Below are 72,089 nucleotides of genomic sequence, written 5' to 3'. Positions count from 1 at the left end.
AAGCCAGAAGGGAGCATCGAGGAGTGGGGTCAAGGCAGTCAGCAGCCCAAGTCATCATAGTATTTAGAGAGCCACTTGGCAATGAGGCTGATCTCTTGTTTCCTCACATCCTGGAGCCACTTAGGATCTTCTTTAGTTGAGAATCTCAGGTCCACGTGGTGCGCCCCTAGTTTATATATCAAATCAATCAATCCCTCAATTTATATATAACTAGGAATATTTATTATAGTCTTTATAGTCTTGCTTGGAACACAAATGATTTAAGATAAAATTTCTATCATAATTTTCTGAATATATTAATATAAATCAAATTACATATGTGCACAGATAAACAAACTCTTATTCTTTTTAAAATGCAACATATCTATTTATGTATAAAAATTGGGGCAGGGGTGACACATATGCTAATTGTGGGTTTTTTCATTTTTCTTTAAATTTATCTTCTTGATTTTTGATTTTGATTAATCGTCACTTTATTTTATTTTATTTTAAAAATTCTACCATTTAAATGAGAAAGTTAAGAAACATATACCCCTCATTTTGCTATTATATATTTATGTTTTGGGCCTTTCAAGTGGGCCTAGTGTTAGCCTATTCTTACTATATTATTTTTGGTTATCCTAAAAGTACATTGAACTCAATTTGGTAGGAGAAATAAGTATATCTACAAAATTATGGTTGTTTTTGCTTCCTTATATTATAAGTGTTGTTGGAGATGAGGTTCATATTGAGCGGAACGTATGCACTGGGAAAGTATAGTGAAATAAAAAACAAAAAAACTAGTTATAAGAAGAAATCGTTGAGTGTATGATCGACGGTATGAGTGACAATTTGCTCTCGGTATCAACCATCGGCGTTTCCATTCTATAGAAGGAACAATGCTCGATATTAAAACGCTGAAGGTTTCGTTCGGTGCAGATCACAGATTTTTGAATTTGGAGATCAAAAGATTGGGGGATTTATAGGTTTTTCCTTCGGGATTTGCTACAATATTTTTTTAGATGTATCCTAAGTCTTCTGTGCACGTAGGGTTGATATATACACTATATTTGTAACCTTTAATGTAAGCTTAACGAATTGATAGTGAAAATCAGCCGCTTGATCCCATCGACGTAAGCACATTGCTGAACCACATAAATTCTTGTGTATTTGATTTTACTGTTTTCCTTTATTATATTTGTGAGTGATTGTTCCGTACATTCATCGTTGGTTGCTTGCATTACTTGTTCTGACTCAATTTGTTGGTTTCTGATGTGCATTGCCATTGGTATTCAGGCCACTTTGTACAACAAATTGGTATTAGAGTTGTTGGTTGCAATGGCTGGGATTTCTTCAGCAAAGTTTGATAATGGTAAATTCGATGGAAGGGAAAATTTTAGACTTTGGCAGAGGAGGTTTAAGGATGTGTTGATGTAGCAAGGTATGGTGAAGACACTATACGACAAATATTCAGAAGGCATGAATGACACGAGTTGGACGCAAAAGTTGTGGCTACCAGCAAGCTTTGTCTGGAAGATCGCATGATGTATCACACAATGAATGAGGAATCACTGGCGGCATTTTGACTGAAACTGGAGAGTCGATACATGTTCAAGCCTTTATCAAACAAGTTGTATCTTAAGAAAATACTCTATGGGCTTAAGATGACAGAGGGTTCAGACTTGAAGCAACACATCAACATATTTAATCAAATCATCAGTGATCTAAAGCAAGTTGATGTGAAGTTCGAGGATGAAGACAAAGCGCTGATGCTACTGAATTCCTTACGTACGTCTCCTACGTATGAGAATTTGCTTACGACTCTGACATGTTGGAAAAAGAATCTAGAATTGGAGGATATCATGAGTGCCCTATTTAGGTTCCTTCAAAGGAAGAAGGTTAGTAATGAAAATACTCAAGGTGAAGGGCTTGTGGCGAAAGGGAACTAGGATCGTGGGAGGAGCAAGTTTCGGGATGGACAGAGTAACAATAGGGCTCATTCCAATTCCATGAAAAGGAAGGACGTGTGGTATTTTAAGTGCGGAAAAAGGGGCACATAAAATCCGATTGTCTGGAGAGAAAGAAAGGGAATGCTAAAAACAAAGAAGGTTCATCAAGCACAACGAATGTAGTGGAAGAAGGAGACTCTAGGAGCGGTGATGGTGATATGCTCTCGATTTCATCTGGGTCAGATGAGTTCACAGATTCTTGGATCTTAGACTCGACACGCTCTTATCATATGACACCCAACAAAGACTGGTTCAACACTTACAGATTCGTGAGTTCTGGTTCCGTTTTGATAGGAAACGATGCTACCTGCAAAGTTGTCGGGATGGGGAATATCAGAATCAAGATGTATGATGGTGTAGTGATAATGTTATGTGATGTTAGGCAGATACCGGAGTTAAGAAAGAATATGATTTCATTAGACACCTTAGATTGTAATGGGTTTAGTTACAAGTCTGAAGGTGGAGTAATGAGGGTGAGCAAGGGTGTTCTTTTTGTGATAAAGGGGCTAAAAGTACCAGCGAATATTTATACATTGCAGGGTACTACGGTTGTAGGTGGAACTGCATTTGCAGAGTCTAAGTCTAATAGTACTATTTTGTGGCATATGCGGCTAGGGAATATAAGTGAGCATGGAATGAAGGAACTTCACAAGAGAAATATTTTGAAGGGGGTCAAATCATGAAAGTTGGATTTCTACAAGTACTGTGTGCTTGGGAAGCAGAATAGGGTTCATACCATGGAAGCCATGCACAAAACGAAGGGAATACTTGACTACATTCACTTGGATGTTTGGGGACTAGTGAGAGTGGCATCATGAGGGGGCATGTGTACTTCGTGAGTTTCTTTAATGATTATTCATGAAAGGTTTGGGTGTACTTCATATTGCACAAGTCGGAGACATTTTCCAAGTTTAAATTTTGGAAAGCTGAGGTGAAAAACCAGATGAGGAGAAAGATTAAGTGCCTCAGGTCAAACAGTGGCACTGAGTACACAAACTCGAGTTTAAGAGAGTTTTACGAGCAGCGTGTGTTGACCTGATAGGTCATACCCTGTCTTGATTATGACAAATGCTCAGGTATTTAATGATTAATGAATTTGTGTGCAGGATCAATTGGAGGTTTCAATATGATGCACATGGACGTGAAGAAGCTAGAGACCCAATACATTTATTTGTTGTAAGTTAATTAAGATTTATTTGGGCATGTAATAATTAAAGATCAAAGGTCTGTAATAATTAATGCATTGTATGCATGATAGGATAGATAAGCTCAAAGGCCTTACGTTGACTATAAGACCTACAATTATACATAAAAAAGTCTCCCATAATCTTAGATTTAACTATCATGTGAATAGGGACAATTTTATAAGAAGAATAGGATCGAAATGCACAAAGTTGGCTTGTTTAGTCGACCAAACCCCAACACTATATACACTTCGATCGACCAAACCTCCCCAAGGTCAATGGTTTGACCCTTCGATCAACTAACCCCAAAATAAGCAGCATCGCCTTGGTCGACCAAATAGACACGTGGGAAATCCCAATGGCCTAGTCGACCTAAATTTTAGTATAAAATTGACTTGCTTAACCGAACATCCATGTTCGGTCAACCAAACTCAACCTGGTCGACCGACACTCGGAGGTTCTAAAAATTGCCTTAAGTCTGATCAACCATCTTCCCAGTTCAAATTCATCCTGGTCGACCAAACTGGGCAACTCGGTCGAGCGAACCATAAAAATGGTCACTCAACCCTCTCGGGTTGCTCGGATTTTATAGAGGTTAAAATGTTATTAATCTTTATTGACCCAATTTAAACTTTTCCAAAAATGCCAGATAGGTTCCAACGGTTATAATTTCAGGGGTGTCTATATATACCCCCTCATTTGCATGTATTAGGGCAAGATTAGCAAACACGATTTGCAAATTTTCTCTGAAATTCAAAAATCTCATTTTTCATATTCAAGCATCCTACTTCCATTCTTACTTATCCTTATTGAAAATCTTGCTAAGTAAGAGTGTTCTTGTGATTTTCTCATTAAGCTTACACTCTCATTTGTTCTAGTTGATTGAGAAATATTTTTATTTGAGAGTAAGCTAAAAGTTTTTCTTGGAGACTTTATCAATAAGTCTTCCTTGGGAAAACTCCTTAGAGCTTGTGAGTTTTGCACTATCATTGCAATACTCAAGAGCTAGTATTGTTTTTTATTTATGAAATAAATTTTTACAAACTATTTTCAAATATCTCTTGTGCCTATTTTTGAGAAAAATATTTTTGAAATATTAGCTTGTATTGTGAAGATCTTTGTTGCTGCATCGAGATTGATATTAGTATCTTGACACAAAGATCCTAACACATACACTCTCACGTACTGATTGCTATATTTGCATTAATTTTTTAGAGTAGATATTAAAACTATATTGAACTTATCATATCTTATCATACAGTAGTGTGTTGATTATTACTAGTGCAAATCTGCTTTATTGAGAAGCAAATTTCTTGTACGCATCTTGTAATAAAATCTAATTGCATTCCACGCATAGCCTGAAGAGGTGGTAATCCAGTTCGGAAGGATTGATTGTAAAAGTTGAAGTCAACCTTGTACTAATTGACCTGATTGTAATTAGGTGCTGCTCCACCCATTAAGTGAGCCTTAATGTAATGCTTGTGCTCGTGAGTGAAGGTGGTGATGTAAGCACTGTTGCCAAACCTCGATAACATATCTAGTGTTATCTCTTTTTTATTACTTTATTGTGCATGTTTAATTAGTTTACTCGTAAAGTTTAATTTCTACTCAATATATACATTGATTTATTTTATCGGCACTAGATTGACCTTAGGTTTGTGTAATACTACTGCAGGTTGATTGACCTAGGGGATTCATTTTTTAAAATACCAATTCACCCCCCCCCTCCTCTTGGAATTACAGCAAAGCTAACATCATAGTGTAAGGAGAGATCAAAGCTTGAGGTGAAGTCTAGATGATGCATCTTTTTGGAATATCAAAAAAATGTGAAAGGATTCAAACTTTAGGATCCGGTGGAATAAAAAAAAGTGGTGATCAATAGAGACATGGTTGTTAATGAGAAAGTCATGTTGCAGCCTACTCAAGAAAGAAGGAGAGAAACAAGTGCCAGAAAACTGTTGCAGCAATGAGCATGTTGTGCAGATAGAATTGGAGACTCGGGACAGAAATACATGGAGTTTTAGCTCAATCGAGAGATCAGTAGGTGATGCAAGTGGAGTTGGAGACTCATGGTAGAGATGACAGTGCAAAGAGTTCTAGCTCGGGGGACCAGCAACATTGTAGTATAACTGTAGACTGACCCAAACGCGTCATCAGGCCAACCCCTAGGTATGGATTTGATGATCTTGTGTCTTATGCACTTATCACTAGCAGTGAAGATCTTACTACCTTTAAGGAGGCAATGCACGACCAGGAGAAAAATAGTTGGATGGGCGTTATGGTGGAGGAGATGGAATCACTGGATAAGAATAAAACATGGGACTTGGTAGAGCATCCATCTAGGAAGTGGCGATTGGATGGAAGTGGGTGTACAGGAAGAAAGAAGCAATTTTAGAAAAGGAGAAAGAGAAGTTTAAGGCTCGGTTGGTAGCAAAGGGATACTCGCAAAGGAAGGGAGTTAATTATGATGAGATCTTATCCTATGTGGTCAGACACACTTCCATCAAGGTAGTGTTGGGATTAGTGGTGCAATACGACATGTATATGGAGCAGATGGATGTAAAGACAGCTTTCATGTTGATTTGGAGGAGCTGATTTACATGACATAATTAGAAGGATTTTTCCAACTTGGACGGGAGCATTTGGTTTGTAATATAAAGAAGTCACTTTACAGGCTAAAGCAGTCTTCGAGGCAGTGGAACAAACGGTTTGACGCCAATATGATCTGTATTGGCTACAAAAGGTGTGAGTACGAAAACTACATCTATATGAGGGGTTTTGAGGCTGGTTCTCTCAAATTTCTATTGCTTTATGTCAATGAAATACTTATTACTGCAAAAGACATGAATGAGGTGAATAATCAGTTGAAGACTTTGTTGGGTAAAGAGTTTGACATGAAAGACTTGGGTACAACCAAGAGGATTCTTTGCATGGAGATTCATAGGGACATAACTATAGGGAGATTGTGGTTATCTCAGAGTGGCTATGTGGAGAAGGTGTTGGAGAGATTTAGCATGACTAATGTTAAACCGGTGAGTACACCATTAGCGAGTCATTTTAGACTATCTACCGCCTACTGCCCAAAGACAGACGATGAGGTTCATTCATGACATGTCGAAGGTCCCCTATGTCGATGCAGTAGGGTGTTTGATGTATGACATGGCGTGTACAAGTTCAGACCTAACACAAGTTGTCAGCGTGGTGAGCAAGTTCTTTTCAAATCCGGGTCGAGAATAGTGGGATGTTTTCAAGTGGATTCTAAGGTACTTAAGGGGTACAACCAGATATGACATTATGTTTAGTAGACAACAGAGTAATCCATCAGCGATAAGGTATGTGGATGGTGACTACGCAGGAGACTTGGATGACAAAAGGCCTACCACGAGATACGTGTTCACCCTTGTGGGAGGATCTATTTGTTGGAGTTCTATGGTGGTGTCACTCATTATCTTATCTACTATTGAGTCAGAGAACATGGTAGTAGCTGAGGCTGCTAAGGAAGCATTGTGGCTTACAAGATTGGTCAAGAAGTTGGGTGTCCAGTAAGGTGGAGTTCGGCTATAGTGTGATTGTTAGAGTGTCATTCATTTGGCAAAGAACCAGTTGGCAAAGAACCAGGTGTATCATGCAAGGACAAAGCTCATTGATGTGCGGTCTCACAAGAACAGGGAATTGGTTGCTTCAAGTGAACTTATATTTAAGAAGGTTCACACGTTTGATAAAGAAGCTAATACGTTGAAAAAGCTTTTCACAGCGGACAAGTTCAAACATTGCTTGGACTTGATCAACGTCTCCAGGTGCTACATAGGAGGTAGTCCCAATCTTCTATCTCAGGTGGAGCAACGAGTTGTGCTTTCATATTTCTCCTAAGCTATGAATATTGGCCAAGGTGGATATTGTTGGAGATATGGCTCATGTTAAGTGGAATGTATGCACCGGAAAAGCATGGTAAAGCAAAAAACAAATAAGATGGTTGTAAAAAGAAACCATCGACTGTTTGGATGAAAGTATGAGTGACGGTTTGCTCTCGGTATCAAACCGTCAATAGTTTCATTCAGCTCATATCACAAATTTTTGAATTTGGAGATCACTAGATTGGGGGATTTGGAGGTTTTTCCTCTGGGATTTGTTACAACAATGTTTTAGATGTATTCTAAGTGTTCTGTGCGCATAAGGTTGATATATAAACTATATTTGTAACCTTTAATGTAAGTTTGACGAATTGATACTGAAAATCAACCGCTTGCTCCTATGGATGCAGGCACATTGCTAAACCACATAAATTCTTGTGTCTTTGATTTTATTGCTTTCCTTTATGCACTATGTGAGTGATAGTTCCATATTCATCGTTGCTTGCTTGCATTATTTGTTCCGATTCGATTTGTTTGTTTCCGCTACGCATTGGCATCGACATTTAGACCACTTTGCACAACAAGTGCTTTCTTGCAAAAAAATTTGTTATATCTAAATAATTTTCTGCATAGGATGGTAACATCTACTTAATAACAATTTCTATATGCCCCAAAGATCAAATTGTCCACTAGTTGTTCTCCACCTACTTTTTGTAATTTATTAATTTGCTCTAACAACATATATTCATTATTTTTGCCATTGTATAGACATACATTTCGTACCAAAGAACCACCCCATTTGAAATTTTAAATTAAAAATAGTATAAGGAGAGGGCTAAAGGGTTTTATAATGAGGGATAAACTGTCTTACTATAAGTAAGTCGAGCTTAATGGAACTATAATGCATCGATCCAAAAAAGGAAAATAACAAAAAAGTTCAAGATGGAGGAGGGATACGATGTAACTAACCTTCTTTTGCAACTATGGCAATTATGCTCTTGGATATGTTCTTTAGCACCCTGCATGATTTCATACGGAATTAAGAAAATTACATAACATGAGAGAGAGAGAGAGAGAGAGAGAGAGAGAGGGAGAGAGAGAGAGAGAGAGAGAGAGAGAGAGAGAGAGAGAGAGAGAGTCATATTTAATTGTATACTCACCCTGCACCACTCCAAGGATCTCTTAAGCCGTTAAAGAAAATAATGTTGCTTCCAAACCTTTTCAAGACCCTCTCAATATTCTGTAAAAAGGCAAGCTAGAGTATTTAAAGCATCCAAATATAATTAATGCAGACAATACTAATCGAATTAAAAAATGTTGTGATACGTATGTGCACATAAACGGAAACCAACTCCTCTTATTACTTGGGATATATTTAAGAGAGAGAGAGAGAGAGAGAGAGAGAGAGAGAGAGAGAGAGAGAGTTACATGGCCACCAAATTCAGTAGTAATCCAATGAGGTCGGGGATAGATTCCGTAGTAAAGTCGACAGTACTCTACATGCTCACTGTAGTCTGATTGATAAGCAGGAAACATACTCTTCTCGTCACTCCCATCCGTCTGCATTACCATCTCTGTGCATGCCTGCAAGACTCCCTCCCTCGTCAGCTTTATACTAATATTTATAATTTCATGCATGTATAGCACTTGCCCTTACATTGTTTATGGTGAATTTTTATTTATTGATACTGTTTGGAACTTGGAAAATCCAAGTAGTGATGGCGGTTTAATTGGGGGTTGGGAGCGTCATCCTAGGCAACCATTGATGATGATATGGCTGATTCTAGTACAATCTTGATTTCGAGGGATTAAAGACTCTTAGTTTTATTTTTACTTTTTTTTTCATTTACTGTTTTTCTTGGCTTATTTGATTTCTTAGTCACCCAAAAAAAGTTGAGGCCCTTGATGGTTAGTGATACCAGTCTTTCAGCATTAGGCCAATCACACTAATGGTTTTATGGCTGTGGTCTTTTGCGTATGCAGCCCATGATGTGGGGACAAGTAAACCACAATAAGACTTTCTTAACCTCAGCCCCGTATAATAATTCCCAGACAAACTATAGTTTTGAGAGAAGGGAAAAGGGTAGTTTACTCAGACTCAATCTCCATCCCAAGTAAAGAGGAATACCATAATGAAAGTAGGCAACTATTACGGATTACAGATTGATATGATAGATTTAATTTTATTCCTAAAGATGTTTGTCATCTATGTTGGCATATCTATTTGTTTGCTCCATTTGTTTGTATGGAGCTCATCCGCACTATTCATCGCTTGTTTCCCACCCGTCTAGCACTGGGAAATGACTTTCCAACTGTTTATGTTGGGATTCATTGGATTGGTAAACTCTTCCATATTCTTAGTTTGCACTTTTCCTTCGTAGATCAACTTTGTGCGTAGTGTTCTATTGAGCATCGACAAAAGGAGCGTTCTATTTCTTTTCAACCTAAAAGAACTTTTTTACTTTGGGAGCTAAAGTCTATGCATTTAGTGCTTTGAAATCTTTGGCAAAGGCAATATGGTTTCTTTGATGTTCATTGTGGCGTGTTGCTGCCATATATATATTGTTTGTTTGAGTAACTATTCTGTAATCTGTTGGCTGGCCAAGACATTGATTCAATGGCAACTGTGCCTGTTCTAATCTGTGATTTTCTTTTTGATGCGTTCATTATTGTAAGTGTTTTGGTGGTTTCAGATTTCTAATTCGAAATTGTGAAATTATTTTATTACGGTAGCTCAAATGAATCGACATCAGCACCTCATGCCTAGGTGCACCTCATTTCATAAAATATTAAATTTATACAGTATGTCTCTACTCCACATGTTAATGCGTTTATTTTCTAAATTTTATACATATTAAAAATTAATTATTTTCTTTAAATATTTGGAAGACATGTAAATTCTTCTTATCTTTTATTTATCTAAACCCTTAGACTTATGTGAGTCAGACTCATAATTAGTGACATAATTCCAACCACTATTAATAGAATTTTTTTTTTTAAATATAATTCTATATTTATAATGACTTTCAAGAAAAATGTTTATTATGATTATGTCATCACACTATGTAGGAATGTAAAAAATTCCTAACATTTAATTTTATTTCAAGTTTCATTTGACAAATCAAACAGGGGGATAAATTCAAATAATAGTGCATAGAAAAAAAAATATTAGAATATATTTGATTTAACGAACAGTGCCTTATGAATTGCTTTGTTGTTCGAGAAAAAGCTAAGAAAAAGTTGGCCTAGCCTACCACCCAGTACTGTTGCCTTTGTTGGCCATGGAGCCATGGTGGATGGATGAGGTCAATAATTTTTTTGAGGATGATTAACTGTGTAGAAGGATGACGTGGAGGAGCTTATGAAATGATTCAAACATAGGCCTTTTGAGTTGATTATGAATTTATGATTACTATTGCCTTTACTGGCAACACCACGTGGAGCCATGGTGGATGGATGAGGTCAATAATTTTTGGGGGGATGATTAACAGTGTAGAAGGATGACGTGAAGGAGCTTATGAAATGATTCAGACATAGGCTTTTTGAGTTGATTATGAATTTATGATTAATATTGCCTTTATTGGCAACACCACGTGGAGCCATGGTGGATGGATGAGGTCAATAAGTTTTTTGAGGATGATTAACTGTGCAGAAGGATGACGTGGAGGAGCTTATGAAATGATTCAGAAAGAGGCCTTTTGAGCTGATTATGAATTTATGATTACTATTGCCTTTATTGGTAACACCACGTGGAGCCATGGTGGATGGATGAGGTCAATAATTTTTTGGGGGATGATTAATCGTGTAGAAAGATGATGTGGAGGAGCTTATGAAATGATTCGGACAGAGGCCTTTTGAGTTGATAATGAATTTATGATTACTGTTACCTTCTTTGGCAAGACAGCGTGGAGCCATGGTATAAGGATGAGGTCAATAATTTGTTGGGGGATGATTAGCTGTGTAGAAGGATGACGTGGAGGAGCTTATGAAATGATTTAGACAAAGGCCTTTTGAGTTTATTATGAATTTATAATTACTATTGCCTTTATTGGCTATACTGCGTGGATCCATGGTAGATGGATGAGGTTAATAATTTTTTGGGGGATGATTAAATGTGTAGAAGGATAATGTGGAGGAGCTTATGAAATGATTCAGAGAGAGGCCTTTCGAATTGATTATGAATTTATGATATATAAAGTTGCCACCATGGGGCCCACCCAAGGCATGATTAGACCCACGGTGACTCTTTTAATTCACTAAGTATTTTATTCTTAGATTTTATAATAACTATCTTATAAAATTGTCCCCAATAAATTAAATGATTTTTGAGTAAACTCTACATTTTTAAAAAATTTAAAATTATTTTGACTCAATTTGCATCATCTTAGTTACTGTCACATATTTTATAAGTCAGTTTGTGCAAAGAATTAGTGTAAATTTTTCGAGGGCTTAATATTTTTTTTAAAATTTAAAATACAAATTCACCATGTATAATTAATAATAATTTAAAATGAAAATTTTAAATACTTTTTTCTATACCAAAACTAATAACAAATTAAACTAATGATACTTTGATAGCGAGATCAGGGATTATTCTCTCATTTAAAAAGCTCTGAACATTATTCTATACCATGCTAATTTTAGTTTATTTCAATATCTATACCAAATCTCTTAAAAGTAATGGTTAGTATATTATGTAAAAATTTTTAATTAAAATATAATAAATTAATTTATATTTATATTTTTAAATTATATCAATTCACTTTTAATGGTTTTTTTTTTTATTACACACCGAGTTTTCACGTGTCCGTTTTATGGTTCACGTAACTAATCCCGCGCCCCTTAAAGCCGACCCTGCAACTTCAAAGGGAGGTAAATTTCAGGAATTCAGGGGTCACTTTTAATAGTTAACTAATATATATAGATGTCCTTATATAAAAAAATGACTAAATGAAAAATAATTTTCTTTTTCAAGTTAACGGTTTCTCTTTTTAGAATAATAAAGGAGATGAGACGAAAGAAGTAATGTAAGATTCCAAACCTGATACCGCCATCCACTGTGCCCATGATACTGCCATCCAGTGAGGCCACGGGGATCATACTGATAATTCACATCATAACACGTGGCAGTTCCAGAGTAGTTATAGTATATGTTAGCCGCATCGTACACCTTGGCAAATGTGTCATTTCCAGTCGTTGAGTCGTCTATTGCTTTGCACATCTGCACACCCTCAGAACAATGCCATTAGGCCAGTCACCACTCCCAGACGTCTTATATATAATTCTATTTCTATACTTTTATGACTATTTTGTCCCTCTCTCTTGGTTATTTTTCTTAATTAAAAATATATATTAAAAAAAAAACCTTTGGTGAAATAAAACTACCAACAAACTATGATGTAAAATGGAAGTAGAAAACGATAAATTTAAAAATAATGGGAAACAAAGTTGGATAGAAAATTCTATTGCTACTTCATTGATAAGGAAATGACTATTGTATAGGCTAAAAATAAACAGTTACATGTACAAAAATAGGCACCACTAACATCATGCTAAATAATTCTTAGGCACCACTAACATCATGTTAAACAACTTCTAGGCACCACTAATATCATGTTAAACAACTCCTAGACACCACTAACATCATGCTGAATAACTTATAGGCACCACTAACATCATGCCACCACTAATATCATGCTAAACAACTCTTAGGCACCACTAACATCATGTTAAACAACTTCTAGATATCACTAACATCATGCTAACTAAATCCTACAAACTAGGCAGAAAGTAAAACACATTTGCTGCTATTAATTTATTCAACAAACCCTCTCTTAAACTGATGTTTCATACATAAAATCAGTTTAATAAGACTTAAACTTTAAAATGCCGTCCCTCAGATAAAGTTCTTTGAATTACAAACACCAAGTAATTCCTTGAGCTTATGAAATGCTAGAAATTTGAGAGACTTTGTTAGAATATCAGTAATCTGGTCTTCACTTCTACAGTAAACCAAATTAATTACTCCATCATTTGTAAGATCTCTCAAAAAATGAAACTTCACATCTATATGCTTGCTTCAATCATATAGAACAAGATTCTTTGAGAGCTTTATTTGTGCTTAAAGAATACTAATGATACTTAAATTTATGTTTTAAATATTAGATGACTACTTTATCACTTGTTATTTTTTTATTTTACAAAAAAAAAAGAAATAAAAAAGAGTGGGTAATAAGAATGAATGTACATATACCTGTTTTATTGGATAAGCTGGCAAAGGATTAAAGAAATTGGATGGAGTAGGATAATCTGTCATAGCAGCGTAAGTATATGCTGCGGCAAGCCAATCCCGTATATCACTTGCACTAACATTATTTCTTTAAGGAAAAAATAAAATAAGAGGAGATGAAAGGTCAAAGCTTGTCAGAAGAATCGGTTACTGAAAACTAATTAAGTACAAAAGATTAAATAAAAAAGTGCTTACCTGCATAATCTAAAGGATTTTTGCAATAAGTCAAGTCCCCCTGCTTGCTGTACCGCATTTTCAATCTGCTCCCACGATCCTTTTATCACTTTGTAACAATTCTCACTCTCACTCTAATTTTTCACATGCAGCACACACCAAAAATATACTGAATTTTTTAGTACTTCAACCCAAAAAGAGACCATAACACAAATTCCACAGAGAGAGAGAGAGAGAGAGAGACCCTAAAGTCGTTGGTGATGATGGTGTTGAAGGAATTGGGAGACGTTATATTGTCAAAATAGAGGATTGGGGCAGAAGAAGCCAGAGCTCCCATGGTCACGTGTGGATACTTCAGCCTAAACCACGCTGCCAGCACTGCTCAATTAAAAACAAACCAACCAATCACTAATACTCATAATCACAATTAGAAATTCAGATACCACTCCCATCTCATCCTTTCATTCATTAATTGTTGTTGAGATCAAGGATAATTAATTAATTAATTAATTAATTAATGGGGGGAACAAATGCATACTTCCTCCATAGGATCCTCCAAAGACGAACACAGGAGAGTCAGTTGCTGTTAAATTATTCTTGAGATCAAGGATGAGAGTGGCATAGTCCGCCAATGCCTGCGTCGAGCTCAGATACCCAAGCCTGCTTGCATTTCTGTATTCTACATCCTTATTGCCCCCAAACGGAGTTGATTTTCCGTAGTATCTATGCTGCAGTTTCAATTCACAGTTGGAAAAGAACGAGTCAAGCGGTTCCCAATCTCACTGAATATATATCATATTCAAATAAATAAATGAAAAAGGGGACATGGGTGGTGATCTCCTCCCTCTTGCTCTGTAACCTTGCTGTGCATCTATGCACCCATTCTCTATTTGCATACCCAGAAAATTGAAGAAAGTTTTAAATATTGCATATAATTTGAATGAGAAAATTGAAAGTATTACCTCAATGAATACGACAAGAGCTCTGAAATGGGGGGCGGTTTCGAACATAAAGCCAGTGTTCTGCGCAAACCACTCTATATCTCCTTCATTTCCCATGTAGACGAAGATGGGGGAGTTATTGGCGGCGCCACCCCAGTGCTTGTGGCTGATCAAGTATCTCTGTTGGAAGGTTTGGTAGCTCTGGGGATTGAAATTGAAGTGATCCAGAGTTTGGGTAAAGTATTTGGCTTCGTATAGCTCATCTCTATTTTCCGCAGCAAGAGAGAATCTCTCGGGTTGAATAACAGAAGAAGGAAACCTGGGCGTGATTTTGCCAATTGATTTGTCAACGACAGCGGATAAAAAGAGCAAGAGAGAAACCCAAAAAAATTTGGAGCCACCTGCCATTATCCTGACGCTTGTGGTTTTCTGGTTTCTACGCATTACCCATTATATATACACACACAAGGAGAGGGTGTGGGAGAGAAGGTTTGGAAGGAATCTACGTAGGTTGGGGCGTTAGAGATCCTATGCATCAAGATGGAGAAGATGCCGTGTGATATACGGTGGAGATGCATCTGATCAGGAACAGTAGGTTGATCTTGACAGAGCAAAAAAATAGAACGGGTTGTGGACATTGAGTTGAGTGGGATATTGGGACGGAGAGTGCAGAGGAAGAGTTTTTTATTTCTTACTTTAATGAGAAGTAAAAGTGTCGAGCGATTTTTATGTAAAAAATGCTGACGAGTGAGTTTTAAACAAGGTAGACTGCACCTTGGTTGACACGTGGCAGCCGATCCGGCGTCTTTTAGTTAAATATCACTAGGTTTTGCCTAGGAAATTCCGACGCCGGCTGAGGTGGCAGCAAAAATGGCTGGATCTTCCAGCGAGTCTTGCTCTAATTTTTGAAGTCTTCCACCTTAATTTTTCTCGCGAAATTGGAGAGCAGCAGGCCGAAGAGTGACCGTTGCAGCCGGTTGTAGAGGGGACGGATTTCCAAAGCTTCGTCTTGCAAATCCCCTTTACCCCAGCCCCACCGCCCGCTTCTCTATCACCCCTGTGACTGATCAGGGGACGATCTTCCGGATTGTTATATCCCGGCCAATCCATCTTGAGTGATTTAATCGGGAACAGAGTTCCTCAGGATGCCGGCAACAGCAGGTAGAGTTCGCATGCCTGCGAACAATCGGGTGCACAGCAGTGCTGCCCTTCAAACCCACGGGATATGGAAGAGCCCCATTGGGTACGACCTGTATGCCCCAAATAAGGAGAAATCCAAGAATTCTTCCTAGCAGAAGTCCTCAAACTCTGAGCCTGAGCCTGAAAATGCATTTGTGAGTTTCCAAGGGCTTCTTGCGCTTGCCTGTATAACTGGCTCCAATGCTGATGAGGTTCGTGGAGCATGTAAGAAGTGCGGTCGAGTTGGGCACCTTACCTACCAATGTAGGAATTTTCTTAGTGTTAAGGATGATATTAAGGGCAAGGACCCAGATGCATTGTAGGCTGCTGTGTTTTCAGGGTTGGATAAACTGAAAGGCAGTGCAGGTAAGGGGAATGGTAGGACTGCTGAGAGCTCAGAAGAGGAGGTTGAGAGTGAGACTTCTGATTCTGATATCGATTCAGAAATTGAGAGGATTATTGCTGAACAGTGGGGGAGGAAGCCAAGTGATAAACGGAAGGGGAAGAAAGCAAGTGATAAAGGACGGTCATCGAGAAAGAGGGACCCCAGTGATGATGATCGCCGACACCGTCAAACAAAAAGTAGGAAGGAGAAGAGGAGGAGAAGTCATCGGTATTTGATGATTCGGATGTGTCAGATGATGTGTGATAGGCGTCACATGCAGAAGAGCAGGAGGGCAGCATCATGTTCTGATTCTGATGGCAGTGGTTCTGATGATTTACGGGTTGGCAGAGGCACGAAACGGTCTGAGAAGAGGAGCAGGAAACGCCGTGAAGCTGATGATGAATAGTGTTTCTATGACAGTCATCTTGGGAAAAGACGTATGTGATCTTATGGAAACCAGTGATTGGTGACCGGAGCAAACCATCAACTTTAGTCGTTATTATATGATATCGTATTAGTTTGTGGCTGAACTGTTTAATGCATTCCTTTTACGATTATTTTGGTGAGATTAACATGACCAAGCAAGTCGTGTATATTAGCTATACTATAATGGATGTGTTGTTGGGAGTGTCATTTATCTATATTTATATTCTCTACTTGAAGGGTTCAAGACTCGTTAGTTGATGTTGTAAAATGGGCTTTCTGTATATTCATGGTGCAGATAGCTTAGTGCAGTGGGCAAGATATTCCATTTTTTATGGTTGCTGGCAGCAACATAATCAGTAAGCCTTAAAGATAATAAATTGAAAAGCTGTGTTTTCTTAAAAAAAAAAAAAAAGGCTTAAACTCTGATATTATTTCGTTAAGATTCGTTAATTTATTCAAAAAATGTGTTAGTTTTTTATATAAACTAGTATTTGATACATTTAATTTTGTTGTATTGAATCAAATTTTTTGATTGGAAACATCATTTGGAAACCCCCAATTTGAGGCTAGGGTTTATTCTTTTTCCTATTTAATTTATTTGAATTTGTTATTATTTTTTCATGCAATTGTTCTTGTGTTGAATTTGAATTTTTTTTTTTTTGTTGCTGTTAATTAAATTTTTCAATGCAATCTAATAAAATTACGGAAGTTTGTGTTTGATTCTTTTGTTATGTGGATTTTATGATGTAAATGTACTAACTAAATTTCGTTCTATAATGCAAGCTGACATATTGCAGGAAGTAGATTTGATGCAATACAGGGATTGGTGAGAGCTGGATTGACAACTGTCCATGAGGACGAACGATGGACCCATGTACCTCAAAAAATAAAGAAACTGTTAGGCATATCCCACATACCACGAATATGATTTTATCATGTTGTCAAAGAAAAAAAAATCATAAATACCTAATTAGGTTAAAACTTATACATATGGTAAAATCATATTGGTCTGGCATCATCGGTGTGAGCATCAATATGTTAAATCATCTTGATCAACATGATACATTAGACTTTAGTATTTTAACTGATATGGAACTTTTAGTTTTTCATTATTTGTAATTTTTTTCTTTAGCTTTTTGGCATTGCATCTAGATTTCGAGAAGTTGATGTAGAATATTTAATTTTTCATTATGATATTTTCATGAAAAATGAAAACTATCTTTCCTTGGTAAAACATGATCTTATAGTTAATTTTTAGTTATACATGATTTTTTTTTTTTTTCACTCTTTATAATTTTTAGCATGTTTTAAAATGGTGAGAATATTTACGAGCACATTATTACATGAAATGATTAGAAATTAAATTAAACGTGCCCGGATCTATATCCATTACTTAAGGTGATCCAAACAATAAATTTGGATTTGATTTGGAATTCCATTTCTATCTTACAATTTAGCCAAACCATGTATTTGGAATTCTATAGAATTCAAATACAAATCCATGTATTTATAATTTCAATTCAATTTCAAATCCATGCATCCAAACACTACGTCAATGTACAATTGTAACTTCAATTATTTAAATGAGTGAGTTAAAGTAATTTAGGTAACTTTAACAAAATGTTTATAAAACATTCTGCTAGCCAAATCAAGATTTACATCAAAAGAAACCTCCAAAAGGAAACACTAACTGTGTCTTTGCAAGATATATCAGAATTCGCACAAAAAAATTAGAACAATAATAGACAATTACACACTACAAAAGACAAGGTTATTATACAAATTAATTCTGTTAAGATAACAAAAAATACAGGAAAAGTCAAAAGTTGCGTTCATCCAACTGTACTGTCTAGCATCGTCGCGTAGTGTTGTGACAACTGCAAACCCTACAAAATGATAATTATACAAAAAATTAGTACACAATGTTTGAACATATATGTATATGCTATAATCAAAAATGATTTGATAGTAAAATGATCGGACATTCGAACATAGTTAAAAAAATGATATAATTGTACATAACTAAGTTTGATCAGTTGGAATTCACCCGACTCAGTTTGAACCTCATATGTGCCTAGATTTTAAGTTAAGTATTCTTTAAAATGAACAAAGTTTATTAAATTTTTTTGTATTCTAACTTTACTTCTAAGTGGGGAAAAAACTCTCGCGGAGGAGTTTTTGGACACCATTAGCTCCGGTATGTCCAACTAAATGTCATGGACATGTCGGGACTAATGCAATTTAGTTTGGACTTCGTATGCCCGAATTAGACACTTGTGTGTTTAAAATGAACTAAGTTTAATTACTATATTTGTATTCTAACTTTACTCCTAAGTGGAGAAAAAGCTCATAGAGAGGAGTTTTTGGTCATCGTGAGCTCCGGCACATCTAGGTCAATGTGACGGACGTGCCGGGACTAATCTCATTAAGTTTGAACCTTGTATGCCCAAATTTGACCCATGGGTGCTTAAAATGAATTAAATTTACTATGTTTGCATTCTAACTTTCCTTTTAAGTGAGGAAAACACTCTCAGGGATGAGTTTTTGGGCACCGTCAAATCCAGTATGTCCAGTTCGATGTGACGAGCATTTTAGGACCGACCCAACTTAGTTTGGACCTCGTATGCCCTAATTGGACACTTAAATTTACTAAGTTTTCCTCTAACCGTATAATTTTCAATTGACATGAAATTTTTGGACACCATCAGCTCCGGCTCATCAAACTCAATGTCATGAATGTGTCAAAACTGACCACACTTGATTTGGGACTCGTATGCCCGACTTGGATACTTGAGTGCTTAAAATGAATAAAGTTTACTAAGTTTGCACTAAAAAAAAACTGATTTTTTGTGACGAAAGAATTAGTGACTGTTCTAAAATCGTTACTAATATTACTATATTAATGACGATTTTTAAAAACCATCACTACTGGTGTAAGTATTAGTGACGGTTTTGATAGTCGTCACTAATACAACACTATTAGTGACGGTTCTAAAATCGTCACTTATACATTTGTCACCAAAAACTAGTTTTCCCACTCAAACTATCGTGAGAAACCACTTTTTACACAGAAACTATCCCAGGAAAATATTAGCAACATTTCTTGGGATCATGGTGACGGCTTCAAGTCGTCACTAAAAGACACTTATTAGCAACGGTAAGTTAACCGTCACTAATTGTAACATCCCGGAAAATAATATGAATTTGAGTAATTCTAAAAACTAAAAAATAAAAATAAAAATAAAAAAATAATTATTATTTTGAATTAATTAATTAATTAAGTATTATTAAATATGATTTATTAAATAAATAAAATTATATATATATATATATATAAGATTTAATAATAATATAATAATATATACTATGTATATAGTGAATCTTCTTGAGGAAGATTTTCAGGCCCCCTCTCTCCTCTCTCTGTCACTCTCGTTGTCTCCTCTCCCTCTCTCCTCAACTTCTCAACGGATATTTGACCGATTGGAAAAAGGAAGGAACCGTTAGGTTCCTATTTCTACCACCAACATTTCTACCATAACAAATTTGTTATGGGAACGGCATAGACCCCACTTCTGGAAAAGGTATACTTCATCTCTTTTCTCAATTTCTCCTTAAATCTTTAGCTAACTAAATCGACGATCGGGTATCACCACATGATCTTAGTCGCGATTGTCGTCATTTTAGTCGGAGTAAATTTTCAATTTAGGTTTCCTAGTCCCTACTCCAAAGTAAGAGTGGGATTTGAGAAATTAGGTAAATTGGTTATATTTAAGGGTATAATTATTAATTTAGAACTTATGGGTCTAGGAAATGTTAAAATAGTATTTTATTTAGGGTTGATTTAATAAAATTAGAATTTTTGATTTAGGGTTCAGGTGAGCATCGCAGATATTTTTCAGGGTCCCTGTTGGCGTAGTTCAAGAAATCACGTAAGGGGAAATTATATATCAAATCATGTTTTATGAAATAAAAGATAATGAATTATGTTATATTTATGTATATGTTTTGGTATAGGTTTTAAAATGTCAACCATGTAAATTATGTTTTCTGAACTTAGGACCGCTTATTTAACTATGCATATGCGAAAATGGACTCATGAAAGTGAAAGGTATTTTTTGGAAATTTATGTGAGAAATGAAAATTATATTTTCTGTATTTAAATACTAAATGTGGGTTGACTTATTTTACAAGGAATATGTATGAATTTTATTGCTAAATTGTGTGACATGAGTAAATGTAAGTTCTGTGCAAGTATATTTTAAATGTATGAGATGCAGGCTAAGTAAGTAAAGCATTAAGAATAAAATATGATATAAATCATGCTGCTTGTATATGTTAATGCAACCATGTAAATGTATGACAGTTGAAAGTCGTGTTAGTAGATTCTAGTGCATTTCTATGTGGACTAACTGATGACAACTAAAAGGAATTGTGTTAGCAGATTCTAGCACATTTTTATGTGGACTAACTGATGACGGTTAAAGAGCAACTGTAGTACGAGTGAATGAAATAAAAATAGAATGAAATGGCAATGGAATAAAATGTGAAATGTGAACGATGTAAATGGAAAAGAGTCACTTAAAGTGAAATGAGCTGAAATGTTAAAACTATGAACGTGAAAAAATGTGAATGATTGAATAATGACAGGAAGAATAATGTATTATGATATTAGAAGTATTTATGCTAATAAAATATGTTACAACTGGGGCGGGGCATACTCTTTGTCTGAGGGCTTATTAAGAAAGGTGAGTGCGCTAGTATTATCAGATGTAGCAGTAGGCTGCATAATGCACTACGGCAAAGAAAACTTACTTGTTCGGGCAGGTAGATTTCCTTATCCTTGGAGCCTTCACTGGTAAACCTTTGTTTGAATTGTGTGAGTACGAAATCGATCTAACACTAGAGGGCTTACTGAGTAAGGTGAGTGCCCTGATATGCTTCATTAGTGACCTTCGGGTTGCCAAATGTATTAGAGCATAAGGGTACTACTTGTATAAGCGGGGAATCACCCCTATCCTTGGGTAATATCGTGAGTTAAATATTTTGCATGTGATTGATTAGGATCAGAGAATGATTTCAGAAATTATGTTAATGATTTTCAAATATCAAATATTATGTTGTCATATAAACTCATGTTGGTCACACACTATTTTAATATATTGTTTCTTTCCTTACTAAGATGTGTCTCACCCGAATATGAATTTATCTTTTTCAAGACCTCCACGAGATCGTGCATAGAGAGCTCGAGGTTATTACAACATTTTTTTTGGGTTTATAGAAGGGAAAAAAGTATAATTTTGATTTTTGGGATATATATTAAGTTATGATTTATGTTTTATATTTTAAGTTTTCTGAGATATGGATGATTGTGAATGCTGGATGTGTATATATGAGAATACATCTGATGAATAATTATTTTGAATTATAGATAAAAATAGTAAACTCTGGTATAATATTTATGGAAATTATATTTATGTTTTCTACTGCGTACATGACGTTAGAATGTAGATTATTAGGTAAATGAATGGATTAGTAGCACTCCGAATCCACGTAGGGGGTCGGGGCGTTACACTAATAGTATTGTATTAGTAGACAAAGTCAACAATATTGGTGACGGTTCATAGAAATCGTCGCTAATAAAACATTATTAGTAACAACTCTCTTAAACTGTCACTAATAGTCTATTCTTAGTGACGATTTTTATAAACTGTCACTAGTAGTGTTTTTATTTAAATATATATATATAAATAAAATTTATTTAATAATATTAGTGTTGGTTTTCATTGATAGTCCATTATTAGCGACGGTTTACAAAAACAGTCACTAATAGTATTTTATTAGCGATGGTTTACAAGAACCATCACTAATAGTGTTTTTTAAATAAAAAATATAAAAATAATTTATTTAACTATATTAGTGACGGTTTAAAAAAATCGTCACTAATACTCTATTATTAGCGACAGTTTATGAAAACCGTCACTAACAGTGTTTTTTATTAAATTTTTTTAAAGATTCTTATTAAAAATTAAGAAAATCAATAGTTTGGTTAAATGTGTAGAATATTTTTTTCAAAAATTTATTTATAAATTTCAATATAATTACAAAAAAGATAACTTCTTTTCAATTTTTTAAAAAATTATATAAAATAAATTTTGAAATCATTTATTTTGGAAATTTGGATTTTAAGTTATGTATTAGAAAAAACTTTACATATGGTCAATATAATTAAAATCCAAAATTTGAATTTCATCATCCCATTCACAATGTAAGAGTTAGAAATCTATAAAATAATAAAAAAATATTTTCTAAATTTCATATATAAATTTAAAAATTTTGAGTTAAAAACTATTTTCAACAACTAAAAAATGAAAAAATAAAATTATTTCCGTAAGCATATAGTGTGAAAATTATTTATTGTTATTTATTTATCTCGTAAATGTCATAAAAATGTAAAATTAGCTAGTTTATGTTTTTGTATGTTCTTGAAAAACTAAAATGAAAAACAATTTAGAATGGATCAAGAACTCCCGGGAAAATTTTCTGACTTGAATTTAGGTTGGAGAATGTTGAATTCTTGTTTGTCCTGCTAATATCATTCCAAGCTAGAGTTTCCATTAGGAACTACAATTAGTGGAAGAGTCATACGTTGACTTGAGCAAATGTAATGAAGTATATGTTTATGAAGATGTGCAATCCTAAGATTTCACCATTTGATTAAACGAGAATGCATAGGAAAGGTTGCAATACCTCTGTATCGAGGAATCTTAGCAATCCTAGTGAAAGACATTTCAAGATCAAGGTAGTCGGTAAGTGAATGGAGCAATGAGGAGGAAGATTTCCCTTGGATACGGAGGTTCAACCCAGTGCTAGGGTGACTCTAATGTGAAATCAAAGGTGGCACCAATTGTTCTACCAGAAAAGGGTGAAAGTAGTTTCCATGACCAAGTCACATAAGGAGTACCCTAAAACTGTCACTAATATATGATTACTAGTGATGGTCTTATTGGGAGAAACAACAATGCTCAAAATCTCTCTTTGTGTGAATCTGCTATGACCATAAAATAAAGCAATATATATGTGAAAAATATATATCCAAACACCACAAACACAAGACACACGATTTTTATGTGGAAAACATTCTCGATGTGAGAAGGAAAAGTCACGTGACCATAGTCCACTCAAAAAATTCCATCATCAATAATAAACATGGGACGAGGCTGCTATATGGTTGACTACCGACTCTTGGGAAGAGACAGATCGTGAGTCTAGGAAGTAATCAGAATTAGTTAGAAAATTTTGAGGATAAAATTTTTATAAGGAGGGGAGATTATAGAAATCTGAGCCTGAAAATTTTTTTAAAAAAACAAAGTTTAAAATAGAAAAATAAAGGAAAACAAAGGAAAACGGAAGAAATTCAACTAGCAGGGCCAAAACAGTAGACAGTTTTTGAGAGCAGAGGAAAAATTGTCACTGGTTTTGGGCCAACTGGGCGAGTCAACCACAAATCGGCGACAATTTTGTGGGAATAGGGAAAACCAGTGCCAATTTTCTCCTAGGATGCTCACCGAAAAATATAAGTGAGCTCATTTTTTTAGGAAATTTCAAAATCCTTCTTTTGGAGCTTTGCTAAGGTTTCAATTATTTTTCACTAAAAGGCTTCAGCAGGCTCTCTCTTACTCCTGGATCACTCTCTCCCTTCACGGCTCATAGGATCTCGTAATTTCATCGATTTGAAAAGCTAGGGTTTCGGTTTTTTCATCCGTTTCAATTTTTTTTTTCAGAATTAGGTAAGGGGATTAAGTTAAGTAAGCTTTTTAATGAAGTTGAATCGTACGAAATGTTTTTAGAGTAAGTATATTTATGTTTTCAGTTGATGTTTCAAAAACCAACCATTCAAAAGACCCTTTTTCAAACCTAGGATATATGTTATTCTATTTTAAGTACAAATGAACGGTGGGAAGCCTGGTTTTATGTTTTAAACTGTATATGCTATGCTTTCTTGGTTGCCTATGGGCTATATTCAAAGTATTTGAAATTGTGTGGCAGGTGAATGATATGTATGTATTATTTTATAACCGAAATGATGAATGTTTGTGAGATACTCGAACTCTTAATGAAAGTACAGGAATATGTTTACGACCGTAAAGGCTAGAATTATGTTTGAGGTCCTGAGGACCATGATTACATTTAACAACTGTAAGCCAAGTTTTATGTGACGGCCAAGGGCTGAGAGTTTTAAATGACAGGTTTTATACGTAATGGATATGAAATATGATTTTTACATTACTTAAATTGCATGATATGCTTTAGGAACCCTGAGGATCCTTATGTTATGAGCATAGTACTGTTGCTAGAGATTATGTATGTGATCGTGTGCACCCTCACTGTACAGCAAGAGTGGTGTGGGCGGTTTCAGTTGGTTAGCCTTGGTAGAGGGTGTATCTTCCCTAGAAGCCTGGACTTCCAGGATGTGGTAAGGTGAACGGAACCACGCAAGCAAGTTGTACATGCCTGTGTAGTCAAAGTAAGATGCGGATGTATGTTTGACTTTGTCTAGGTTGATCATCCTAGGCTTAGTCCAGCCTTCGGGCCGCACAAATCGTCATGAGGATTAAACATGTCGTTAGTCTCAGGGAATGTATTTTATGCATATCTATAGATTTATTTAAATGATATTATGTAATTACTAAATTATTTATATAAGGAAAATGAGACAAGTATTTCCATTTGTATAACGATAGTACCATGTAAGATAGTTATTTTCAGTTAAATGAAGAATGAATGTTTTCTGTAAGCACTAAATGCATGCTGCACACACACTGATATTAACTTGATCATCCTTACTAAGAAGTGTCTCACCCCAATATACAAATCATCTTTTCAAGAAATACTAGGTATTGTGCTTAGTAGGATTAGGGGTGAAAGTTAGAATAGTCTTTTTGTGAAGATTTGTATGATCTCAGGTGTATGTAAATTATGTTGCAAGTCTCTGGACGTGTATAATGGTTGTATCGACCGAACTAGTTGTCCTTTTTAAATCGAATTGTAATGTGGATGTTTGAAACCTTTATATATGAAAGGAACTTAGAACTTTAGTCATGTACCTTTTTTGAATGTTTAATTACTTTCGCTACATTTATTATGATAAATATGGTATCAGGTACACAAACGTCACTAAAGTAGCACCCCGGGCCTACGTGGCGGGTCGGGGCGTTACACTTTATGTGTGTGTTTCTTGGTTATGGTGACGGAGAAAAAGGATGTCATTGTTATGATCTAGAAACACAAAAACTTTATGTTTCTCATCACGTCACCTTTCTTGAACAATTCCTTTCCTCTCTATTCCAACAAGTTCTAGCATCTTAAATGAGTTTGACCTTGTAAACATTGATTCATTTACTTGTGATATTAATTCAAAGTCTTCAGCAGTTGCTCCCATTTATTCTACTTGTTTTTATTTTCTTTTGTAGGTATAAGTCCCCCATCCTCCTTGGCAGACTCCTTTTCATCTTCTAATCATGTGAACCTTGCATCTTCTCGTTATCCAACTCGACTTCGTAAGCTCCCTTCTCATCTTGATTCATATATTCAGGCATCTAATTCTTGTTATTCTTCTAGTTTCGATACTTTTTTTAGTTTCTCTTTTTCCCCATTGTGAGCCTGCTTCCTATAAGGAGGCAGCTTTTTACTCTCTTTGGTAATAGGCTGTGAATGAAGAACTTGCTGCTTTGTTACTAGCATGTGGGAGTTGGTACATCTTCTTCCTGGTAAAACGATAGTGGGATGTCGCTAGGTCTACAAGATCAAAAGCAAGTCTGATGGTTCTATTGAAAGATATACGACCCATTTGGTTGCAAAAGGGTTCACTCAAAAAGTTGGTTTTGATTATGAGGAGATATTTGCACCAATTACTAAGATGACATATGTACGTACTTTGATTATAGTATCTTCTATTAACCAATAGAATCTCTCACAGTTAGATGTAAAGAATGTCTTCCTAAATGGCGATCTCAAAGTGGAAGTTTATATGTCTCCACCCCTTGGTGTTCCTCATCATCCAGGGGAGTTCTGTAGAATAAGAAAAGCTTTGTATGGTCTTAAACAAACTCCCAAGGCTTGGTTTGAGAAGTTTTCTAAAGTGCTTTGTTCTTTTGGCTTTTGCTGAAGTGATCATGATTTTACCTTATTTACTCAATCTACATCTTCTGGCATATTATTGTCCTTTTTAATGTAGATGATATGATTTTAATTGGAGATGAGATAGATGAGATTGCAAATTTGAAATCAAAGCTGCACCACCACTTTGAAATGAAAGATTTAGGGGCCATGAGATACTTTCTTAGCATTAAGGTTGCCTATTCTCCTAAAGTTTATCTCCTCTCTCAATCTAAATATATAGCATATGTTATTCAAAAAGCCCGTCTTACTGATACTCGAGCTATAGAAACTCCTCTTGAACTCAATATTCATTATACCTCTTTTGATGGGGTTCTATTGGCAGATCCAACTCTATACTATACTATTGTTGGTAGTTTGGCTTATATCTCCATCACTCGACCTGATAATGCATATGCGGTTCATATTGTGAGTCAATTTTTCTCCTCTCCCACTATGCTCCATTGGGCTGCTATTCTCCATATCTTACGTTATACTATAATGCCATTGTATTGCAGTATATTAATCCCTTCTACATCTAATTTAGAACTACGTGCTTATTATGATGCTGATTAGGCTAGAGATCCTATAGATCGCAAGTCCACAACTGGTTTCTTATTTTTCTTAGTGACTCTCTCATTTCCTGGAATAGCAAGAAGCAATATGTAGTTTTTCATTCTTCTACTGAGGCTGAGTATCATGCCATGGCTTCAAACACTGCTGAAATAGTTTGGTAGCATTGGTTAGTTGCTGACATGGGGGTCTTACTTGCTGAACCCACTCCTATGTATTGTGACAACACCAGTGCTATTCATATTGCCCATAATTGTATATTTCATGAATGCACTAAGCATATTGAAATTGTTTATCATCTCAAATGTCTTCATCTTCGCGTTGGTACCATCTCTCTCCCATTCATTTCCCCTACCATGTAGTTGGCTGACTTTTTCACAAAGTCTCACACTATTAGTCGTTTCCAGTTTGTACTCGGTAAACTTTTGATGCTTCTCGCTGCGCCATCGTGAGTTTGAGAGGGGATGTTAGATAATATATATATATATATATATATATATATATATATATATAGTTGGGACTACTATTTAGTAATTTGAAGTTACTTTTTCTGTTAATAGAAGAATGGATCTAATTGGAATTGAGAATGTAGACTTATATAGTGAAGATAATATTGAAAGAAAAGCGAAGAGACAGAAAGTTATATCAAGATACTATGCTTTCAATTGTACTATAGTATATGTGTAATGGCATGAGAAGTATATTGCTAAAGAGCCCACACATGATAACTTGGATACTTTGGAAGTGGTGAGGGAAAGAGAATTGTATTTAAGACATATTTGGGGGCGGGGGTGACAGTAGATGCTTTAGCCAACTATGTTTCAATGGTGAGAACTTTCACAAGCTTTGTGTAATTTTACAAGAAAGCGGAGGGTTAAGAAAGACTGCCAATGTTCTTATAGAAGAATCAGTTGCTACGTTCTTGTATACATTAGCACATGGCTGGAAACTCCATGTCATAACACAAATTTTTTTACTTTCGCGAGTCGACTTTTAAATGTTGTGTTATGAGCTGTAGTTCGCTTAAGCAAGGAATTTCTAGTCCAACCTAAAAGAGAAGATGGAGGTTTTGAGGATGAGATGTGAGTTTGGTTTAAGGGCTATCTTAGGGCACTGGATGGGACATATGTTCCAATAACTATTTCACTTTATGAGCAAGGACGATCTCGAAATAGGAAGAACTTTATGACTAATAATGTTTTATGCGTTTTTTCTCAGGATTTGAAGTTCGTCAGTTTTTTACTTGGATGGGAAGGTTCTTCTATTGATGGTAGGATCCCGCATGATGCATTGACAAAACAGGATCCTTTGATTGTCCTAGGTGGTATGTGAGATTTTTCTTTCAACTGTTAAATATTTTAGACTCTTAAATAGATATAGAATATTAACATGTCATTGGTTATTGTATGGAAATATTACCTTGTTGATGCAGGATACACAAATGGCCTAGGTTTTTTGGCTACATACAGAGTCGTTCGATATCATCTCAATGAATGGTCAAAAAGTGGTAATAACCCAACAAACTGTAAGGAATTGTTCAACCTTCGGTGTGCACCAGCAAGAAATGTCATTGAAAGAGCATTCGGTCTACTCAAGAAGTGTTGGGTCATTCTTAGGACACCTTAATTCTTTAATTTAAAAACTTAAGTGAGAATCATTAATGCATGTACCATCCTTCATAATTTTCTATGAGTTTACTAGCTTAATGATTCTTTATTAGTTGAAGTTGACATTGATTTAGAGCATGAAAAATCCAAAGAAAATAATGAAATTGACGAGGAGTAGCAAACTATTAAGTTACTCAAACTATTAGAGTTAACAAGCACATTAGAGCAATATAGATAGCAAATAAGTGGACAAGAAATAGGGACAATTTGGCTCAAGCAATGTTTGGGGATTACCAAGCTAGGGAAACATAGTTCTTATGTATTATGTCTTCATATGTGTTACAATGTGAACTTTATATGTGTCTCTATGTCATCAATTTGTAATTTTGTTTTGTTGGGTTTGAAATCTAGACTTTTTATGTTTACATCTTTATATATGTTAATCAAAATGCAATGTTTATGATAGTAGTTCAAATCTTTGTTCCCATTTTTCCTATTTTAAAAGTAGGATATAAATGTTTATCGTATCTTTCCAAATAGTTTTAATTACTTGTTCCACAAGTATGACTTATCAATCAAGAGAAGAAAATGATAAAGGAAAGGGTCTCAATTAATTCTGATCATTGATAGGTGAATCAAATGTTATATTGTCATCAGTTATAGTAGAGCAAATGCATGTAGGAAATAGGTTAAATGGTGCACTTGCTTGGAAACCAAGTGCATGGAATGCAACTATCACACTGTTGAGTAAGCATGGATTCGCTGTCAAAAAAAAAAAATATGTTAGGAATATTTTGAAGATATGAAAAAAAAAAAAAAAAAAAAAAAAAAGTAACGTTATAACCTTGTGAGTCCTATGCTTGAGAAATCAATATTTTCTTGGAATCATGCAAGAAACAGAGTCGTAGTGACTAAAGAATCAACTTGGAATTCTTATGTTGCTTTGAGTATTCCTACATTATTAACATTAATATGATGATATTAATTGAGCATTATATATAGTATATACATAATGGTGGTGTGCTTGATATTGTTTCCATTATTGCAGTATTTTTGTTATTAATATTGTTATTGTAACCATTAATATTGGTATTTGTAGAAACTAGTAGTACTCTTGTTACCGAGGCTTCTTTTTCATTGCAAATATATGCTTATTCTCTCACTGTTGTTGTTGTTGTTGTTGTTGTTGTTGTTTCTCACTGGTGTTGGCTAAGTCCAAGTAGCTTTATGTTTGCTGCTCAATGTGAACTTTATATGCTTGATGTTGCTCTTTAAACCTAATAGGGACCTTTGGAACATACATATTGTAGAGTTGAAATTCTATCAAAATAATGTTAATGATTCTTATTTTTGTAGGAACATTCTGACGTAATGCCTTATTGAAGTAAGATTCGTATTAAAAATTGGGATGATATATGTACTTTATATTGCAAGAAGTGTGCTACAGGGGAAGAAGCACAAATAAGCCAGGAAGATTGCGCTAACATTATAGCAAATTAATAGTTGTTCAATTGCAAGAGTTTTGACAAAAGAGAAATTGGTGAAGGTGCGACAAATGTCCCATAAAATGTGCATCAAGTGGGAAGATCTAGTTCTTCTACTTCATTGAATCCATGACCAAAGAAGAAACAAAGGAGTTCAAACGTGATTGTGGCGGTTTTGCATCGAATGGCTGATTTCATAACCATGAAACTTCTATGAAAAGACCAACTACTCATATGGTTCTAGATGAGAAGAACAAAGTTTTAGAGTTGGGTCAAAAGCAACTCTTAAAAGTTGTGGATTTGTTGATGCATGATGAGAGGAAATTTGAGAAACTCTATAAACTTCTAGAAGAGTTAAAAATACAGTATGTATTGTTTCATCTTGATCAACATGATATATGAGACTTTAATAGATAGAATTATGGAAGTATTTTGACTAATGTTGCACTTTTAGTTTTTTGCTATTTGTAATTTTTTTTCTTTAGTTTTTAGGCATTGCATCTAGGTTTGGAGAAGTTGATGTTGAATTTTTAATTTTTAATTATGATATTTTCATGAAAATGAAAACAAACTTTCCTTGGTAAAACTGGATCATAATTTTTAGTTATACATGATTTTTTTTAACTCTTTATAACTTTTAGCATGTTTTTAAATGGTGAGAATATTTACGAGCACATTATTACATGAAATGATTAGAAATTAAATCAAGCATGCCCAAATCCATATCCATTACTTAAGGTGATCCAAACAATAAATTTGGATTTGATTAGGAATTCCATTTCTATCTTAGAATTTAGCCAAACCATAAATTTGGAATTCCGTAGATTTCATATACAAACTCATGTATTTATAATTTCAATTCACTTCCAAATCCAAATACTATGTCAATGCACACCTACACCTTCCAATTATTTAAATGAGTGAGAGTTAATGTAATTTAGTTTATTTTAACAACATTTTATAATATATTCTGCTGGAAAAATCAATATTTACATAAAAAGAAATCTCTAAAAGAAAATACTAATTGCAAAGATATTGCGAGATGAATCAGAATTCAAACCACCATCACCAGAAAATTAGAACAATAATAGTACAATAATAGGCAATTACAAGAGGATTATAAATCCATTACAATTATAAGACTAGAAAACAAATTTTAAATTTTTTTGCATCATGCTAATTAAAATTTTTAAAAGCATTAAAATGTACAACCTATCATATGAAGTAAAATAATTATATGGCACAAAATCATAGAACCACATAATATTCATGAGGAGGTCAAAAGCACTGGGATACAGACAGTTGGGAAGAAGGTTTGTTCGATTGCCATGATTTACTTCATATGGCACACCCGCAACAAATGCAAGCTTGAAGGGAAAATAATTTTTCGCTCAGAACTACTTGAAATGATTCAAAGGTATACATTCGGAATAGTTTATGACAAATTTAACTTGTATAATGTTTAAATTGCCCTCGCTTTTATACTGTTTGTTTCAAGACCTTTGTTACTTTATTAGGAAGACTGTGTAACTTGAACTAACTACAATTACTTAGATAGGGACTTGTATTTTTTCCTTTTTTCTGGGTATGTCCAATGAACTCTGTATATAATATTTTGATCAATATATATTTATTTTTACTGAGCAAAAAGTAAAAAATAAACAAAAATAAAAATTTCAAATTGCTAAGTTTGAAGAACCATATTATTACAGGTAGGTGATCATCACGGGAAAGAAGAAGAGAATAGGACAGATGGGCCCACAAACTCCTCTCCTCTTTATTTACAATCTTTTATTTGTGATGGTCAACATTTTGTACAGCTGAATAGGCGATGAACAAAAGCCAGAAGGGAGCATCAGGGAGTGGGGTCAAGGCAGGCGGCGGCCCAAGTCATCATAGTATTTAGAGAGCCACTTGGCAATGAGGCTGATCTCTTGTTTCCTCACATCCTGGAGCCACTTAGGATCTTCTTTAGTTGAGAATCTCAGGTCCACGTGGTGCGCCCCTAGTTTATATATCAAATCAATCAATCCCTCAATTTATATATAACTAGGAATATTTATTATAGTCTTTATAGTCTTGCTTGGAACACAAATGATTTAAGATAAAATTTCTATCATAATTTTTTGAATATATTAATATAAATCAAATTACATATGTGCACATATAAACAAACTCTTATTCTTTTTAAAATGCAATATATCTATTTATGTATAAAAATTGGAGCAGGGGTGACACATATGCTAATTGTGGGTTTTTTCATTTTTCTTTAAATTTATCTTTTTGATTTTTGATTTTGATTAATCGTCACTTTATTTTATTTTATTTTAAAAATTCTACCATTTAAATGAGAAAGTTAAGAAACATATACCCGTCATTTTGCTATTATATATTTATGTTTTGGGCCTTTCAAGTGGGCCTAGAGTTAGCCTATTCTTACTATATTATTTTTGGTTATCCTAAAAGTACATTGAACTCAATTTGGTAGGAGAAATAAGTATATCTACAAAATTATAGTTGTTTTTGCTTCCTTATATTATAAGTGTTGTTGGAGATGAGGTTCATATTGAGCGGAACGTATGCACTGGGAAAGTATAGTGAAATAAAAAACAACAAAACTAGTTATAAGAAGAAATCGTTGAGTGTTTGATCGACGGTATGAGTGACAATTTTCTCTCGGTATCAACCATCGGCGTTTCCATTCTATAGAAGTAACAATGCTCGATATTAAACCGCCGATGGTTTCGTTCGGTGCAGATCACAGATTTTTGAATTTGGAGATCAATAGATTGAGGGATTTATAGGTTTTTCCTTCGGGATTTACTACAGAATTGTTTTAGATGTATCCTAAGTCTTCTGTGCACGTAGGGTTGATATATACACTATATTTGTAACCTTTGATGTAAGCTTAACGAATTGATAGTGAAAATCAGCCGCTTGATCCCATCGACGTAAGCACATTGCTGAACCACATAAATTCTTGTGTATTTGATTTTATTGTTTTCCTTTATTCTATTTGTGAGTGATTGTTCCGTACATTTATCGTTGGTTGCTTGCATTACTTGTTCTGACCCAATTTGTTGGTTTCTGATGTGCATTGCCATTGGTATTCAGGCCACTTTGTACAACAAATTGGTATTAGAGTTGTTGGTTGCAATGGCTGGGATTTCTTCAGCAAAGTTTGATAATGGTAAATTCGATGGCATTGAAAATTTTAGACTTTGGCAGAGGAGGTTTAAGGATGTGTTGATGTAGCAAGGTATGGTGAAGACACTATATGACAAATATTCGGAAGGCATGAATGACACGAGTTGGAAGCGAAAGATGTGGCTACTAGCAAGCTTTGTCTGGAAGATCGCATGATGTATCACACAATGAATGAGGAATCACTGGCGGCATTTTGACTGAAACTGGAGAGTCGGTACATGTTCAAGCCTTTATCAAACAAGTTGTATCTTAAGAAAATACTCTATGGGCTTAAGATGACAGAGGGTTCAGACCTGAAGCAACACATCAACATATTTAATCAAATCATCAGTGATCAAAAGCAAGTTGATGTGAAGTTCGAGGATGAAGACAAAGCGCTGATGCTACTGAATTCCTTACGTACGTCTCCTACGTATGAGAATTTGCTTACGACTCTGACATGTTGGAAAAAGAATCTAGAATTGGAGGATATCATGAGTGCCCTATTTAGGTTCCTTCAAAGGAAGAAGGTTAGTAATGAAAATACTCAAGGTGAAGGGCTCGTGGCGAAAGGGAACTAGGATCGTGGGAGGAGCAAGTTTCGGGATGGATAGAGTAACAATAGGGCTCATTCCAATTCCATGAAAAGGGGCACATAAAATCCGATTGTCTGGAGAGAAAGAAAGGGAATGCTAAAAACAAAGAAGGTTCATCAAGCACAACGAATGTAGTGGAAGAAGGAGACTCTAGGAGTGGTGATGGGGATATGCTCTCAATTTCATCTGGGTCAGATGAGTTCACAGATTCTTGGATCTTAGACTCGACACGCTCTTATCATATGACACCCAACAAAGACTGGTTCAACACTTACAGATTCGTGAGTTCTGGTTCCGTTTTGATAGGAAACGATGCTACCTGCAAAGTTGTCGGGATGGGGAATATCAGAATCAAGATTTATGATGGTGTAGTGAGGATGTTATGTGATGTTAGGCAGACACTAGAGTTGAGAAAGAATATGATTTCATTAGACACCTTAGATTGTAATGGGTTTAGTTACAAGTCTGAAGGTGGAGTAATGAGGGTGAGCAAGGGTGTTCTTTTTGTGATAAAGGGGCTAAAAGTACCAGCGAATATTTATACATTGCAGGGTACTACGGTTGTAGGTGGAACTACATTTGCAGAGTCTAAGTCTAATAGTACTATTTTGTGGCATATGCGGCTAGGGAATATAAGTGAGCGTGGAATGAAGGAACTTCACAAGAGAAATATTTTGAAGGGGGTCAAATCATGTAAGTTGGATTTCTACAAGTACTGTGTGCTTGGGAAGCAGAATAGGGTTCATATCATGGAAGCCATGCACAAAACGAAGGGAATACTTGACTACTTTCACTTGGATGTTTGGGGACTAGTGAGAGTGGCATCATGAGGGGGCATGTGCACTTCGTGAGTTTCTTTAATGATTATTCACTAAAGGTTTGGGTGTACTTCATATTGCACAAGTCAGAGACATTTTCCAAGTTTAAATTGTGGAAAGCTGAGGTGAAAAACCAGATGAGGAGAAAGATTAAGTGCCTCAGGTCAGACAATGGCACTGAGTACACAAACTCGAGTTTAAGAGAGTTTTACGAGCAGCGTGTGTTGACTTGATAGGTCATACCCTGTCTTGATTGTGACAAATGTTCAGGTATTTAATGATTAATGAATTTGTGTGCAGGATCAATTGGAGGTTTCAATATGATGCACATGGACGTGAAGAAGCTAGAGACCCAATACATTTATTTGTTGTAAGTTAATTAAGATTTATTTGGGTCTGTAATAATTAAAGATCAAAGGTCTGTAATAATTAAAGATTAAAGGTCTGTAATAATTAATGCATTGCATGCATGATAGGATAGATAAGCTCAAAGGCCTTACGTTGACTATAAGACCTACAATTATACATGAAAAAGTCTCCCATAATCTTAGATTTAACTATCATGTGAATAGGGACAATTTTATAAGAAGAATAGGATCGAAATGCACAAAGTTGGCTTGTTTAGTCGACCAAACCCCAACACTATATACACTTCGATCGACCAAACCTCCCCAAGGTCAATGGTTTGACCCTTCGATCAACTGACCCCAAAATAAGTAGCATCGCCTTGGTCGACCAAATAGACACGTGGGAAATCCCAATGGTCTAGTCGACCGAAATTTTAGTATAAAATTGACCTGCTTAACCGAACATCCATGTTCGGTCAACCAAACTCAACCTGGTTGACCGACACTCGGAGGTTCTAAAAATTGCCTTAAGTCTGATCAACCATCTTCCCAGTTCAAATTCATCCTGGTCGACCGAACTGGGCAACTCGGTCGAGCGAACCATAAAAATGGTCACTCAACCCTCTTGGGTTGCTCGGATTTTATAGAGGTTAAAATGTTGTTAATCTTTATTGACCCTATTTAAACTTTTCCAAAAATGCCAGATAGGTTCCAACGATTATAATTTCAGGGGTGTCTATATATACCCCCTCATTTGCATGTATTAGGGCAAGATTAGCAAACACAATTTGCAAATTTTCTCGGAAATTCAAAAATCTCATTTTTCATATTCAAGCACCCTACTTCCATTCTTACTTATCCTTATTGAAAATCTTGCTAAGTAAGAGTGTTCTTGTGATTTTCTCATTAAGCTTACACTCTCATTTGTTCTAGTTGATTGAGAAATATTTTTATTTGAGAGTAAGCTAAGAGTTTTTCTTGGAGACTTTATCAATAAGTCTTCCTTGGGAAAACTCCTTAGAGCTTGTGAGTTTTGCATTATCATTGCAATACTCAAGAGCTAGTATTGTTTTTTATTTACGAAATAAATTTTTACAAACTATTTTCAAATATCTCTTGTGCCTATTTTTGAGAAAAATATTTTTGAAATATTAGCTTGTATTGTGAAGATCTTTGTTGCTGCATTGAGATTGATATTAGTATCTTGACACAAAGATCCTAACACATACACTCTCACGTACTGATTGCTATATTTGCACTAATTTTTTAGAGTAGATATTAAAACTATATTGAACTTATCATATCTTATCATACAGTAGTGTGTTGATTATTACTAGTGCAAATCTACTTTATTGAGAAGCATATTGCTTGTACGCATCTTGTAATAAAATCTAATTGCATTCCACGCATAGCCTGAAGAGGTGGTAATCCAGTTCGAAAGGATTGATTGTAAAGGTTGAAGTCAACCCTGTACTAATTGACCTGATTGTAATTAGGTGCTGCTCCACCCGTTAAGTGAGCCTTAATGTAATACTTGTGCTCGTGAGTGAAGGTGGGGATGTAAGCACTGTTTCCAAACCTCGATAACATATCTAGTGTTATCTCTCTTTTATTACTTTATTGTGCATGCTTAATTAGTTTACTCGTAAAGTTTAATTTCTGCTGAATATATACATTGATTTATTTTATTAGCACTAGATTGACCTTAGGTTTGTGTAATACTACTGCAGGTTGATTGACCTAGGGGATTCATTTTTAAAAATACCAATTCACCCCCCCCTCTTGGAATTACAGCAAAGCTAACATCATAGTGTAAAGAGAGATCAAAGCTTGAGGTGAAGTCTAGACGATGCATCTTTTTGGAATATCAAAAAAATGTGAAAGGGTTCAAACTTTTGGATCCGGTGGCAAAAAAAAAGTGGTGACCAGTAGAGACATGGTTGTTAATGAGAAAGTCATGTTGCAGCCTACTCAAGAAAGAAGGAGAGAAACAAGTGCCAGAAAACTGTTGCAGCAATGAGCATGTTGTGTAGATAGAATTGGAGACTCGGGACAGAAATACATGGAGTTTTAGCTCAATCGAGAGATCAGTAGGTGATGCAAGTGGAGTTGGAGACTCATGGTAGAGATGACAGTGCAAAGAGTTCTAGCTCGGGGGACCAGCAACATTGTAGTATAACTGTAGACTGACCCAAACGCGTCATCAGGCCAACCCCTAGGTATGGATTTGATGATCTTGTGTCTTATGCACTTATCACTAGCAGTGAAGATCTTACTACCTTTGAGAAGGCAATGCACGACCAGGAGAAAAATAGTTGGATGGGCGTTATGGTGGTGGAGATTGAATCACTGCATAAGAATAAAACATGGGACTTGGTAGAGCATCCATCTAGGAAGTGGGTGTACAGGAAGAAAGAAACAATTTTAGAAAAGGAGAAAGAGAAGTTTAAGGCTCGGTTGGTAGCAAAGGGATACTCGCAAAGGAAGGGAGTTAATTATGATGAGATCTTATCCTCAGTGGTCAGACACACTTCCATCAAGGTAGTGTTGGGATTAGTGGGGCAATACAACATGTATATGGAGCAGATGGATGTAAAGATAGCTTTCATGTTGATTTGGAGGAGCTGATTTACATGACATAATTAGAAGGATTTTTCCAACTTGGATGGGAGCATTTCGTTTGTAATATAAAGAAATCACTTTACAGGCTAAAGCAGTCTTTGAGGCAGTGGAACAAACGGTTTGACGCCTATATGATCTGTATCGGCTACAAGAGGTGTGAGTACGAAAACTACATCTATATGAGGGGTTTTTAGGCTGGTTCTCTCAAATTTCTATTGCTTTATGTCAATGAAATACTTATTACTGCAAAAGACATGAATGAGGTGAATAATCAGTTGAAGACTTTGTTGAGTAAAGAGTTTGACATGAAAGACTTGGGTACAACCAAGAGGATTCTTTGCATTTAGATTCATAGGGACAGAACTGTAGGGAGATTGTGGTTATCTCAGGGTGGCTATGTGGAGAAGGTGTTGGAGAGGTTTAGCATGACTAATGTTAAACCGGTGAGTACACCATTAGCGAGTCATTTTAGACGATCTACCGCTTAGTGCCCAAAGACAGACGATGAGGTTCATTCATGACATGTCGAAGGTCCCCTATGTCGGTGCTGTAGGGTGTTTGATGTATGTCATGGCGTGTACAAGTTCAGACCTAACACAAGTTGTCAGGGTGGTGAGCAAGTTCTTTTCAAATCCAGGTCGACAATAGTGGGATGTTTTCAAGTGGATTCTAAGGTACTTAAGCGGTACAACCAGATATGACATTATGTTTAGTAGACAATAGAGTAATCCATCAGCGATAAGGTATGTGGATGGTGACTACGCAGGAGACTTGGATGACAAGAGGCCTACCATGAGATACGTATTCACCCTTGTGGGAGGATCTATTTGTTGGAGTTCTATGGTGGTGTCACTCATTATCTTATCTACTATTGAGTCAGAGAACATGGTAGTAGCTGAGGCTGCTAAGGAAGCATTGTGGCTTAACAGATTGGTCAAGAAGTTGGGTGTCCAGTAAGGTGGAGTTCGGCTATAGTGTGATTGTTAGAGTGTCATTCATTTGGCAAAGAACCAGTTGGCAAAGAACCAGGTGTATCATGCAAGGACAAAGCTCATTGATGTGCGGTCTCACAAGAACAGGGAATTGGTTGCTTCAAGTGAACTTCTATTTAAGAAGGTTCACACGTCTGAAAGAAGCTAATACGTTGAAAAAGCTTTTCACAGCGGACAAGTTCAAACATTGCTTGGACTTGATCAATGTCTCAAGGTGCTACATAGGAGGTAGTCCGAATCTACTATCTCAAGTGGAGCAACGAGTTGTGCTTTCATATTTCTCCTAAGCTGTGAATATTGGCCAAGGCGGATATTGTTGGAGATGTGGCTCATATTAAGTGGAATGTATGCATCGGAAAAGCATGGTAAAGCGAAAAAAAAGTAAGATGGTTGTAAAAAGAAACCATCGACTGTTTGGATGAAAGTATGAGTGACGGTTTACTCTCGGTATCAAACTGTCAATAGTTTCATTCAGCTCATATTACAAATTTTTGAATTTGGAGATCACTAGATTGGGGGATTTGGAGGTTTTTCCTCTGGGATTTGTTACAACAGTGTTTTAGATGTATTCTAAGTGTTCTGTGCGCATAAGGTTGATATATAAACTATATTTGTAACCCTTAATATAAGTTTGACGAATTGATACTAAAAATCAACCGCTTGCTCCCATGGATGCAGGCACATTGCTGAACCACATAAATTCTTGTGTCTTTGATTTTATTGCTTTCCTTTATGCACTATGTGAGTGATAGTTCCATATTCATCGTTGCTTGCTTGCATTATTTGTTCCGATTCGATTTGTTTGTTTCTGCTACGCATTGGCATTGACATTTAGACCACTTTACACAACAAGTGCTTTCTTGCAAAAAAATTTGTTATATCTAAATAATTTTCTGCATAGGATGGTAACATCTACTTAATAACAATTTCTATATGCCCTAAAGATCAAATTGTCCATTAGTTGTTCTCCACCTACTTTTTGTAATTTATTAATTTGCTCTAACAACATATATTCATTATTTTTGCCATTGTATAGACATACATTTCGTACCAAAGAATCACCCCATTTGAAATTTTAAATTTAAAACAGTATAAGGAGAGGGCTAAAGGGTTTTATAATGAGGGATAAACTATCTTACTATAAGTAAGTCGAGCTTAAGGGAACTATAATGCATCGATCTAGAAAAGGAAAATAACAAAAAAGTTCAAGATGGAGGAGGGATACGATGTAACTAACCTTCTTTTGCAACTATGGCAATTATGCTCTTGGATATGTTCTTTAGCACCCTGCATGATTTCATACGGAATTAAGAAAATTACATAACATGAGAGAGAGAGAGAGAGAGAGAGAGAGAGAGAGAGAGTCATATTTAATTGTATACTCACCCTGCACCACTCCAAGGATCTCTTAAGCCGTTAAAGAAAATAATGTTGCTTCCAAACCTTTTCAAGACCCTCTCAATATTCTGTAAAAAGGCAAGCTAGAGTATTTAAAGCATCCAAATATAATTAATGCAGACAATACTAATCTAATTAAAAAATGTTGTCATACATATGTGCACATAAACGGAAACCAACCCCTCTTATTACTTGGGATATATTTATGAGAGAGAGAGAGAGAGAGAGAGAGAGAGAGAGAGAGAGAGAGAGAGTTACATGGCCACCAAATTCAGTAGTAATCCAATGAGGTCGGGGATAGGTTCCGTAGTAAAGTCGACAGTACTCTACATCCTCACTGTAGTCTGATTGATAGGCAGGAAACATACTCTTCTCGTCACTCCCATCCGTCTGCATTACCATCTCTGTGCATGCCTGCGAGACTCCCTCCCTCGTCAGCTTTATACTAATATTTATAATTTTATGCATGTATAGCACTTTCCCTTACATTGTTTATGGTACTGTTTGGAACTTGGAAAATCCAAGTAGTGATGGCGGTTTAATTGGGGGTTGGGAGTGTCATCCTAGGCAACCATTGATGATGATATGGCTAATCCTAGTACAATCTTGATTTCGAGGGATTAAAGACTCTTAGTTTTATTTTTACTTTTTTTTTCATTTACTGTTTTTCTTGGTTTATTTGATTTCTTAGTCACCCAAAAAAAGTTGAGGCCCTTGATGGTTAGTGATACCAGTCTTTCAGCATTAGGCCAATCACACTAATGGTTTTATGGCTGTGGTCTTGTGCGTATGCAGCCCATGATGTGGGGATAAGTAAACCACAATAAGACTTTCTTAACCTCAGCCCACGTATAATAATTCCCAGTCAAACTATAGTTTTGAGAGAAGGGAAAAGGGTAGTTTACTCAGACTCAATCTCCATCCCAAGTAAAGAGGAATACCATAATGAAAGTACGCAACTATTACGGATTACAGATTGATATGATAGATTTAATTTTATTCCTAAAGATGTTTGTCATCTATGTTGGCATATCTGTTTGTTTGCTCCATTTGTTTGTATGGAGCTCATCCGCACTATTCATGGCTTGTTTCCCACCCGTCTTGGACTGGGAAATGACTTTCCAACAGTTTATGTTGGGATTCATTGGATTGGTAAACTCTTCCATATTCTTAGTTTGCACTTTTCCTTCGTAGATCAACTTTGTGCGTAGTGTTCTATTGAGCATCGACAAAAGGAGCGTTCTATTTCTTTTCAACCTGAAAGAACTTTTTTACTTTGGGAGCTGAAGTCTATGCATTTAGTGCTTTGAAATCTTTGGCAAAGGCAATGTGGTTTCTTTGATGTTCATTGTGGCATGTTGCTGCCATATATATTGTTTGTTTGAGTAACTATTCTGTAATTTGTTGGCTCGCCAAGACATTGATTCAATGGCAACTGTGCCTATTCTAATCTTTGATTTTCTTTTTGATGCGTTCATTATTGTAAGTGTTTTGGTGGTTTCAGATTTCTAATTCGAAATTGTGAAATTATTTTATTACGGTAGCTCAAATGAATCGACATCAGCACCTCATGCCTAGGTGCACCTCATTTCATAAAATATTAAATTTATACAGTATGCCTCTACTCCACATGTTAATGCGTTTATTTTCTAAATTTTATACATATTACAAATTAATTATTTTCTTTAAATATTTAATGTTAATGAATATAAAAGATTTTTAATATTTGGAAGACATGTAAATTCTTCTTATCTTTGATTTATCTAAACCCTTAGACTTATGTGAGTCAGACTCATAATTAGTGACATAATTACAACCACTATTAATAGAATTTTTTTTTTTAATATAATTCTATATTTATAATGACTTTCAAGAAAAATGTTTATTATAATTATGTCATCACACTATGTAGGAATGTAAAAAATTCCTAACATTTAATTTTATTTCAAGTTTCATTTGATAAATCAAACGGGGGGATAAATTCAAATAATAGTGCATAGAAAAAAAAATATTAGAATATATTTGATTTAACGAACAGTGCCTTATGAATTGCTTTGTCGTTCGAGAAAAAGCTAAGAAAAAGTTGGCCTAGCCTACCACCCAGTACTGTTGCCATTGTTGGCAACATTCCATGGAGCCATGGTGGATGGATGAGGTCAATAATTTTTTTGAGGATGATTAACTGTGTAGAAGGATGACGTGGAGGAGCTTATGAAATGATTCAGACATAGGCCTTTTGAGTTGATTATGAATTTATGATTACTATTGCCTTATTGGCAACACCACGTGGAGCCATGGTGGATGGATGAGGTCAATAATTTTTGAGGGGATGATTAACAGTGTAGAAGGATGACGTGAAGGAGCTTATGAAATGATTCAGACAGAGGCTTTTTGAGTTGATTATGAATTTATGATTAATATTGCCTTTATTGGCAACACCGCGTGGAGCCATGGTGGATGGATAAGGTCAATAAGTTTTTTGAGGATGATTAACTGTGCAGAAGGATGACGTGGAGGAGCTTATGAAATGATTCAGAAAGAGGCCTTTTGAGCTGATTATGAATTTATGATTACTATTGCCTTTATTGGTAACACCACGTGGAGCCATGGTGGATGGATGAGGTCAATAATTTTTTGGGGGATGATTAATCGTGTAGAAAGATGATGTGGAGAAGCTTATGAAATGATTCGAACAGAGGCCTTTTGAGTTGATAATGAATTTATGATTACTGTTACCTTCTTTGGCAAGACAGCGTGGAGCCATGGTATATGGATGAGGTCAATAATTTGTTGGGGGATGATTAGCTGTGTAGAAGGATGACGTGGAGGAGCTTATGAAATGATTTAGATAAAGGCCTTTTGAGTTTATTATGAATTTATAATTACTATTGCCTTTATTGGCTATACTGCGTGGATCCATGGTAGATGGATGAGGTTAATAATTTTTTGGGGGATGATTAAATGTGTAGAAGGATAATGTGGAGGAGCTTATGAAATGATTCAGAGAGAGGCCTTTCGAATTGATTATGAATTTATGATATATGAAGTTGCCACCATGGGGCCCACCCAAGGCATGATTAGACCCACGATGACTCTTTTAATTCACTAAGTATTTTATTCTTAGATTTTATAATAACTATCTTATAAAATTGTCCCCAATAAATTAAATGATTTTTGAGTAAACTCTACATTTTTAAAAAATTTAAAATTATTTTGACTCAATCTGCATCATCTTAGTTACTGTCCCATATTTTATAAGTCAATTTGTGCAAAGAATTAGTGTAAATTTTTCGAGGGCTTAATATTTTTTTAAAATTTAAAATACAAATTCACCATGTATAATCAATAATAATTTAAAATGAAAATTTTAAATACTTTTTTCTATACCAAAACTAATAACAAATTAAACTAATGATACTTTGATAGCGAGATCAGGGATTATTCTCTCATTTAAAAAGCTCCGAACATTATTTTATACCATGCTAATTTTAGTTTATTTCAATATCAATATACCAAATCTCTTAAAAGTAATGGTTAGTATATTATGTAAAAATTTTTAATTAAAATATCATAAAGTAATTTATATTTATATTTTTAAATTATATCAATTCACTTTTAATAGTTTTTTTTTTTTTTTTTGGATTACACACCGGATTTTCACGTGTCCGTTTTACGGTTCACGTAACTAATCCCGCGCCCCTTAAAGCCAACCCTGTAACTTCAAAGGGAGATAAATTTCTGGAATTCAGGGGTCACTTTTAATAGTTAACTAATATATATAGATGTCCTTATATAAAAAAATGACTAAATGAAAAATAATTTTCTTTTTCAAGTTAAAGGTTTCTCTTTTTAGAATAATAAAGGAGATGAGACGATAGAAGTAATGTAAGATTCCAAACCTGATACTGCCATCCACCGAGGCCATGGGGATCAGACTGATCATTCACATCATAACACGTGGCAGTTCCAGAGTAGTTATAGTATATGTTAGCCGCATCGCACACCTTGGCAAATATGTCATTTCCGGTCGTTGAGTCGTCTATTGCTTTACACATCTGCACACCCTCGGAACAATGCCGTTAGGCCAGTCACCACACCCAGACGTCCTATATATAACTCTATTTCTATTCTTTTATGACTATTTTGTCCCTCTCTCTTGGTTATTTTTCTTAATTAAAAATATATATTAAAAAAAAAACCTTTGGTGAAATAAGACTACCAACAAACTATGATGTAAAATGGAAGAAGAAAACAATAAATTTAAAAAAAAAATGAGAAACAAAGTTGGATTGAAAACTCTACTGCTACTTCATTGTTAAGGAAATGACTATTGTATAAGCTAAAAACAAACGGTTACAAGCACAAAAGTAGGCACAACTAACATCATGCTAAACAACTCTTAGGCACCACTAACATCATGTTAAACAATTTCTAGGCACCATTAACATCATGCTAACCAACTCCTAGACACCACTAACATCATGCTGAATAACATCGTCCCAAACAACTTATAGGCACCACTAACTTCATGTCACCACTAATATCATGCTAAACAACTCTTAGGCATCACTAACATCATGTTAAACAACTTGTAGATATCACTAACATCATGCTAACTAACTCCTACAAACTAGGCAGAAAGTAAAACACATTTGCTGCTATTAATTTATTCAACAAACCCTCTGTTAAACTGATGTTTCATACATAACATTAGTTTAATAAGACTTAAACTTTAGAACGCCATCCCTCTGATAAAGTCCTTTGAACTGCAAACACCAAGTAACTCCCTGAGCTTCTGAAATGCTAGAAATTTGAGAGGCATTGTTAGAATATTAGCAATCTGGTCTTCACTTCTACAGTAAACCAAATTAATTACTCCATCATTTGTAAGATCTCTCAAAAAATGATACTTCACATCTATATGCTTGCTTCAACCATATAGAACAGGATTCTTTGAGAGCTTTATTGTTGAACTGTTGTCACAGTAAATAAGAGTATGCCTATATTATTTGAACTGCAGCTCCTGAAGAATCTTCTTCAGCCAAATAGCTTGACAAGCACAAGTTGTTGCTACAATAAATTCAACTTCAGTGGTTGACAATGTGACAATTGGCTGCTTCTTTGATAACCATGAAACTACTCATGTTCCCAACACGAAAGCATACCAAATGTGCTTTTACGAGCATCAGAATCTCCTACATAATCACTATCTGTAAAGCCAAACAAATCTAACTTTTCTCCCTTTTTGAAGAACAACCCAAACTCCTTAGTACCTTGCAAGTACCTAAGAATTCTTTTTGCAGCCAAAAAATGAATCTATGTTGGACACTCCATGTATCTACTAATGACACTTATGGCATGCATTATATCAAGCCTTGTTGAAGTCAAATACATTAAGCTCCCTACAATCTGCCTGTAAAGAGTACCGTTAACCTTCTTTCCTCTATCATCTTTGTTTTGCTTCAAACCAAACTCAGATGGTGTATTCACAAGATTACAATCCTTCATCTGAAACCTATCCAAGAATTCTCCCACATATTTCTTTTGAGAAATAAGAATGTCGATAGAAGACTGCAACACTTCTATGCCAAGAAAGTAACGCATCATGCCTAGATCAAACATTTCAAATTCAGCCATCATGGATTTCTTAAAGCTTCCAAGCATGGTTGTATTACTTCTAGTATATATTAGATCATCTACATATAAGCAAACAATGAGCAGTTTCCCTCCATTCTCAACTTTTCTGAAAAGTGTATGTTCATAAGGACATTTTTGAAATCCTTCCTTCAAAAAATAAGTTTCTATACCATTATACCAAGCTCGCGGGGCTTGTTTTAATTCATATAGAGTCTTCTTTAATCTATACAATTTATGCTCATTTCTAGATTTCACATAACCAGGAGGTTGATCGATAAATACCAGTTCCTTCAAATCTCCATGGAGGAACATCGACTTCACGTCCAAATGAAAGATAGGCCATGAGTTCTGAGCTGCTAATGCAATCACCAATCTAATTGTGTCATACCTTGCAACTGGAGCAAAGACTTCTTTATAATCAACACCGCACTCTTGCTTATAGCCTTTGGCCACCATGTGTGCCTTGTACTTGTCTACTTCACCATTCTCCTTCAACTTTGTCTTATAAACCCACTTTATGCCAATTGTTTTGTGCCCTTCTGAAAGATAGCACCCTAGTGACATTCTTTTTTATGGCTGCAATTTCAACATCCATAGCCTTCCGCCATTTTGATTCTTTGACAGCACTTTCAAACATTGTAGGATCACAATATGAAAATAGAACAAAATGAGTGATTTGGTCTTCAGATTGATCAATTCTAGTTACCTCATAATCTAACATCCATGCTGGCCTCCTTCGAACGCAATGAGAATGTGATTCAGCTGCCCCTTCTGGTGCCGTTGGAGTGACTTCAGAGGATGCATAAGTTTCATTTTGAAGATTCTAAAATGCATCAGTATTTGGAGTAAGGTGTTGTTACAGCTGGATTGCTTCATCACCATCTTCTCCATCAAAACTAGTGGGAATTGGCTCTCCAACTACATTTTTGCTCCATTCCCAAATTTGATCTTCATCAAAAACAACGTCTCGACTAATAAATATTTTCTTAGTGTTAGGATTGTAAAGCTTATAAGCTTTTGACTAATCACTAACACAAAAAAAACATTTTTCTCCCTTGTCATCCAACTTCTTCCTCTTCCGATCTAGAATATAGGCATATGCAACACACCCAAAAATTCTAAAGTCATCAATAGCTACTTTCCGTTTGCTCCATGCTTCCTCTGGTGTCTTATTTTGAATAGTAAGTGTGGGACTTCTATTCAATATATGAATGCTTCAGTTAACTGCTTTAGGCCAAAAGCTCTTTGGAATACAACTCCTTATTAAAAGATTTCGCACCATATTTAGAATAGTATGATTCTTCCTTTCACAAACGTCATTTTGTTGGGGCATATATGTTGCTGTAAGCTTCCTCTTGATTCCATAAGTCTCACAAAAACTTGCAAATTCATGTGAGTTATATTCTACACCACGATATGTGCGAAGAATTTTTATGGGAATGCCAACTTCTTTCTCAACTAGCATTTTATAGCTTTTAAAGGCTAGAAGGGCTTCAGACTTCTCTTACAAAAAATAAACCTAGCTTTTACAACTAAAGTCATCAACGAAAGTAAGTATATATCTCTTGCCTCTATTAGAGCATGGAATTATTGGCCCGCAAATGTTAGAATGAACAAGTTCCATTGTAGCCTTCGCCCTCCATGATTTCCCTTGTGGGAATTAATTATGGTGTTGTTTGCTAACAACGCATTCTTCACAAACTTTAGAAGGATCTGTAATTTGAGGAAGATCTGTCACCATATTCTTCTATTGTAAAGTCTTCAACCCACCAAAGCTAAGATGCCCATAACGAAAATGCCATAGTCATTTCCTTCTCTCCCAATCAGTGTCATGGAGACATAACAGAAACATTCGATTGACTGTCATGTTGACTTCAGCTATCAAGCCTAACTTCTTGTCTTCAATTCTACAAAATCCATTTTTGATAAAGATTCCATATCCCTTTTCTTGTAGCTGACCAACACTGAGTAAGTTTGTTCTCAAATCTAGAACAAAGAGAATGTTAAAGCCATCACTGAACTTCACAACATCACAAAAAGCTTCATCCAATTCAGAGAATATAGACTTCTCTCCACTTATATGGTTGCTGCAGCCAGTGTCTAAGTACCACAAGAATTTCTTGCGGGTTTCCTCCTTTAGTGACAAGCCATCAACAAAGACACTTCTTCTTCCTTCTAAGCAAAATTGGACTGCTTTCCACCATCTCTCCTTAGATAAGTACGGACACTCTAACTTGTAGTGGCCAAACTTGTGACACCTAGAGCATTCAATTCTTGATTTGTCTGTTGACTTTGACTTCGAAGGCATTGAATGATTGTTGTTGTTGTCATGGCCTTTTCCTCTCCCTTGAGAATCAGAATCTTCATATTTTTGATTTGAGTGTCTACCATCATTGCCACCTCTACCTCTGCCTCTTCCTCGTCCATAACCTCCTACTTTTGATGTCGAGACTTGTAACGCTTGCTCCTCCTTGTCTTGCTGATTCATTTTATGCTCATGAACCAACAAAGAACTTTGCAATTCATCAATGGACATGATGTCAGTGTCTTTAGATTCCTCAAACAAACAAACAACATAGTAGAATTTTGTTGTTATCGAACGAAGAATCTTCTCAATGATAGTGACATATGTTGTAGAAACTCCAAAAATAGAAATGATAATAAAAATAGAATAAAAGAGGAAAATGGTTTGGTGAGGACCAAACTGTCAACGGTTTTAGGAGAGCCCAAGAAAATCGTCCACAGTTATACTTCTACTGCAGTCGGGTTAAGGGTAAAATAGTGAAAACTGATTTGGTTAAAGACCAAACCATCGATGATTTTTTGAGAGCTCAAGAAAACTGTTGGAATTGGTGTGATCCCAAAAAGGGAGTGAATTGGGTTTTAAAATATTTTGGCTAAATTAAACATTTATGTCAATTCACCACATATCATATCTCTTTTATAATACAAACGTGTATATAAAATAATTAAACTGTGAGAGCAGACATACAAGTGTACAGTATATCTTATTTAATTTAAATGTGTGCAAATATGATAGTAAATAAATAGGAATACACATACTAAATTTAAAGTGTAATAATTTAAATGAGATAGGGAGAGAGAGACACATGATATTTTTTCTCGAGGTTCAGTCAAACTAGCCTACATCCCCACATTGGGCATACCCCCCAAGGATTGCACTAAACCTGCTCACTTACGAGTAGAGCAGAAACCGTTTACAATGTCCTTCTAAAACAAACATTCCCCAAATCACTTACCAGGTGGAGCCAACACCTTGCACACATTCCCAGGAGGGTGCATCTCCTAGTTCTCCTAACTGGGTCTGAACCAATTTGGGACTATTCACAAGGCTAGTCTCCCTCTCCCGACCACACATCGGGAATACAATAGATATTCAATAAAATATGTGTACAAAGACAATGCTTCTATACTAACCAGATAATGTACAGTAGTATAGCTCAATACATGCACTCTAACATGATATGAGTTATGCTTAGTAGAGTAAGGGTGCTTAAATATATTTAAACCCTAATACAAAATTTTCACCTACAATATATTTCAAAAAAAAAAAAAAAAGGAGAAATCTATTGTTTTGATCTTTAAATAATTTTTGCACAAATAAAAGATGTGAATATATATAAATGAAAAATATGTTCTCCAACAAAGATTTTTCTAATGAAAAACATTTGGCGAAATTGGAATTTAGGCTCAAGAATATTTGTGCAATAAATACAAACAAAACAAATGCCCAAACAAAATACTCCCTTTAAAAATAATTTTGAAATAAATAAGTGAAAAGAGAGTGGAAGAGTTTTGATACTAAATATGCCCTAAGGAAATGATTTTATCAATAAAAATTGGTTTGGGGAAACTTTGATTAACAAAGGTTTAGAGAGAATTTTAGAGTTAATCAAAGTTGCTAATCAAAGAAAATGAGGGGTATTTATAGATTTTACAAAAATTATGACCGTTAAGGATACGCTTGGTATTTTGGAAAAGTTTAATTAAAAGTTAATAATGTTTTAGCGCTTTTAAAAAAATCCAACCCGAGAGTTTCGATCGACCATATTTGAGGTTCGGTTGACCATATCACTAAGTTCGGTCGACCGTGGCATTTTTGAATTAAGGCTTTGGTCGACCATATTAAGGCAATTTTGAACCCTTCGAGGTTCGGTCGACCAGGGTAGGTTCGGTCAACCATATTTTGATGCTCGATTAACCAGATCAAATTTCAAATATGAGTTCGGTCGACCAAAGTGTTGGGAATTACCCAAGTGCCAATTCAGTTGGCCGTGCGGTGCATGGTCATTTTAAAAGTGGTCGACCGAAAGTCTATGTAGGTTTAGGTTCGGTCGACTGAGCATATTAAGATTGTGCATTTAAGTCTAAATTTTTATTCAAAGTCACCCTTGTTCACATAATTATGACTTCTAAGTTATAGAGGATTTTTCATGTGATGTTTAGGGACCTAAAGTCAATCTATGGTCATTGAGAGTTAAACTCAAAAATCTGACATTGGTCGACCGAATGTGATCCCTAAGGTAACTCTATAGCCATTTGAGCATACAATCCATATCATGCAGATGCATGCATTGACCAAAGATAAAAAAAATTAAATGCAATACAAATACAATAAATGTCTTCGTCTTTTTCTCTTTCTTCATGGCATATGCCAAGTTGTGTGTACGCTTGAAGTCCCATCTTGGCTTCCACTTTTCATTATCTTATGTTCGTACTGAAATGAAAAACTATTCACAAACTAAATGCACACATAAGATACTAGTGGTTTGTCAGCATCGAAATACGGATCAGACTCGAAAAGTCAACAAAAACCATCAACAATTTTTTCTATGATCATAATACTATATAAGGGTTGCATGTCATCTTTCTTTTAAAAATTCAAAACCCTCTCCCTCTCTCTCTAAGCTGCGAAGACTCTCTTTCTCCCTCCTCATTTTCTCACCCTAAACTCACCTAATTGATGATTAGACACCGTATTTAAAGCCTAGCGGCGATCCTCGTCAATTTGACCGGAGTAGAATTATGTTTGGAGGATCTCAGGCATCACCCAAAAACTGAGGTAAGGAAGTTGTTCATGATGTTGATTGGTGGTTTAATTGATTTAATGAGTGAATAGGTCTAGGAATGTGAATATGTACATAATTATGGGGTTGAACTGATAAATTGGGGTTTGTGGAATATAGGGTTTCGGTGTAAACGCCACAGGCATGGGTTTAGGGTTCCTGCAGGCATTTCTTCACATTTCTTCAGGGGATGAGGTAAGGGTGATAATATTTAATTGTTTGGATTTTCATTCATAAAATAGAGTATGTGGATCCAGGAAAATGTGAATGTGACATTATTTTGAGGGATACACGATTTCAGGGTTTTTGACTTCTAAACGCTGCAGGTGTGAGTATAGAGATTTTAGCAGGTCTCTCGATAATCAAGTAAAGGGAATAAGTTAAGCCAATATATTTTAGAAATGTTATTAATTAAAGTATAACATGTGTTGATGGGATTTTAGCCTAGCTATGATTTTCTAGATATTACAGAATATAAAATTTAGAGTATATATTATGATTTTTCATGTGTTGTATATTTGTGAAAGTTCATAAATTGGGTTTTAGAATTACCCTATAGATGATATATTATTATTATACAGCAGAGAATATGATTTTCCCATATAGTAGTAAAATACAGTTTTCTCGTATAGATATAGTATTCTGAGTTTTACCCTAAAATGTGTGGCATGAGGAATACAAGTTTTAGTATAGAATTTTAATTCAGAATTTTATACAGCTTCTTACAAAACCATGATTACATACAACTTTTTACAGAAACATGATTATATACAACTTTTAACATAACCATGATTATATACAACTTTTTGCAGAACCGTGATTATATACAGCTTTTATAAAACCATGATGTTATACAGTTATTACAGAATCATGATATACAGTTTATACAGAATCATGGTAAAATAGTGATACATAGTATTATACAGTATCATAACCCTGATGGACTAGAGCATATTACAAAGCACAGCACCATAGCTAACACGGTATAGATAGTGCAACCACACATCTCAGATAGAGTGTGGTATTGATAGTCGATTGTGCCTCAGTGAAAAGTAGAGTAGCTCCCTAGTAGTCCAGACCAGGCTGAACTGGCCAATCATACTACAGACATATTATAGTTTGGCTTAACTTGGTAGGCCAGCCATGGTTTAAGTCCAGCCCACAAGCTGCACAACCCGATCATGCGGGTTTAATTCATTATTACATTTATCCATCCAAGGAAGCTTTCACAATTTTATATATATATATATATATATATATATATATATGTATGTATATATATGTACGTATATAGTTTTACAAAGAACGGGAACTATCTATTACAGCTAAAAGTATGTTCAAATAGAAAGTTTATTTTAAATGGACTAGGTTTGTGTTATGGTATGTATTTACATTCAGCTGAGATCTAAATTACAGCTTAAATAATAGTTGAGTTATGTTATGTATGTTAAACTCATTTGCCACACACTGGTAGTAACTTATTCTGTCTTACTAAGAGGTGTCTCACCCCAAAAATTCAAACATTTCAGGAAACCCAGACTAACGTGCAGAGTGAGCTCCGAGATAGAAGGACTTTAGTACCCTAGCTGAAGGATAAGTGTTATATTAGGAGATGTATTTTAAGTAGTCCCTAGGAGTTCTTGTGGATTTTTGGGAGATATATATGTATATTTTGGGAAATACTGAAACTCTGGTATTGTAAATAAGGTTAAAATATTTTTATGTTTTCTGCTGCATAGATGGTATGTTTTATAAACAGGTATCCTAGGTACCACTGTGGGTCCGAGATGTTATAGTGAATAGTATTATGGGTATCAAAGTAATGCTATATTATTGTAGAATATATACAGATATATACATACATATATATATATATATAATTTGGTAAAAATCTGGGGTCGTTACATCTGTCTTGGTTGTCATGGATTCTCATCTTATTTGCGATTGCCATCATCCTAGAGAAGTAACCTGTCATCGACTCTCCAGACTTCATGTGTAAAGTTTCGAAATCGCCTCAAAGTGCTTGCAGTTGTGCCCTTTTACCTTTGCTATCCCCTCAAACTTCTTCTTCATAGAGTCTTAGATCTGCTTGGAAGAAGTTTCTTTACAAAGAATGGTTTCCAAGATGGAACGATCAATTTCCTAGAAGAGATAACTTTTTGCTTTGAAATCCTTCAAATTCTACCCTACAAGCTCCACCTTCTGTGCATCTGTTAGCACAACACCTACTGTTGGTTCTACTACTCCAGAAACAACAACTTTCCAATAATCTTTGGACCTCAAAAAATTTTCCATGAGCATGCTCCAATGGTCATAGTAACCATCAAAGCATGCTGGCTGCATAAAAGTTTCAGAAGCCATTGTGGACTCTAACTTGGCTCTGATACCACTGATGTAAAATGGAAGAAGAAAACGATAAATTTAAAAACAAGGGGAAACAAAGTTGGATTGAAAACTCTGTTACTTCATTGACAAGGAAATGACCATTATATAGGCTAAAAACAAACGGTTATAAGCACAAAAATAGGCACCACTAACATCATGTTACCACTAATATCATGCTAAATAACTCCTAGGCACCACTAACATCATGCTAAACAACTTCTAGGCATCACTAACATCATGCTACTACTAACATCATGCTAACCAACTCCCAGGCACCACTAACATCATGCTAAACAACTTCTAGGCACCACTAACATCATGCTAAACAACTCTTAGGCACCACTAACATCATGTTAAACTACCACTAACACCATACTAACTAACTACTACAAATTAGGCAGAAAATAAAACACATTTGCTGCTATTAATTTATTTAACAAACCAATTATTAAAATTATAAAAGAAGAAATTATTTGTGCTTAAAGAATACTAATGATACTTAAATTTATGTTTTAAAATATTAGAAGACTACTTTATCACTTGTTATTTTTTTATTTTACAAAAAAAAATAAATAAAAAAAGAAATAAAAAAGAGTGGGTAATTTTTTTATTTCAGTGTGCCAGAAGAAAATGTAAAGCTTTTTTTTTTGGGGGGGGAGAGAGAGAGAGAGAGAGAGAGAGAGGTGAGTTTAGTGCATAATAAGAATGAATGTACATATACCTGTTTTATTGGATAAGCTGGCAAAGGATTTAGGAAATTGGATGGAGTAGGATAATCTGTCATAGCAGTGTAAGTATATGCTGTGGCAAGCCAATCCTCTATATCACTTGCACTAACATTATTTCTTTAGGAGAAAAATAAAATAAGAGGAGATGAAAGGTCAAAGCGTGTCAGAAGAATCGGTTACTGAAAACTAATTAAGTACAAAAGATTAAATAAAAAAGTGCTTACCTGCATAATCTAAAGGATTTTTGCAATAACTCAAGTCCCCCTGCTTGCTGTACCGCATTTTCAATCTGCTCCCACGATCCTTTTATCACTTTGTAACAATTCTCACTCTCACTCTAATTTTTCACATGCAGCACACACCAAAAATATACTGAATTTTTTAGTACTTCAACCCAGAAAGAGACCAGAACACAAATTCCAGAGAGAGAGAGAGAGAGAGAGAGAGAGAGAGAGAGAGAGAGAGAGAGAGACCCTAAAGTCGTTGGTGATGATGGTGTTGAAGGAATTGGGAGACGTTATATTGTCAAAATTGAGGATTGGGGCAGAAGAAGCCAGAGCTCCCATGGTCACTTGTGGGTACTTCAGCCTAAACCACGCTGCCAGCACTGCTCAATTAAAAACAAACCAACCAATCACTAATACTCATAATCACAATTAGAAATTCAGAATCACTCCCATCTCTCCTTTCATTCATTAATTGTTGTTGATGGGGGGAACAAATGCATACTTCCTCCATAGGATCCTCCGAAGACGAACACAGGAGAGTCCGTTGCTGTTAAATTATTCTTGAGATCAATGATGAGAGTGGCATAGTCCGCCAATGCCTGCGTCGAGCTCAGATACCCAAGCGTGCTTGCATTTCTGTATGCTACATCCTTATTGCCCCCAAACGGAGTTGATTTTCCGTAGTATCTATGCTGCAGTTTCAATTCACAGTTGGAAAAGAACGAGTCAAGCGGATCCCAATCTCACTGAATATATATCATATTCAAATAAATAAATGAAAAAGGGGACATGGGCGGTGATCTCCTCCCTCATGCTCTGTAACCTTGCTGTGCATCTATGTACACATTCTCTGTTTGCATACCCAGAAAATTGAAGAAAGTTCTAAATATTGCATATAATTTGAATGACAAAAATTGAAAGTATTACCTCAATGAATACGAGAAGAGCTCTGAAATGGGGGGCGGTTTCGAACATAAAGCCAGTGTTCTGCGCAAACCACTCTATATCTCCTTCATTTCCCATGTAGACGAAGATGGGGGAGTTATTGGCGGCGCCACCCCAGTGCTTGTGGCTGATCAAGTATCTCTGTTGGAAGGTTTGGTAGCTCTGGGGATTGAAATTGAAGTGATCCAGAGTTTGGGTAAAGTATTTGGCTTCGTATAGCTCATCTTTATTTTCCGCAGCAAGAGAGAATCTCTCGGGTTGAATAACAGAAGAAGGAAACCTGGGCGTGATTTTGCCAATTGATTTGTCAACGACAGCGGATAAAAAGAGCAAGAGAGAAACCCAAAAAAATTTGGAGCCACCTGCCATTATACTGACGCTTGTGGTTTTCTGGTTTCTACGCATTACCCATTATATATATACACACACAAGGAGAGGGTGTGGGGGAGAAGGTTTATATTTTTATATTTGAAAAAATTAAAAAAAAAATCTCTGCAGGCGAACAGATTCTAGGAATAGAGGAACATGGGGATCCTGGACTCTGGCTCCTCGGAGCCTTTCTTTGCTAATAAATTCTGTCCCTTTGCAATGATTACATCGCCCACGGGCACCTAGGCACAGGTCACCCTATCCTACAACTCCCTCATTTGGCTACGGCACTCAGACCTCACTGTGTTTTGTTCTTCAAAAATAGATTCTTAATTTATTTTTCGGTCCAAAAGGCAAAAGTTGCTTTAGATCCGGTTATTATTATTATTATTATTATTATTATTATTATTATTATTATGACATACTTTAGTGTGTAAAATAAAATTAGAATAAAATGATAACTAAGCTCAAAAGAAATTGTGGCAAAAATAAAATATAATGTTTAATCCTTTTAATTTTTGGTTTGAGAGTAAGAATTTCGAGTCTTAAATTTGAATTTAGGTAAATTTAGACAAAATTTAATACAATTTCTATTATATTTTCTTCAAATCCATACAAATCCAAATCTAAGATCCTTCTGAAACAAAAAATAAGAGTATATTTCTTTTTATACTTACATTAAATTTATTATGATGCTCTTATGTATAAAGCTATATTGTTTTTATATTAATGACCTTCCCCTTACTATATTGTCATTTTAACTGCAAACAATAAAATGCATGGGCCTCCATTAAAATTAAAAATAAAAAATAAAGAAATTGTTAGGCATATCCCACATACCACGAATATGATTTTATCATGTTGTCAAAGAAAAAAAATCATAAATACCTAATTCGGTTAAAACATATACATATGGTAAAATCATATTGGTCTGGTATCACCGGTGTGAGCATCAATATGTTAAATCATCTTGATCAACATGATACATGAGACTTTAGTATTTTAACTGATATTGAACTTTTAGTTTTTCGTTATTTGTAATTTTTTGCTCTAGTTTTTTGGCATTGCATCTAGGTTTCGAGAAGTTGATGTAGACTATTTAATTTTTCATTATGATATTTTCATGAAAAATGAAAACTATCTTTCCTTGGTAAAACATGATCTTATAGTTAATTTTTAGTTATACATGATTTTTTTTTTTTTACTTTTATAATTTTTAGCATGTTTTTAAATGTTGAGAATATTTACGAGCACATTATTACATGAAATGATTAGAAATTAAATTAAAGGTGCCCAAATCTATATCCATTACTTAAGGTGATCCAAACAATAAATTTGGATTTGATTTGGAATTCCATTTCTATCTTACAATTTAGCCAAACCATGTATTTGGAATTCTATAGAATTCAAATACAAATCCATGTATTTATAATTTTAATTCAATTTCAAATCCATGCATCCAAACATTACGTCAATGTACAATTGTAACTTCAATTATTTAAATGAGTGAGAGTTAAAGTAATTTAGGTAACTTTAACAAAATGTTTATAAAACATTCTGCTAGCCAAATCAAGATTTACATCAAAAGAAACCTCCAAAAGGAAACACTAACTGTGTCTTTGCAAGATATATCAGAATTCGCACAAAGAAATTAGAACAATAATAGACAATTACACACTACAAAAGACAAGGTTATTATACAAATTAATTCTGTTAAGATAACAAGAAATACAGGAAAAGTCAAAAGTTGCGTACATCCGACTGTAGTGCCTAGTATCGTCGCGTAGTGTTGTGACAACTGCAAACCCTACAAAATGATAATTATACAAAAAATTAGTATACAATGTTTGAACATATATGTATATATTATAATTAAAAATGATTTGATAGTAAAATAATCGGACATTCGGACATAGTTAAAAAAATGAAATAATTGTACATAACTAAGTTTGATCAGTTGGAATTCACCCAACTCAGTTTGAACCTCGTATATGCCCAGATTTTAAGTTAAGTATTCTTTAAAATGAACAAAGTTGATTAAATTTTTTTGTATTCTAACTTTACTTCTAAGTGGGGAAAAAACTCTCAGGGAGGAGTTTTTGGACACCATCAGCTCCGGTATGTCCAACTAAATGTCATGGACATGTCGGGACTGATGCAATTTAGTTTGGACTTCGTATGCTCGAATTGGACACTTGTGTGTTTAAAATGAAATAAGTTTAATTACTATATTTGTATTTTAACTTTACTCCTAAGTAGAGAAAAAGCTCCTGGAGAGGAGTTTTTGGTCATCGTTAGCTCCGGCACGTCTAGGTCAATGTGACGGATGTGCCGGGACTAACCTCTTTAAGTTTGAACCTTGTATGCCCAAATTTGACCCATGGGTGCTTAAAATGAATTAAATTTACTATGTTTGTATTCTAACTTTCCTTTTAAGTGAGGAAAAAACTCTCAGGGATGAGTTTTTGGGCACCGTCAAATCCAGTATGTCCAGTTCGATGTGACGAACATGTTAGGACTGACCCAACTTAGTTTGGACCTCGTATGCCCGAATTGGACACTTAAATTTACTAAGTTTTCCTCTAACCGTATAATTTTCAATTGACATGAAATTTTTGGACACCATCAGCTCCGGCTCATCAAACTCAATGTCATGAATGTGTCGAAACTGACCACACTTGATTTGGGTCTCGTATGCCCAACTTGGATACTTGAGTGCTTAAAATGAATAAAGTTTACTAAGTTTGCACTAAAAAAAAAACTGATTTTTAGTGACGAAAGTTTTAGTGACTGTTCTAAAATCGTTACTAATATTACTATATTAGTGACGATTTTTAAAAACCGTCACTACTGGTGTAAGTATTAGTGACGGTTTTGACAGTCGTCATTAATATAACACTATTAGTGACGGTTCTAAAATCGTCACTAATAATACATTCGTCACCAAAAACTAGTTTTCCCGCTCAAACTATCGTGAGAGACCACTTTTTGCACAGAAACTATCCCGGAAAAATATTAGCAACATTTCTTGGGATCATGGTGACAGTTTCAAGTCATCACTAGAAGACACTTATTAGCAACGGTAAGTTAACTATCACTAATTGTAACATCCTAGAAAATAATATGAATTGGAGTAATTCTAAAAACTAAAAAATAAAAATAAAAAAAATAATTATTAGTATGAATTAATTAATTAATTAAGTATTATTAAATATGATTTATTAAATAAATAAAATTATATATATATAAGATTTAATAATAATATAATAATATATACTATGTATATAGTGAATCTTCCTGAGGAAGATTTTCAGGCCCCCTCTCTCCTTCTCTCTCTGTCACTCTCGTTGTCTCCTCTCCCTCTCTCCTCAACTTCTCAACGGATATTTGACCGATCGGAAAAAGGAAGGAACTGTTAGGTTCCTATTTCTACCACCGACATTTCTACCATAACAGATTTGTTGTGGGAACGGCATAGACCCCACTTCTGGGAAAAGATATACTTCATCTCTTTTCTCAATTTCTCCTTAGATCTTTAGCTAGCTAAATCGACGATCGAGTATCACCACATGATCTTAGTCGCGATTGTCGTCATTTTGGCTAGAGTAAATTTTCAATTTAGGTTTCCTAGTCCCTACTCCAAAGCAAGAGTGGGATTTGGGAAATTAGGTAAATTGGTTATATTTGAAGGTATAATTATTAATTTAGAATTTATGGGTTTAGGAAATGTTAAAATAGTATTTTATTTAGGGTTGATTTAATAAAATTAGAATTTTTGATTTAGGGTTTGGGTGAGCATCGCAGGTATTTTTCAGGGTCCCTGTTGGCGTAGTTCAAGAAATCACGTAAAGAGAAATTATATATTAAATCATGTTTTATGAAATAAAAGATAATGAATTATGTTATACTTATGTATATGTTTTGGTATAGGTTTTAAAATGCCAATCATGTAAATTATGTTTTCTGAACTTAGGACCGCTTATTTAGCTATGCATATGCGAAAATGGACTCATGAAAGTGAAAGGTATTTTTTGGAAATTTATGTAAGAAATGAAAATTATATTTTCAATAGTTAAATACTAAATGTGGGTTGACTTATTTTACAAGGAATATGTATGAATTTTATTGCTAAATTGTGTGACATGAGTAAATGTAAGTTCTGTGCAAATATATTTTAAATGTATGAGATGCAGGCTAAGTAAGTAAAGCATTAAGAATAAAATATGATATAAATCATGCTGCTTGTATATGTTAATGCAACCATGTAAATGTATGACAGTTGAAAGTCGTGTTAGTAGATTCTAGTGCATTTCTATGTGGACTAACTGATGACAGCTAAAAGGAGTTGTGTTAGCAGATTCTATCACATTTTTATGTGGACTAACTGATGACGGTTAAAGAGCAACTATAGTACGAGTGAATGAAATAAAAATAGAATGAAATGGCAATGGAATAAAATGTGAAATGTGATCGATGTAAATGGAAAAAGAGTCACTTAAAGTGAAATGAACTGAAATGTTAAAACTATGAACGTGAAAAAATGTGAATGATTGAATAATGACAGGAAGAATAATGTATTATGATATTAGAAGTATTTATACTAATAAAATATGTTACAACTGGGGCGGGGCATACTCTTTGTCTGAGGGCTTATTAAGAAAGGTGAGTGCGCTAGTAGTATCAGATGTAGCAGTAGGTTGCATAATGCACTACGGCAAAGAGAACTTACTTGTATGGGCAGGTAGATTTCCCTATCCTTGGAGCCTTCGCTGGTAAACCTTTGTTTGAATTGTGTGAGTACGAGATCAATCTAACACTAGAGGGCTTAATGAGTAAGGTGAGTGCCCTGATATGCTTCATTAGTGACCTTCGGGTTGCCAAATATATTAGAGCATAAGGGTACTACTTGTATTGGCGGGGAATCACCCCTATCCTTGAGTAATCTCGTGGGTCAAATATTTTGCATATGATTGATTAGGATCAGAGAATGATTTCAGAAATTATGTTAATGATTTTCAAATATCAAATATTATGTTGTTATATAAACTCATATTGGTTACACACTATTTTAATATATTTTAACAAGTCTCTTAAACTGTCACTAATAGTCTATTCTTAGTGACGATTTTTATAAACTATCACTAATAGTGTTTTTATTTAAAAATATATATATAAATAAAATTTATTTAATAATATTAGTGATGGTTTTCATTGATAGTCCATTATTAGCGACGATTTACGAAAACAGTCACTAATAGTCTTTTATTAGCGATGGTTTACAAGAACCATCACTAATAGTGTTTTTCAAATAAAAAATATAAAACTAATTTATTTAACTATATTAGTGACGGTTTAAAAAAATCGTTACTAATACTCTATTATTAGCGACAGTTTATGAAAACCGTCACTAACAGTGTTTTTTATTAAATTTTTTTAAAGATTCTTATTAAAAATTAAGAAAATCAATAGTTTGGTTAAATGTGTAGAATATTTTTTTCAAAAATTTTATTTATAAATTTCAATATAATTACAAAAAAGATAACTTCTTTTCAATTTTTTTAAAAATTATATAAAATAAATTTTGAAATCATTTATTTTGGAATTTGGATTTTAAGTTATGTATTAGAAAAAACTTTACATATGGTCAATATAATTAAAATCCAAAATTTGAATTTCATCATCCCATTCACAATGTAAGAGTTAGAAATCTATAAAATAATGAAAAAATATTTTCTAAATTTCATATATAAATTTAAAAATTTTGAGTTAAAAACTATTTTCAACAACTAAAAAATGAAAAAATAAAATTATTTCCGTAAGCATATAGTGTGAAAATTATTTATTGTTATTTATTTATCTCGTAGATGTCATAAAAATGTAAAATTAGCTAGTTTATGTTTTTGTATGTTCTTGAAAAACTAAAATGAAAAACAATTTAGAATGGATCAAGAACTTCTGGGAAAATTTTCTGACTTGAATTTAGGTGGGAGAATGTTGAATTCTTGTTTGTCCTGCTAATATCATTCCAAGCTAGAGTTTCCATTAGGAACTACAACTAGTGGAAGAGTCATATGTTGACTTGAGCAAATGTAATGAAGTATATGTTTATGAAGATGTGCAATCCTAAGATTTCACCATTTGATCAAACGAGAATGCATAGGAATGGTTGCAATACCTTTGTATCGAGGAATCTTAGCAATCCTAGTGAAGGACATTTCAAGATCAAGGTAGAGTCGGTAAGTGAATGGAGCAATGAGGAGGAAGATTTCCCTTGGATACGGAGGTTCAACTCAGTGCTAGGGTGACTCTAATGTGAAATCAAAAGTGGCCCCAATGGTTCTACCAGAAAAGGGTGAAAGCAGTTTCCATGACCAAGTCACATAAGGAGTACCCTAAAACTGTCACTAATATATGATTACTAGTGATGGTCTTATTGGGAGAAACAACAATGCTCAAAATCTCTCTTTGTGTGAATCTGCTATGACCATAAAATAAAGCAATATATATGTGAAAAATATATATCCAAATACCACAAACACAAGACACACGATTTTTAGGTGGAAAACATTCTCGATGTGAGAAGGAAAAGTCACGTGACCATAGTCCACTCAAAAAATTCCATTATCAATAATTATGGGAATACATGAGTCTTCTCTAGTCTTAACTAGACACATACAATCAACAACTATCTTCAAGAAATAGAATTCCTTGGCATAAATAAACTTCTACAAGAATTAAAGAAAGATCTCACAAAAACAAAGGCTACTGTTCACAGGATGAAAAAATAATAATAATGAATGCTCAGAATCCAATCTTCACCGTTCACAATGAAGATTCACATGTTATGAACATCCCTATAAATTTTTAGCTCAATCACACCACAAATGCTTATTGATCGGAGCAGTTGATCAAGACTAGACAACTTTCTTTCTCAATGGTGGCAAAAAAAAAAATCGAAGCTACTGTTCATGGGCTGAAAACAAACACCGGATGCTCAGAATCCAATCTCAACCGTTCACAATGAAATTTTACATGTTATGAATATCCCTGTAAATTTTCAACTCTCAGACCACGAATGCTTATTGATCGGAGCAATTAATCAAGATTGGATAGCTTTCTTTCTCTGTGGCGGCCGCAGCTCTCTCTTCTTTTTCTTTCTTATTTTCTGATTGTGCACTACTCTTTCTAGCAGCAAAGGATAGGGTTTAACCCTATTCTCCCAAATGGGCCTCTCCACATATGGGTCCGTATTGGGTAAGTTTGGCCCATCCTTACTTAGGAGGGAAACCCAACCCGACATGCCTTTCTCTTTAAGCATTCTATTTAAGGAAGTCCCACTTTCATCATCTGAGGAAGATTTTTCTAGTTTCTTTGAGACAAACTTTGTAGTATATATTGTGGAAAGGCTTTGTGGAAATATTACTCATTTTTAGCTTCTTCAATGAATCAAGTCTTGAAGATCATTTCTCATTTTTTTTCCTAATAGAAGCAACCTCGATCTATTTTTCCTTCTTATTTTTCTTTTTTTCTTCCTTGAACAAAAAATTTAATCTAAACTAAGGCTAAATAAATATTCCAAGTGACGGTTTAGAGTAATTGTTGACAGTTATGAGATAAAATGACAAGATTGCATAAAAATGACGTTATCATCATTTTAAATATTAAAAAAAAAAAAAACATAGGCAGAATATTAGTGACGTTTTTTAAATCCGTCACTAATAGTGTATTATTAGTAACGGTGTTTTAGAAACCGCCACTAATAATAGAATATTAATGACGGTTTATCCAAAACCGTTACTAATAGTCTTATATTAGTGACAGTTTATAAAATCGTTACTAATAGTGTTTTATTTATTAAAAAATATATAAATGATTTTACAAACTTTTTGTGATAGTTTTTGGAGTATTAGTGATGGTTTTAAACCATCACAAATACCATAAAATCTTAAAACCCTAGCCGGTGCTCAATTGCCCCAATTCCCCCCCCCCCCAATCTCCTCGATCTCCCTCTGACTTTCCTCTTCCCTCCTCCTCCTCCCTGTGCCCGTCCTCTCCGGCCACCCCCAACATTCATTCCACCTGCCGCCGCCACTCCCACTAACACCATCATCTACTACCTCCACCGATGTCGTGAGCTGCTCCCTCCGCTGCCGCCGCCGCCGATCCTCCCTCCTCCTTTGCAGGTTCTTCTTCTTCTTTTGAAATTTTCTATGTCTACGCGAGTATTTGTGTGACAGTACTGTGTGTGAGTGTGAGTGTGTGTGCATCAATGTGTGTTTGACAGTGTGCGTATGATGAGTGTTGTGAGTGTGTTTATGACATTCTGCGCGTGTGCATGTGTGCATGGGTGTGTGAGTGTCCTCATTATTTTCCTTTTCTTTCTTTTCATCAACTAAAATTCTTTATCTAAATGAGTCCTAACTTTCAAAATTATAATTTATAAAAATCATTACAATCATAATTGTGTAGTTTTAAAATTCATTTAGTTTGCTTTATTAAGTCTAAAATACCCTTCTTAAATTCACAAATTGTCATTCAAAATTCTAATTTCCTATGTTTGGAAATGTTTTAGATTTGACTAAGATGTAATATAAAATTATATTGAAATTTGTCTAAAGTCACCTAAATTTGAATTGAAAGTCCAAATTTCATGCTTCCAAATGGAACCTTTATATATTTGGAAGTATAGATTTTGAAAGTTGAATTAAAACTTATACAAAATTTTAAAATAGAAATATTATTTTGTACTATATTTTATCAAGATTTATATAAATTTATATTGTTTACATAAGTAAATACGTAGGATTGTTGTTCTGTTGAAAGGTAGGAAGCTGATATTTCATTTTTGGAAGCATGAATTTATTTGAGTTGGCTTTTGTTGAGACAAGGTGAGTGTGGAATGTGTTTCATGCACTTTTTGTCTTTTATTTTATTGCTGCAATAGTTTGTTGGTGATTTAGTTTGTTTCCTTAATTTTAGTATCCATGTAGTTTATTGTTTTTGAATGATTTATTGTGGGATTAATTTGATCTGAAAATTTTGGGTTGCAAACATAATTAACTAAGTTCTACAACTTGGTTGCGGTTCAATATCAGTTGTTTTTCATAATTTATTAGGTTTCCTTCATTGTTATTGTTAAACTTTTATTTGGCTAAAATAAGAAATTGAAGACATCATTGATAAATCGCTTGCTCTTATTTCTTGTTTTGTTGTTGATGTTAGGCACAACAAAACCTTGATTTAATCTAAGATTTTCATCAATTAAATTTACATGAATTTCAATTGATGCATAGTATTTTCTCAAGTACTTCCCATTTTGTATACTATTTTCATAAACATTAAAAACCTATTGACTTTTTTGTATTCCGATTGGAATTACATAATTTCTTAATTCATCCTTAGTTCTTAAGATTAGGGGTAGTGATGGTTAAAAGGCTTTGGAAGTTGTTTGTGCTTAATGACAAATCTTGGTATATGCATTCACTGTACACCTTTGGAATACTAATTAAGAATGGGACTTTAGTCTCCACATTTGTCATATCATTCCTCCGAATGGTTCAAAGTAAACCTAAAGAGATATTCATTGTGACTTTCTATTCCTATATGCCTTATGAGATTAGCACGACAACCTACTATCCATATTATATTAAATAATTATAATTCTTTGATGGATAGTTTATATTTTCACATGAATTATATTAAACTATTCTAAATCGCTTAAATATCCTAGATTGCCTATTTAATTTGTCTGGAATGCCAACTGCATGGCTGATGCAGTATTATGAAATGTATGCTGATAGGTGATAATAACAGTGCATGCTAATTGAACTGAATACCACCTGCATGGCTGATGCAGTGATGTGTAATGCATGCTGGTAGATATTTTTAGGTTCCTACATGCTTAATCTGAATTACTTGTTGTAAACAACCAGGTTTTTGGAGCATGTCTTTATGGAAAAATGTTCTATTTATAGATGGTATGCTGCTGAAATTTCGTTATAATTTTTTCAAAATAATCAAAAGTTCATAAACCATGCGCTAAAATGAGTATGATATACTGCATGCTAAAATATTTTTGAAACTGATGTTTATATTTCAATCATTCTTGAATTGTCTAATGTGGATAGTTTTCATGGAGTTCATTTAACAATTTAGCATCAAAAACTTATTATATGAACCTATAAGAGTTGTTTTGCATATAGGATCTTTGTGTAAGGATCCCACATCGGGTGTGTAGTATGGAGATATTGGGCGTATAAGGATAGTTTGAGTTCCAAATAAATGAGGCGTCTTTTAAAGAACACCTAGACATCAAATTAAAAAGATGTGAATATGAAAAAGATTAATAAAAGCACATCAAGAACAGTGGGTGGGTTGCTCGTGAAGATTACTACATTTTAGCATGGTCATTAGGAGACTATCTATGTAGCAGTGGGCAAACGAAAAACAATTCCTGATATTATCTGTGGAAGCAAAACTGGATATATATCAGATGATATATTGGCAAACCTTACCGGTATGCTTGAATGAGGCCTTGGGGTTGATTGTGGACAATTGCATGTCACTGAAGGTACTTAACCTGTTTAGGTGCACTCAGGTATGTTTCTTGTGGCACCCATCTCGTGTTCTCTAGGGGGCTCGAACGTCTCTAGGAGGCTAGAACGTTTCTAGAATTGAAGCTAGCTTTAATCCAAGAAATTTTCACCTACTTATTTGGGTGGCCATCCAAGAACATGTTTGAACTCTGCAACACAAAGCCAGCAAGCTCTATGAGATCTTATCCTTTTAACATCCGACACATAAATTGGACCCTTGATCTATTGGTGTTTTCAAATTTCAATATTGCATCGAATGATTGATCAACAGTAGCATAGAGAACAAAGCACGCTAGGTGCCACAAGAAGCATTGGTGCAATTGTCCACAATCAACCACAAGAAACCTGAGTGCACCCAAATAGCTTAAGCACCTTTAGTGACATGCAACTGTCCACAATCAACCCCGAGGCCTCATTCGACAACTACTTTCACCCTTTTTGGGTGGAACCATTGGTGCCACTTTTGATTTGACATTATTTTTATTTGCATCACTAGGTTGAACCTCCGTATCCAAAGGGAAATCTCCCTCCTTATTGCTCCATTCACTTGCCGTCTCTACCTTGATCTTCGAAAGTTCTTCACTATGATTGCTAGGATTCCTCGATGCAGAGGAATTGCAACCTTTCCTATGCATTCTTAGTTGATCAAATAGTGAAGCCTTAGGATTACTCATCTTCATAAACACATACTTCATTACAATTTGCTCGAGTCAACATATGACTCTTCCACCAGTTGTAGTACCTAATGGAAACTTTTGCTTGGAATGATCTTTGCGAGACAGGAAAGAAGTCAACCTTGTCTGAAAGTTATTGATCCATTTCGAATTGCATAGCCACCCAATGTGGCAGATACTTCACTACACAACCAATCCAACAAGCTCACAAGCACCCAAGCATCTAACGAAAGACTGTAGCTCATCGTCTAAACTCAACCAATCAAATATAGATTGTTCTTTTATTGACGTGCATTATTAGCGATAGTTTTAAAAAACCGTCACTAATAATCTACTATATTGGTGATGATTGTCGCGACGTCCCGGGAGCGCGTGTGCCCCGGGGTGGCGAAATTAAAATCAATTTGAGTTTTCAATTAAAAAGATGAAAGTGTCGGAGTCGCCACTAACCTTTTAGTGTGGTTAGAACACGTGATCACTACCCCATTAGGGGTAGAATGGGTCTATGTTACCAAAGTTAGGCTCAGGAGTTCGGTTACACGAAGGGAAGGTACAAGCACCCCCTACGCGCCCGTTCTTACGAACGGTACCTAATTAATTTGAAATTATCCCTAAGTTAATCTAATAATTCTTTAAATTACTCCTTTTTATGAATTCATAAATAAATAAATATAATATACTATATATACATATATTCGCTCAGAGCTTAAAGGTACGTGAAACCCGAAAGCTAATACTCTAGCATTAAAATCATAGGGATATACCCACACAAAAATATTTACTAAAATAATACCAAAATTAGAAATAATAGATATCTCAATACAAAATATAAACATAGGATATAGTTGAGGATTCCATAAATGTGTGAAAGTAATATCCCTAACATATTATAATGATAATATATTACTTGTAATAATAATACTACTATAATAATAACACGTATATATCTCACAATATTAATAACACATAAATACCAATATGATAATATAATACCACTTTAATATATATATATATATATATGTATATATCATAACACGTAAATATTAATACTAATAATACTACTAGACTAATAATACATATATATCATAATTTCACTAACTATACAATATGATAATAATATATCTTAACAAATACAGGCAAAAACCCTAAATATAAATAATCAAAACTTTAAGATAACTCTAATAAAACCCTGTTAATATTGACAATAAAGGAAACATGACAATAAATCAAACCCTAAAAGTAAATATAAACAAACATGGAAACAAATAAGACGAAATTATGGCATTTATACAAACCTAAAAATAAATATACAATGATATGGAAATAATCAAACCCTAACAAATTCAACATGCAATAAAATGGAAATAAATCAAAAATCCTAAAAAATATGTATTAATAATTTGGAAACATAACAAATCCTAAAGTTAAAATGTGATAATAATATGGAAACACTCATAACCCTGAAATTAATAAACGATCTATATAGAGACAATCAAATTCTAAAAATATTAATAACATGCTAATTATAATAATGATGAAAATAACAATAATCAACAATATGCTTGTATTTATACATAAACCATGTACTTAATACTACCAACAATGTACAAATAATATAATCTTTATACTAACACAATTCATCTAATAGTTATACTAATAAATTAACAATGATATAACCAATACTAGTATACAAACCAATAATAATATTAACAATGCCAATAATAACATTATTACTAACTGTGCTACACAAACAATATAATATTAATACTAACATAATAATAATATCGTTAAATAATAATATCATAACATTACTGTCGATAATAACACCCAAATAATACCATAATATTGCTAATAATAATATAAAGAGAATAATACTATTTAATATGATCAATATAAAAGAAAATATATATATATATATATATATATATATTTATACATATTAACACTAACAGTAATATATACATAATATAAAAGAAAATACATATTAACACTAACAGTAATATATATATATATATATATATGTATATTTATGTGTGTTGTGTGTACAACAGTTGGCAACAGAAACAGGAGGCAGGGGGGGCTCACCGGGTGTTCTTGTGTTGCAGGGATGGCCGGAGGACTCGGCTGTGTTGCAGAGCGGAAGAAGCCAAGGGCTGGCCGAGGATCTGGAGTTGCAGAGCTGCTCGACTGGTCAGAGGTGAAGCTGAGCTTCTCTGGCGTCCGCTGGAATGGTCGAGGATGAGTGCTGCTGGCGGTGGAGATGGAGGTTCTGAGCTCGTGGAGTGTGGCAGAGGGGTAATGTCGTCCGGCTTTGTAGGTGAGATGGTGGTCGCTGGAGATCCTGAAGGTTGGCCGGAGTTGTAGCCGTGGGAGGTTGATGGCCGGTGAAGATCTTGTGGAGAGGTGGCCGTAACGCTATTCACAGCTGTTTGCAAGCTTGGCAATGGCAGCGTGGACAAGGTAGAGCAGAGCAGATGGCTGCTGGTGCTCTTGGGTCTTCGAGTGGCTGTGAAGAGGTCCGAGGGTGAGATGCGGCTAGGGTTGGTGGGAGGCTGCAGGTTTTTTTTTTTTTGTCTTTTTTTTGGCCTCTTGTGCTGCGCCCTCCTCCCCCTGGGGAGCAAGCCTTTTTAAAGGCTCCCCCCAAAAACCCTAGTAAGAATTTCCCTTTTTGTTTTTTTATTTTTTATTTTTTATAATGATAATAATAATAGGTATAATAATAATAATAATAATAATAGTAAGACAATAATAATAATAATAATAATAATAATAATAATAATAATAATAATAATAATAATATATCAAAAACAATAAAATAAATGAAAAATAAAAATAATTATAGTAAAGTAAAATTAAAATAAAAGTACTAGTAATGATAATAAAAATGAAAAATAATAATAATAATGATAATAAATATACTACTAATATAGGAAAATAATAATAATATAAATAATAATAAAGTATCAATTTTGAAGAAAATAATAATAATAATAAGGTAATAGTAAAAATAATAGTGGCAATAGTAATAAACCAAAATAATTATAGTAAATTAATAATAACAATTATAATAAATAATAAAAATAATTATAAGAAAGTAATAATAAAAATACTAATAATAATAATAAAATAATAATAAAAAGGGAACCTCTTGTTCTATTTGGTTAGGGCAAAAATAGGGTGTCTACAATGATTTGTAAAATCGGCACTAATAATCCACCCTTTGGGGGATCTTGAGTCGACTTATAAAGGTAAAGCTAGTGGACAATTTCTTCTCGGTGAGACTGTCTGCGTGTGAGTCCTCTATACTTGGTAACCTATTGAACTTTTTTCGCGGTCAAAAAGTGCATTATTAGTGACAGTTGTAAAAATCATCACTAATATAAGACTACTAGTGACGGTTTTTCTCTTCAAGTATTCTACTTAAAAGGACATGGGTTGCCCGTTTTATTTTATCTTCAACTAATCCAGATTCTCATATGTGGTGTCAAGTGCGCTGACAAGGTTAGGCAATATATCACCTAATATATATCCGGTTTTGCTTCCTAGATAATATCAGGTATTATTTTCATCTATCCACTGCTACGAAGATAGTCTCATAATGATCCTGCTAAAACATAGTCATCTTCACGAGCAAACCACCCATGCGTGCAGAAAAAGAAAGGAGGGAGAAGGTTCAAGGTGCCCAAAGCATATACTATGATTATTATTGTCATATATATATAAATTTTTTATTAGTAGCAGTTTAAAATAAATGCACAATTTGTTCCCCTTACTATATAATGTTAGTAAGTTGAACTAAAGGATCCAAAATACACTAAAACTACATTGATTGATGGAATGTGGACAATTAAAAGGTCACTAATGGTCTCATCAAATGTGATGAGGATGTGCTTGAAGGGTTTAATGAAGTTTCGAAATTTGTGATAATAATCCAATCAATTAATTTCTTACTTTGATTAATTGCTTTTGTGAATGTTTTTATCTTTTTAGCACATCTTGTGAATAGAAAATAATGGATATTCTATTCTATATAGTCTTTTAAAGGAGGTTTAGTGGTCAAAATGAAACTACGAATTAACTTCTTATTGTTCTATATGGTATTATAGCTACTTTTTTCGGTTTATGAACTAATATACTTTACTCTGTTTAGAGTTGGACATATTTTGCTTAGACATAAATTTACAATGGATAACTGGCCTACTGCCCTACTAGCTTTTGGTTCAAATTCAAGAGAGGTGGTGATTCTAGTATTGGAAGTGCTGCCTACCCTGAGGATATTTATAGTTCAAATGTCAATAATAAGTCAAGCTTGTATCAATCTATAGAGTAAGATTTAGATATAGGAGGGGAAACTTCACTTATAAATAGAATCACTGGCTATGACAATTTCATGTTAATTGACACTTTAGAGAAAGACTTGTCCCCAAGAATAGTTGTTGAATTCATATTTAAGCAAACTACCATATCAACACAAGTCTGCATTTTCCCAAGCTTGTCTTCAGAGACATACACGAGGGGAATCATTGTGTTGGATTCTAAAGAGAACCTGGAGAAATTATGGGAATTTTTCGAGAATCCAAATCACATTATAACATCTTCAACAATAAGGTATCAACTTGATGCATTATTATTATTGATTGTATAATATCCGCTTTTTCTTCTAGTTCTATATCAAATTATATTGGATTTGGAGTAATTGTTTTCATTAGAACTTATATTTCCCTTATCAGTTAGCTTTCCTTATTTTGTTCATTTTCTACAGGACGTGGGTGATTACTGAAAAGATACCAAGACATGGATTATTTAAGCCATTAATTGGGAACCTGAAATCGATGTCTCTCGAAAGTACTTTCATTTTTATTTTTGATATTTTTTTAGGAAATATCATCGACTATAAAAGTGAGATTTTGTGCTACTGTTGGAGCTTTACTGTGGAATTGCATAATTGATTTTATGATTCTCATCTTACAGTAGGAATTACAGAGCACAAATGTTATAATTGGCGAAGAATTAAAGCTTTATCACTCTAGAACTACATAATGTAGGATAGCTAAGGAGCTAAGGGATTTATTCGTGGAGTTTGTAGATCATCATAAGCGAATGCACAAGAGGCTTGCATTGGAAGAGAGAAAAATCCTGAACTCGTTTACCCTATAAGTTCTTGCAGAGTTCAGACATGTTCTTGGTTGACCACTCAAATAAGCAGGTGAAAATTTGTGTCTCATTTTTACAAACTGAGTGAATGAT

General features: G+C 34.6%; 3 protein-coding genes and 1 pseudogene across 3 annotated transcripts in view; 2 read left to right on the top strand and 2 right to left on the bottom strand.

Annotated features, from left to right (window-relative positions):
• LOC131160493 (uncharacterized) overlaps positions 1–14,844 on the bottom strand; it is a 15,009-nt gene extending 165 nt beyond the window's left edge. The window contains exons 1-10 of the mRNA XM_058116254.1: positions 14,449–14,844; positions 14,025–14,214; positions 13,731–13,864; positions 13,508–13,620; positions 13,277–13,388; positions 12,065–12,244; positions 8,452–8,607; positions 8,184–8,263; positions 7,993–8,042; positions 1–166 (exon numbers count right to left, since the gene is read on the bottom strand). The exon at positions 1–166 is cut by the window's left edge and continues 165 nt beyond it. Of these exons, the coding sequence (XP_057972237.1) occupies positions 39–166; positions 7,993–8,042; positions 8,184–8,263; positions 8,452–8,607; positions 12,065–12,244; positions 13,277–13,388; positions 13,508–13,620; positions 13,731–13,864; positions 14,025–14,214; positions 14,449–14,835 (1,530 nt within the window). The 5' untranslated portion in view covers positions 14,836–14,844 and the 3' untranslated portion in view covers positions 1–38. The remainder of the gene's footprint in view (positions 167–7,992; positions 8,043–8,183; positions 8,264–8,451; positions 8,608–12,064; positions 12,245–13,276; positions 13,389–13,507; positions 13,621–13,730; positions 13,865–14,024; positions 14,215–14,448) is intronic.
• Positions 14,845–15,489: 645 nt separating this feature from the next.
• Positions 15,490–16,529, top strand: LOC131161341 (CAX-interacting protein 4-like; annotated as a pseudogene).
• Positions 16,530–23,141: 6,612 nt separating this feature from the next.
• Positions 23,142–30,027, top strand: LOC131148618 (uncharacterized). Its single transcript, XM_058098457.1, has 8 exons — positions 23,142–23,223; positions 25,888–26,009; positions 26,122–26,184; positions 26,394–26,562; positions 26,652–27,001; positions 28,364–28,469; positions 28,578–28,652; positions 29,852–30,027. The coding sequence occupies exons 1-8, from the start codon at positions 23,142–23,144 to the stop codon at positions 30,025–30,027; spliced, it is 1,143 nt and encodes a 380-aa protein (XP_057954440.1).
• A 2,031-nt stretch (positions 30,028–32,058) lies between these two features.
• Positions 32,059–55,573, bottom strand: LOC131148611 (uncharacterized). Its single transcript, XM_058098447.1, has 10 exons — positions 55,187–55,573; positions 54,762–54,951; positions 54,506–54,639; positions 54,257–54,369; positions 54,026–54,149; positions 44,095–44,250; positions 40,454–40,609; positions 40,184–40,263; positions 40,035–40,084; positions 32,059–32,241 (listed from the first exon to the last, which is right to left on the bottom strand). Exons 1-10 carry the CDS (start codon positions 55,571–55,573, stop codon positions 32,105–32,107), a joined length of 1,527 nt encoding a protein of 508 aa, XP_057954430.1. The 3' UTR covers positions 32,059–32,104.
• Positions 55,574–72,089: the final 16,516 nt, after the last annotated feature.

Source organism: Malania oleifera, chromosome 1 (genome assembly GCF_029873635.1).
Source record: "Malania oleifera isolate guangnan ecotype guangnan chromosome 1, ASM2987363v1, whole genome shotgun sequence".
NCBI classification, from domain to species: domain Eukaryota; kingdom Viridiplantae; phylum Streptophyta; class Magnoliopsida; order Santalales; family Ximeniaceae; genus Malania; species Malania oleifera.
Note: the sequence above shows the minus strand (reverse complement) of the source record. Positions and strands in the feature narration are given on the sequence as shown.

What these genes read in the sequence shown, in the direction of transcription:
- LOC131148618 (XM_058098457.1), top strand. Translation starts at nt 23,142, where the DNA reads ATGCATAGGAAAGGTTGCAATACCTCTGTATCGAGGAATCTTAGCAAT. An exon ending in GAAGTTTTCTAAAGTGCTTT is followed by an intron (nt 26,563 to 26,651) that starts GTTCTTTTGGCT and finishes TTTTTAATGTAG; the next exon opens with ATGATATGATTTTAATTGGA. An exon ending in ATGCATATGCGGTTCATATT is followed by an intron (nt 27,002 to 28,363) that starts GTGAGTCAATTT and finishes GTTTTTTCTCAG; the next exon opens with GATTTGAAGTTCGTCAGTTT.
- LOC131148611 (XM_058098447.1), bottom strand. Translation starts at nt 55,573, where the DNA reads ATGGCAGGTGGCTCCAAATTTTTTTGGGTTTCTCTCTTGCTCTTTTTA. An exon ending in TCGGTGGATGGCAGTATCAG is followed by an intron (nt 40,610 to 44,094) that starts GTTTGGAATCTT and finishes GGAGTCTCGCAG; the next exon opens with GCATGCACAGAGATGGTAAT. An exon ending in CTACTGAATTTGGTGGCCAT is followed by an intron (nt 40,264 to 40,453) that starts GTAACTCTCTCT and finishes GCCTTTTTACAG; the next exon opens with AATATTGAGAGGGTCTTGAA.